Source organism: Magnolia sinica, chromosome 10 (assembly GCF_029962835.1).
Source record: "Magnolia sinica isolate HGM2019 chromosome 10, MsV1, whole genome shotgun sequence".
Taxonomy (NCBI): Eukaryota; Viridiplantae; Streptophyta; class Magnoliopsida; order Magnoliales; family Magnoliaceae; genus Magnolia; species Magnolia sinica.
Window position 1 is genome coordinate 39897701 of NC_080582.1, and position 72089 is coordinate 39969789.

The 72089-nt window shown below is 38.9% G+C and overlaps 2 protein-coding genes across 3 annotated transcripts; one reads left to right on the forward strand and one right to left on the reverse strand.

Moving 5' to 3' along the window:
- Positions 1-6619: 6619 nt before the first annotated feature.
- LOC131258321 (uncharacterized) lies at positions 6620-56750 on the reverse strand. Of its 2 annotated transcripts, none has more exons than XM_058259562.1 (5): positions 56571-56750; positions 48325-48377; positions 9823-9996; positions 7250-7348; positions 6620-7156 (listed from the first exon to the last, which is right to left on the reverse strand). In XM_058259562.1, the coding sequence occupies exons 1-5, from the start codon at positions 56622-56624 to the stop codon at positions 6994-6996; spliced, it is 543 nt and encodes a 180-aa protein (XP_058115545.1). In that variant the 5' UTR covers positions 56625-56750; the 3' UTR covers positions 6620-6993. The 2 variants fall into 2 exon arrangements, with proteins under 2 accessions (XP_058115545.1, XP_058115546.1); XM_058259563.1 differs by having other exon boundaries at positions 7250-7330; positions 56571-56748.
- Positions 56751-68732: 11982 nt separating this feature from the next.
- LOC131217490 (FACT complex subunit SPT16-like) lies at positions 68733-70223 on the forward strand (the record flags this gene model as incomplete). The annotated part of the gene is given in 2 exon segments (XM_058212426.1): positions 68733-69035; positions 69038-70223. Coding segments are annotated over 2 exon segments (1266 nt in total), but the record flags the coding sequence as incomplete, so codon positions are not given.
- Between the last annotated feature and the right edge of the window lie 1866 nt (positions 70224-72089).

Below are 72089 nucleotides of genomic sequence, written 5' to 3' on the forward strand. Positions count from 1 at the left end.
AATGGACCTTGATGGTATGATATAGACTGGGCCAAACCAGGCCCAGTTCGAGCCTTGACCGTTGGGCCAAATCTGGCCCAATCCACATATTAAAAGGTCCTTACAAGCTTACTCGCTATGGCTCAAATAGATTATTGGTCTTGAGAACACTATCTAATACAAACTCTTGGGTGGGAAATAATTCTAGGAAATCAATCATACGGTGTTGGACCGTTAGAAAACCGTAGAAATCTTAAACAAGGGAGAAGCTACGAACTGCCAGGTGATGACTCTGCCCCTCGGGCTTTCCATCTCTAAGTTAGTCCAAACATAGTATCCATCTAAATCATACTCGCTAGTTTAAGGTTCTGATTATTTGTGTTAAAATTCGATTAGCGGTCCTATCTTGATCTATGATTGATAAACCACGTTGACATGAAATATGGGTTACATGCTAGGTTCACATACTGGTTGATAATTCATAAATGTTGTTCACACACAATGATCATTGATTTCCATGTTTTAACATCGCATTACTTGATAGTTCGTACTTTAATTTCATGATGCCTCGTTACAAATTCTATTATCATTATTTAATTTTACGTACCTCTGCACGTTAATTGAATTGTTATGAGTCGCCCATAAGATTCAATTCACAACATTATTCGTGGAAAAATTCCACTAGTGCATGTGAGCCACGCTTGGGATGCAACCAGACAAATGATGTAGGAAATTGGACCCTTAACTTGAAGTTATTTTTTACCAACCACTTATGGAGGGGTTCTATTAAGCATTCTAAGGTGGGAAACCTCATAAGCCGAGGATGGTGGTCATGGGATACTATACTCGAGCAATCAACCTACACTAGGTGATGAGCCCCCCGTAGTGACCATTAAGTTACTTAAATTGGCTGATTGTAACTGGAATAATAATAGTTTGGCTAATCATGCATTCATATGATATTGGCGATGACGGGTGGCTAATTCTAAATGTTGTAGCACGTGTCATTAGGTTCATTGGGGTATTGTTTCGCTAGCTCTCAGACCACCAACTATCGACTTATTTTGATGATTTGGCACTATGTTGTACGAGATATGCTACACTGGTGACCAGTCTTATGCATGGGTGACGAGCCCAAGTCCGATTGGATGAACATCCCTAGGTCGATGTGTATTCATACATCTATGCATTTTAATAAGATTGCATCCTATCTATTTTGGAATGTTTCATTGTTTTTTCTTTAAACTATATTTGTTAAGGCGGCGGTGTGTAATCTTAAGGGGAATTTAGACTGAACTGACCACTCATTCATTGAATATCCAATCGTAAAGAATATGCAGGGGTAAATGGTAGCACCGGCCCTGACGGCGCGATGGCAGGACCTGAAGACGGATATTATGAAGATGAGCCGCAACAGGAAGTGGCTGAATATTTTGGACTTAATCAATAGACGCAGTATTTCTTTAAAGTTGTTTTGGTACTTGGAAACTTATGAATTTTGTAATTATGGTCCCCAGCTGAGTGGGTCAAATATTTGAATTATATGATACTATCCTTGCTTGCTTATGCTATCGCACTCTGATTTTGGTATTTCGCTAATTTTCTAATCTATTAACACTCGGGTTTCTAGAACGAGTCTCATACTCAGGTTCTGGAAACCGAGGCGTTACAGATTGCTTGAAACTCATAGGAATGTATGCAAGGAATTGAGGATATGCATATGGGATTACCTTACCTCTGGTTGCTCCAAAAATTCATATATATGTGTGTATGTGTGTGTGTGTGTGTGTGTGTGTAGGGCAGAAAATGGCTTAGTCGATGCCATCGAAGGGTTCTCCAAGGCCATCGAAAAATCCAGACAAAATATAGTAAAACTTGTTGGATATATCTGGACCAGTTTTGATGTCAATGAATTGTCCTTCGATGTCATCAAACATCAAACTTTGATGTTGTCGAAGGTGCTTTGATGCCATCGAGAGTCCTAGAAAAAAATATATATATAATAAATTCTAGAAAGAGCTTTTGAATTTCTCATCTCCTGCCTTGGCTTAGCGTATGAGAAGAAGCAAGGAGAAGAGAGAGAGGTATGTTATTTTATTTATTTTTTAATTATTGTTTAAGTAGATTAAAGTAATATTTTAGAGTAGCATATTTCCTTATTTTGTTAAAAATGTGTAATCTTGAGATCTCTCCAATTCTAAAAATGGCTTTCGAATTTCTCTTCTGCCTTGGCTTAGCATACGAGAAGAAGCAAGGAGGAGAGAGATAGAGAGAGAGAGAGAGAGAGAGAGAGAGAGAGAGAGGGGTATGCTATTTTATTTATTTATTAATTATTGTTAGAGTAGATTAAAGTAATCTTTTATAGTAACATATTTCCTCATTTTGTTAAAATTGTGTAATCTTGAGATCTGTCCAAATCTCTATATATCTTCCATCTGTCATTTTCAGAAAAACAATAAGTTAAAAGTCACCACAATGTAGACTGTTTTGCTTTAAAATTTTATTGTAATTTTGACAAGTAATTAGGATTTCCTATGCATTTTTACCATTTTCCATTAGGGCTAGTTTGGTGTTGCATTTAGGAAGTATATTCATTGTAACAAAAAACATTCTTTGAACCCTCAGATGTAAGACCTTTTTTTTATCCTCATATATGCTTATGTAAAAATAAATGTTTAGCAACCATTTTAAAAAAAAAAAAAATCAGCCACAAGCTCCACGTGATTACATCTATACTATTAAGTAGATTAGCAGTGCAGCATTTCATTGCATCCTCTCCGCACGTAAGTAGCACTGCAGCACACATGTTAAATATATGTTGCTCATTAGGTGAGGATCACTTTGATCAAACCATAGACTACGAAACATGTGGGGCCACTGATCAGTTGGGCCACTTGTATATGAGAAAATCGGATGCTTTTAAAATAAAATCACCAATGGCTTGAACTGCATCAGTTGTATCATGTGATGTCCACCCACTAAGGGTTGCCCGTCTCCATCAGTATACCATGGCATGTGACTCCACCAGGATGTTCTGTGATTCTGTGAGGGTAGTGGATTCGGTGAGGCTGTGACTGTGGGCCCTACCCTAATGTATGTTCTGTATTATATCCATGCTGTCCATCTGGTTTCCAGCTCAGTTTTTTAGGACATGGTCCCAAAATGAAGCAGATCCGAAATTCATGTGGACCACACTGCAGAAAACAGTAGTGATTAAACATCTACAGTGTGGTCCACAAATATCAGCTTGATCCAAAACTGTTGTAGCCCACAGGAAGAAAATAGAATCAACGTTCCAACATTACAGTCGTTTTTTTAAAAATAAAAAATAATAATAATAATAATCTTTCTTTATATCAGTTGAGAACCATCCATTATTTAAAACAGATAAGTCAAAAGTGTTCCTTGCCACGAGCCTCAAATAAGGCCTTGATATGAGAGTGCTTTTATTCATTTGTTCTATCTAGTCCTCTTTTGTAGTTCCTTGGTATCATGAAAACCGGAGATCCTAAAACATAAGACTTTATGTGCTTTGCTAATTAATGAAGTTAGATGTATGGGATAAATTAAAAAAGTACAAATATAAAAGGAGAAAATATATAAAAGGCTAGGTTGTAAGAAAACTGTATGTAGACTGAAGACCAAACTACTGACAATTAACTCAAACCACGGCTAACAAATGTAAGGATTAACTAAAACGACATCGGTTGGTGTTAATCAAATAGAATAGAAATGTGCTATCTTAATCATGATTTGGGCAAAGGTTAAACATTTAGGAATTATTACTATAGCCCTGTTTGGTTGTCGCTCAAAATGAGTTTATCTCATTTTAGTTAACTGTAATTTTGAATTATAGATTTTGGTAAAAGACAAGAAATAATCTCATTTTAGTTAATGGTAATTTTGAATTAGAGATTTTGGTAAAGACTATATAAATAATCTTGATAACCCATGACTTATATACACTACGATCTCTAATACATTGTTTACTATTAACTAAAATGAGATGAAATCATTTTTAAGTGGCAACCAAACAGGGCTAGTGATGTTTCATGTGAATAACTCCTCTTGACCTAAAGCTCCAAATTTCTTGAAGATTCCTGCTGCGAGTGCTTTCTTGGTTTGCCATTTCTTGTGATTTTATTCTTGAGAAATGATCCAATGAACTAAGTGTATAGAAACCTTCCCAAGTGGTCTTCCGCTAAAGGAATGGACCATCATACTGACATAACCTCACTGGCCCCAAAAGGCCAACAAGACCAAAGAAATCCAAAATTCTGCCAGTAGCAACGCATCATCAACCATAAAACTGAGGATTACTAGGTTCTAAAGAACCTTTGGCAGATAATTGATGATCGCAACATCGATGACTTCCGCCTATACGGCCTAGTTTATCCCTTCATTTCTTCAAATATGTCATCTGCACTGCCTTGAGAAGCTCTTCAATCAAAGCATGAGGAAAATTCTCATTACAATGAAGCCGAATCTTGGGAGATGTGTTCGCAATCTACAGAGCTTGCTTGCTTGCTCTATACTCAGCAAGAGCAGAATTAATGTCGTTGCAAGGGCCCAACCCACCGTTACCTCATTCAGATGATGTCAGCATACTACTGCCCAACAAAAAGGGTAGCAGAAAGAAGAAGAAAACAGACCCAGCTGATGACTCTCTACGACTTTTGTCCTCCCTCCCATCCCATTCATGTTGCCTAGTCGAATAGAATTTTGTGGCTATTTGTGGAAGAAAATCAGTTTTCGTTTTATCTGAACAAACCCCCTCATTCGAGAATCCATAATGTCAAAAACCTAATAATTGAGTAATAATCATCCTACTTTTGATTTCTTATCTTTCCCACTATCCAAACAACCCTTGAATGTGGACCACCGGCAATATAATTATATAAATATAAGCATTACTGTCCACTAGCAACTCCCTGCTCATAGGATCAACATGATCTGAAACATCAGATTTGCAGGTTGTCCTTCTATGATGAGGCCCACCTGAAGAACGGTTTTGATGGTAAGATAGATTTAGCAGCTTTCTGGCAACCACATGTAGTTTTCCTAAGGTTTGAATGGGCCAAGCAGTCTGGGCGTGTATCTGATGTTTTAAGACTTAGCAAACAAGGGCTTGTTTCACGGCTTATATTTGGAATATATTGGAATCCAAATCACAATTATACTTAGAATCAAAGTGATTTATAATCATTAATTACGATAGGTGGCCTGCAATTGGAATATTATTGAACCCAAAAATTGTGTTTAGCAGCCTGACTTTGGATAGAGAAATATTTTGTAGTATATTGAATTTGATAAAGCAAATCATCTTTAATTCTCTTCAATTATATATGTGTGACATGTTAAATAATCATTGTGAAAGATATATCAAGTTACAATAATGAGGCAATTCTGAGTATCCCGTGGGCCATAAAAGTGAGCCCACTAATTTCATAATTGAAGCAAATTAAGTCCCATAATCATCTTAGTGCACCCCACATGAGTTGGGTCCAATGGCACCGCATGGCATCATGTGGTTCATTGAGATGATTATCAAGGAGCCATAATATTACGTGGTCCTCCGAAAATAGCCCATGGAACAACACCCTTATGCATAGAGAATAATCGTAAACAAAGCCAATTTCACATATGCATTTATAACACAACATACACAAATGTAAATGGGCTCTATCATGGGAGTTTCATTGGAACACGCTTTCTGCATAGAGAATCACAATAGCAAACAAATCCAACTTCTCATATGCATTTATAATACAACATACACTGTGAATGGACTCTTATCATGGTTTCATGTGCCTCACCATCGCCGTTCATCAGTGTGGTCCACATGCACCAGCCAAGTCAAAGTATGCCCGCATGGACTCGCTGGCGCATGACTGTCATGCTCAGGTGGTTATCAAGAAAAAGGGGGGCTATTAGAGAATGTTAGGCCCAGCTTGAATCAATGACATTAAGGGCAATGATCAATGATCATCATCTCCCATAAGCTCTTGCAGATGGGACCAATGTCCGTCACACCCACATCATCATCCATGGCTTTGGCCCCAAAATTAGGCCACCACAAACACCACCACCAACTAGAATGTTGTTGGAGGGAGGGAGAGAACACTTTAAAAAATAATAATAATAATAATAATAATAAACACACAGATTGGAGAGAAATTGAACAGAATTGGGATCCGATTCTCACTTTGCCCTTGCAATTTCAAAATCAAGTGAAAGGGGGAACTTGGATTACACTTGAATCCAAATACACCCAATTCCACACTCCCACACGCACCTCCCTCAAATCCCTCTTATTCTACCCTGCCAGATGACTCCTAAGTGGGGCAAACCTAGTACATCACTGACTACTAGAATGTTACCTTGCAAAAACACACATGCAGGCACATCTATGCTGCCAACAATCAAATAAATAGGCTAAGATCAGTTGACTCAAATAATGGATTGCCCAACATTTGCCATTAATCAATCTTTATTACTGAAACTATCCCTCAACTGTGAATGTTTATATATATATATATATATATATATAAAATCCCACATGCTTCCCACTTAGGTCGCTCACAAATATAAAAATATAAAAATAATATTTATAACAATAACAATAAAGTAGAAAATCATGTCAATTGGTAAGTGCACAAAACAATTGCCATCTAAAAAATTCATCTATTCCTTTGCTTCGTACAGTTGTCCATTGTTTAAGCCAGATCTTAACACTGCAGCCCACCAGAATGCGTGCCAGATTGGCATGCCTGCTTGCCTGTAGATGAGCAGGGATTGCACACGTGGGCTTAGTAAACCTCTAACATAGCATCTACTTGTTGCTAATCAAAACCAACAGATGCCAAAGACAAAAACCATCCGTGGTTTCTTGATGGTGGTTCCTCAGCTGTCAACGTAAATATACACTTACGTGACCAAGACAATGTTCAGATGCGCTACATCGACCAAGCTTATCCAAGACCCACCTCAAACCATGTATCCACTTAGTACTTCCTACTTTAGCACACCACTGGTTGAGAGAAGGCGTAAGGCCTGGTTGGAGTTCTTCAAAACTGAAGTTGATCTTGAGACCTGCGCTTTTCTCTTCTTCAAAAATTCTATGGATTTGTGCAAACATTGTGCAGGTGGTATGTTCGTCAAGAGCACGGCTCCTCCACTGCCAAAGCATCATATATCCATAACAAACAAATTACTTCTTGAAAAAAAAAAATCACTTTGGTGGAATTTAAGAAGGATGTTCATCCCCTACCCAGAAATTTTTGACTTTTTCTTTTTTAGGGTGAGCTTATCATCGGCGATCTCATCTTCCGAGTCCGAGTGGAATGTTTGTCTGCACATGGAAGAAATCCTGTTGGAGGTTGAACGAATCGAGATATGACCACAAGCTTTATAACAAAAAGGAAATGGGAAAAAGAAAAGAAAATTCTACTTGTTCGTGGCAGGAACATTAGAAATTTGCAACTGCAACACTTGTCCTTGAGCCAATTGAGGCTCCAAATAATTCATATTTGAAACTAAGATAGATGTGTTTTCACAATAAATAATAATAATAATTAGGGCTGAAAGTCAGGCGGGCTGGGTTGGGTTGGTGGTCAACCCTAGCCCAACCCAAGGTTCATGTACAATGTACCTCAACCCAACCCAACCTTGGGTTGGGAATTCTCAACCCAAGCAAGCTCGGTTGGGTTGGTTGGGTGGATACATGCTAATATTTTCGTTATTACATTAGTCTATTATATTTCAATACACGTCTTATTTTTTGTACCTATGATTTTATTAATTATATATGTAGTTATTTATCGTTTCAACTTTTTAAACAAACAAGCTAAAATATAGGATAACTACTTTAAAAGTGATGTAGTGTAGCACGCAATCTATTTGGGAGAGAAATCCGACGTTTCTTGTTAGCTTGAGTCATTGGAAATGACATGGAACAATGAGACCTGACGGCACTAGAATTTATTGTGCCTTCAACATAGACAATCCACACTCAATTATAATTTATAAGTAACTTATATATCGATCAGGTTCGGATTGGGTTGGGCAACCCGAGACCTCAACCCAAGCCCAACCAAAGTTTTATCAGGTTGGTGTTTGTATAGCCCAAGCCCGAGACCGAACCGATACATCCTGCCCAAGCCCAACCCAATCTCGAGTCGGTCGGGGGACTTTCAGCCCTAATAATATCAATAAACATAAGAAGGAAGACAGAAAGTCAACCTTAATAATGCTGTTATAGATGGGAAACCCACTCTTCATCATGTCACATAGTGAAAAATGCCTGTAAATAACAGCAATATTTCCCCAAAAACCTCCCTATACAGCAAGATAACAGTTGGTGTGGGTTCCTCAACAACTATTGTAGATAAGAATTTCCTGCAATTAGCGAAGTGGGTTCATTTTGGTGTGCGTATGGCATCTGTCCTGTCAAGGTCACCCCACCATTAAAACGGGACCCTCTAAAAATCATGCGGAGCCAGTAATGAGGTGAACAACCACCCAAATCATATCAAAAAGTTTTATAGGCATATATGAATAAGTTTTAGACACATGAATACATTCTACGTGCATGTTAGTAAGTTTTTTAGGTCTTCATAAGATGTAGAGGAGACGGCCTTGCATAGATGGTACATCACTCAAGAGTATCCTATGAATGTTATTAAGACTTTCATGTATATGGAAGCATTGCAAATAACTAACTCACACATCAACCAGCAAGAAAGGAATGTCCATGCCCCAAGTTGAACCAACTCAAGCATGCCAAATTCTGAGAAAAACTCTCCCTTTACAATCTCTCGAACCAACATATTCAGTGGAAATATCCCGGTTTTGCCTAATGATAACAAGATCGTTTACCAAAACATTGTTACTAGAAGAATTTTGGAGTTGGAAATCAGGTGTCAGGCCATAACCCTTGCTATAGCAATTTTAGTAGGTCAAAAGGTGTTGCTAACTAGGGGGGTTGTCAACAGGCCAAAGTTAGTTTTGCAACTAACAATTTTGAGCTTCGCCCAGCCCATAGGCTTGAAAGTGAGGCCCATGCCTAGCCCAAGGCATATGCTTCTCTAGGTACTAGGCTAAATGAAATAGAAAAAGGATCGATCAACCACAATTTCATTTATGCATAAATACCTATTTTTAGGGGGTTGAACTGGCTCCTGAAGCGAAAGATAGGCACTTGGAATCCCCTTCACTGATAAGATTGATATATTTTACTATTGTCAGACACGCATGCGCGTGAGCGTGCAAACACACCAATTGACAACTATGAGCCCATCTCCTTTCTCTTAATGGATTAATCATCTCATGGGAACAACTGATAACCCAAATATGTCATTTCCAGGTTGAGAATACTTGATGAACTGACAACAAACAAGACAAATGTTACAACCTAGCAATTTGGTGAAGAAATGCAATGCAGTTCAAAGAACGTGCATCAACAGGGCATGTGTATTAAATCAGCGCCATTCATCAGGAGGGACCTACTCTGAAGTGTGAACATTCTCAGCCTGAAAATCAAGATAGTCCAACCATCAAGTGCGCCACATGTACAATTGTACATTGAAAATAGAATTCATCATTTTTCCATATATCCATTTTTCTCATGCATGTAGCCCACTTGTTGAGCAGAAAAGCATGCTGCATGTTCAAGGTGAACCCCATCAAATGAATGACCCTTCATGCCGGCACACATGCAGTGAATCACCTCTTCAATCTTGCGCAAATTCTCTAACATTTCTCCACATGAAATACCCAGCAACCATGAAAATTAATATTCATAGTGGATGAAGAAAAGAGAAGGAAAAAAAAAAAGTAGCATACTTCTCACGAGCTGCAAGGAGATTGACAACATCACTTGGAAGCATTCCTTCTGTTCTTTGTGCCTCCTGGTGCATTTCCGTTTCTGAAACTTCTACAGCAACCTCACCTCTTGGTGGTCGTTGTGTTTTTCTTTGTTCCCACTGCCTTCTTTGCTCTTTTCCTTCTCGAGCCACTCTACAAAGACAAAAGTAGTTCAGATGCTGCCAACGAATAAACAAAAACACCGTGTGCAAAGTGCAAACATTATCCATGGTAAATAAGTTACAGAAACAAAATTCAAATGAAGAATCAAAAAGTGAGGTTATGAAAATTAAGTGCAGATGAGTACTTGAAAGAAAAACAAACAACAAATCTGAAAGTCCAAAACCAACAGCAACACTAATGCTTAAGCTTTGGAGTTAGCAAAGTTTGCACCAAATAATGCTACAGTGAATGTGTTAAATAAATAAGCTTCTAAATGGGCAAACACAACGGCAAGGAAGTTCATCAGATGTAAGCACGAGGCCTAATAGCCTTGAATATTATTTGCAGAGAAGAAAATGGTCCATGATCCTATGCAGCAGTATCGTCTCAACTCCCAACAACAGTTACCTAGTTTTTGACACAGTTCCCAATCTCGATCTGGTACCAAAAGAATCAGTTCAGGATTGGCCTGATATTTCGCATTTGAAATTCAAACTCAAATGTTGCTATTACCCTGCAACCATATCCTATTCTTATCGCATTACAACAAACTGTCATTTAGCTTATTATCATACTGACTTTCACCAAATTATAAACTTTATTCTGTCACCACTTTGCTTGACGCTTCATTACTATACAAGGTATCTCTAAATTAAACTGATTCACTTCTACAGAGTTAGATTTTCTTACAATCTTTGTAAACATATCATCATCATCATCATCATCTAAAGCCTTGTCCCAATTAATTGACAAAATGGAACATTCCATCTAGGAAATGAAAAGGAAACATCATCACTAGGACTGGGAAGCTCAATCTTTAGAGGGAGAATCACAGTTCCAACAAGAATCCGAATTGACATCACAAATCCAGAGTTTGAAGCCGTAGTGGTTCATGAAATGGACAGCTCATGACAATGACAAAGTCCACAAGTTTGTTATTGATGAAGGGTGTAATCTGAACAAGTGTACAACCCACCCAGGTGATGCTAATAAGGGATGTAAAATTATACAGCCCACCTTACTATATTTGGTGTTTTGGTCATGGAGCCTCTCACTTCATGTTATTTAGGGAACCTAAGATGTAAAAAACATATTGTTACAAGCAAGGGAGGTGCATCCAAACTCAACCTTCTCATTCTTCTTTCATTCTCTGTCCCTTTCCTCCCTTATTCCTTTCCTTTTACAATTTTTCTATACCAAACTACATGGTGTAAGAGATTCTGATCTACTGTTCTCATTTCACTTTCTTCTTTCTAACTCAATCCCAGTAATATCCCTCTCAAAATCCCCCATAGACTGATTTCCTTCTCATAAATCTTTCTCTTTTCTTTGTGCAACAATAACCATACGGGATCTGGTATATTGTACAATGTTGTTGTTTTCTTGGGATTCACCCCACTTGTTGTAGCTTTTCACCCTTTGCCCTGGGTAAGTAATAAGAGAGTATCACTCGCTTGCTTTCCCTATATATATATATAGGAAAAGGTTCTATGCGGTCAAGCTCATGGGAACTTCCCATGAGATCGAGTTGTGTGGGCCCACCGTGATGCGTGTCGAACATCTACCCCATCAATCGGATGCACCATTCCATGGTGGGCCCGTGGCTTAAAAATCAAGTAAATCCGTGACTTGTGTGGGCCACACCACAGACAAAAGTTGAGAGAGGTTACCCTCCATTAAAACATTCATAATCATTTGTTGGGCCCACTAAGATGTGGTTCACAAATCCAGCCCATCCATTATGTGTGTCCCACTTGGATGAGGGGTCAGACAAAGTTTCAGATGCATCTAAATTTCAGGTGGGCCCCACCAAGTGCATTTATATGTTTTAGGGATGTCTTTACATGATTTTAGATGGTATGGCCCACCTGAGTTCCGTATACGGCTGATTTTTGGGATATCCCATAATTTAAAGGGGACCCATCAAATGCACGGTGTTGATGTTCGACACATCATGGTGGGGCCCACACAGCTCGACCTCATGGGAAGTTCCCATGAGCTCGACCGCATATAACCTTTTCCCGAGATATATATATATATATATATATATATATATATATATTGCCATCTATAGTATAAGAAGAAGATGCTCGACTATTAGACATGGATGAGCAATTTGTGCAGGCAGATAATGAAGAAACAGAAGAAGATGAAGTATGCGTTGAAGAAGGAGATAACTATGATGATGATAACGACGATGGTGATGTGCCACAATGAGAAGGGGATCAATGTATATGATAGGTTGTTGTAGATTTTGTAGACTTGTCACAAAAATTTGTAATTTCTAAGTTCTAACTTGTAAGTGTAACTTATAATTATAATTTGTAAATTGTAACTAACGTATTATACATATACTATAGTAGTCTTCACTGAAACACCACTAAGATTTCATTTATCAGTAAAATTATTAACTTTTTAGTAACAAGTTGTTGACTTCTTGTTAATTTTTAGTTTTTTACATCTTAGTTAATGGTTATTAACTTATTATAGATTAGGAAGTACACAAATTAGATTGAAATGGATAACAAAACCAATTTGGAGTAATTATAGCCTTTTTGGGAAAAAAAAAATAGAATTTTTTTGTTTTTTCTTGTTTTTAAATTTTTTTTGTTTTTTCTTGTTTTTAAATTTTTTTCAAAAAAAAAATTTCATATGCGGTCGCTTATGCGATTGTTCGATCGCACAAGTGATCACACATGGTGGATCACTTACGATCGCATAAGCGATTTGACAACATTGGATATTGTTCCAACATATCTTATAGCAATTTGGAAGGATGTACTCTAGCAAACCCTCTAGAACAATGGAATCAAATTTTTAGTGGCTTGAATTCAAGTATAAATATTGAAGGTCAAGATATCAATGAATCTTACTTATAGCAATGTGTGTATATGGGAAATGGAATAATGTGGTCGAGCGCATGCAACTCTAACATACGGTCGAGTCATGTCCTGTCTTTCACCGTTGGATGATAAATTTGAAAAATACACAGTTCAGATAATAACTTCTAATAAAAAGGAAACTGGTGAAATCAGTGGAGCATTTTACTGCCCTACGAAGAAAGAGATAAAAGAAAAAACAAGCATCCAATTGGGTGGTGTGAGCTTAGTGGTGTGTTGCCTTTAGTCCTACCATGATGTATGCATTATATCCAAACCATCCATCCATTTGGCGAGTTTATTTTAGGGCACGATCTTAAAAATGAGATAGATCCAACACTCAAGCGGACCACATCACAGAAAGCTTTGGGGATTAAATGCTTACCATTGAAAACTTCTTGGGGCCCATAGAAGTTTTGGATAAAGCTGATATTTGTTTTTTTCCCCTTCATCTACATTTCAGTGACTTTATCAACAGGTCAAATTACAAATAAACATCATGGTAGGCCTTAGGTAGGTTTTAAAGGTGGGCGTCATTGTCTCCACTGCTTTCTGTGGTGCGATCCACTTGAGCTTTGGATCTTCATAATGTTCAAGCTCATGACCTAAAATGATCTCGCCAAATAAATGGACGGTGTGGGTATAGCACATACATTATGGTGGAGCCCATAGAATTGGTGACGTCGACACACCAACTAAGTCAGTGGTGCATGGCACACCGCGCAAGCCGCTTACAGAAAGTAGGGGAGTGGATTAGGTGTTGCCAGGGAACACCTTTGTTACCCTTACTGTGTGGGGCCTACTTTGATGAGTTTTTGTATATCAATGCCCTCCATCCTTTTTCTTATATTATCTTAGGACATCCCAAAACTTAAGCAAATCCAAATGTCAAGTGGACCACACCACTAGAAACGGTGGTGAATGACCATTAAAAGCTTTTTATGGGCCACAAAAGCTTTGGATTAAGTTTATATTTACATTTTCCCTTCATCTAGGTCCGATTGACCTTATCAACGGGTTTGATGGAAACTAAACATCACAATGGACATTACTATGGGCCCTAGGAAGTTTTAATGGCAGGAGTTCAAGCACCATTGTTTCCGATAATGTGGTCCACCCGATATTTGAGTTTTCTTCATTTTTGGACTCATGCCATAGAATGATCTTGAAAAACGGATGGACGGCATGGCATAAAATAAATGGATTAAGTTGGGCCCTACAACAAGGGTCGCACTATCACTGGCGAGGCCGAGGCCGGGGCTGCATCTAATCTCCTCCCACTGCGTCAGAAACGAAACGCCTCGTCTGCCAGGGCGTGGATTTCCCACAAAGCCTTTCGCAAGGAGTTCTTGGCAACTTAGGTGGGGCCCATCGTGATGCTTAAGAGAAATCCACTCGTTCATCCGTTTTCCGAGCTCATTTTAAGACATAAGAACAAAAATGAGCCTGATCCAATACTCAAGTGGACCATAGGAGGGGGGGAAATGCCAACCGTTAAAACCTTCCTGGACTCCAACTTGATGTTTACATGACATCCAAACCGTTTATAAGGTCATTTCCATGGGGATGAACTGCAAACATAAAAAACTTAGCCTGATACAAAATTTCTGTGGACATACAAATGTTTCAACTGTGGTTGTTCAATCCCCGTTGTTCCCTCTTGTATGTCCCACTTGAGTCTTGGATCCGGCTATTTTTTGTCTCATAATCTAAAACAAGGTCACAAAAAGGATGAACAGGGTGGATTTATCGCAACAACACGGTGGTCCCACCTAGTTCCCAACAAAGGAACTTACTACTAAAGGATTTTCAGGAAATCCACATCCATTTGCCACATGCAACCGACCTAGGTGTTGTTATGTTGTTGCTGTGGGCCCCACCATGATGTAAGTATTATATTCACACCGTCCATCCATTTGGCGAGATTATTTTATGGCATTAGCCCAAACATAAGGCAGATCCAAAACTCAAGTGGACCACAACACAAAAAACAATGGGGATTTGAGTGTCTACCATTGAAAACATTCGAAACTTCTTAGGGATTGTTTTGTCCTCCATCAAGGTCTGTGTGACTATATAAATAGGTTAGATGACAAATAAACATCATTGTCCCCACTGCCCTCTGTGGTGTGATTCATTTAAGCTTTGGATCTACCTCATTTTTAGGCTCATGACCAAGGTGTCCCAAATCGGTTACGTATCGGCCGTAACGGCCAATACGTAACGGTAACGGTGGGGTCCGTTACGCGATATGGGGGCGTAATGGGTGATGGGCCGATTTTGCAACTGTAACGGCCGTTACTAACCCGTAACGACTGTTACAGGCCTTGGAAAAAAAAAAAAAAAAAAACATACTTCTTTTCCTTTCTTTTCTTCTTCTTCTTCTCTTTCTTCTTCTTCTTCTTCTTCTCAGGCAGCTGCGGCTGCGGCTATGGCCTTCTTCCTCCTCTTCTTCTTCTTCTTCTTCTTCTTCTCTCTCTCTCTCTTCTTTCCCTCTTTCCCTCTTTTTTCTTCTCTCCTCTTTCCCTCTTTTTTCTTTTCGGTTTCCCTCTCTCCTTTTTTTTTTTTTTTTTTTTTTTTACAGGCGTACCGCGCACCAACTAGCTGTAGGTACATGTCACGCTAAGACGAGCGCTGACACTCCTCGAGCTCCGAGTTGTACGAACGGTTCAAAGGAGATCAAAGTTATATGGGCTCCACAGTGATGTATTTATTACATTTACACCGTTCATCTATTTTCAGAGATCATTTTAGAGCACTACCCAAAAAATGAATTATATCCAAAGATTATCTGGACCACACCAAAAATAGCAACGGAGATAATATTTTCATCGTTAAACAATTCGTAGGGCCCACGGTAACATTTATTTTCCATCCAATCTGATCTAATCAGACCCGAGTGGGCCCCACCATGATGTATATATTTTATCCACGTCGTCCATCCATTTTGCCATGTCATTTTAGGTCAGGATCTAAAAAATTAATAATATCCAAATCTCAGGGGGACCACACCATAGGAAACAATGGTTATAGAATGCTCACCATTAAAATTTTCTTAAAGTCCACTGTAATGTTTATTTTCAATCTAACCTATTAATTGGTTCACACTGACGTGGATGAAGAGAAAACACACATGTCAGCTTGATCTAAAACTTTTGTAGCCCCCAATAAATTCTTAATGGTGAACGTTTAATTATTGTTGTTTCTTATGGTGCAGTCCACCTGAGCTTTGGATGTGCCTCATTTTTGGGCTCATGCCCTAAACTTATTTGGCAAAATGGATGGACGGTTTGGATATAACACATTCATCACGGGTGGGGCCCAAAAACTTTGACACGTGTGCTACACTTCACAATCTGAGTCCCGCCTAATTCGAGCCTTAAAAAATTGTACACAAGACATATATTAACTTAAAATTTAGCAATTAAATTATGGACTGCAATTGCTAACTCACAATGCCAAAATCAAATTGTTTGAATAGTTTTAATTGTTAATTTGTGCACTTTTATTTTTTAAAATAGGGCCTTTTGATTCTTTTCATGATTCACTATCCAATAAATGTCCACCAATTCATAAGTGGGATAATGACAATAAATTGCATGAATTTGAGGCTGATTTAGTACATAGATTGGTCCTCCAAGTCAGCCCGAAATTGACAACGCCATCTACCTGAATTTAATTTCATTTTTTTAAAGAACTTTTGGGAGAAATGATATCAAGTTGTTAAGTATATAAATTAGATATTTAGAAAATTAAATATATGAATTTTGTAGTCAAATTTAGGTTATCTGGTTCATAAATTCATCAGACAGTCCGATACAACTTCTCACCAAAGAGTAGACCGTTACAGCACCATAAACATGTTCCAATTTATAAATGAATGCATATTTGGAATGCTTAGAATATTGCGGATTTAATCCATATTTTTTCATATTTTTTTGGCCAAAAAAAAAAATTTGCGCCATTACGGGCCGTTACGCCCCTGTATTGCCGTTACACCCCCGTATCTGTATCGGTTTTGGAGGGCACCGTTACGCCAACCGATACCGATACAGGACACCTTGCTCATGACTTAAAATGATATCTCTAAAAGGACAAACGGTGTGGAAATCACATAGAATTGAGAACTTGCCTAACAAGTAGCAAATGGTTAATGCCGGTTTTGCCTTTGTTAACATCGTTGGTTGCATGCACTCGACCGCATAGTACCATTTCCCCATATATATATATATATATATATATATATATATATATATATATATATATATGTGTGTGTGTGTGTGTGTGTGTGTGTGTGTGTGTGTGTGTGCCTTTGTTAACATCGTTGGTTACATGCACTCGACCGCATAGTACCATTTCCCCGACCACATAGAACCATTTCCCCATATATATATATATATATATGGGGAAATGGTTCTATGCGGTTGACCTCATGGGAACAAGAGGTCGAGCTGTATGGCCCCACCGTGATGCGTGTCAAACATCAACACCGTACATTTGATGGGTCCCCTTTAAATTATGGGATATCCCAAAAAACAGCCGATACGGAACTCAGGTGGGCCATACCATCTAAAATCATGTGAAGACATGCCTAAGACATATAAAAGCACTTGGTGGGGCCCACCTAAAATTTGGATGCGTCTGAAACTTGGTTTGACCCCTCATCCAAGTGGGACACACATAATGGATGGGCTGGATTTGTGAACCATATCTCGGTGGGCCCAACAAATGATTATGAATGTTTTAATGGAAGGGTAAACCCTTTCAACTTTTGTATGTTGTGGCCCACACAAGTCATGGATTGACTTGATTTTTAAACTCAAGGCCCACCATGGAATGGTGCGTCTGACTAATGGGGTAGATGTTCGACATGCATCACGGTGGGGCCCACACAGCTCAACCTCATGGGAAGTTCCCAAGAGGTCGACCGCATAGAACCATTTCCTATATATATATATATATATATATATATATATATATATATATATTGGTATTGGTGGGCGTAACGGTGCCCACCATTACCTATACGGATACGCCCCACAACGGTGCAATTTTTTTTTGTCAAAAAATTATGGAAAAATATCCATTAAATCTGGAATATTCTAAATATTCCAAATATGCATTCATTTATAATTTGGAACATGTTTATGGTGGTGTAACGATCCACTCTTTGGTGAGAAGTTGTATCGAACTGCCTGATGAATTTATAAACCTGACAACCTAGTATTGGCTATAGATCTTTTATATTTAATTATCTAACTATATAATATCAATATGAATTAATTAGAATGAATCTAATATCAAAATATCTCAAATTTGTAAGTATTGGTGTATTACATACCTTGTGACTTGTGTACATTCTATTTCAAAATACAATCTAGGGACCTTTATGCCCAATTATATAATTCATATATCTAACAAATTAATATAATTTTTCCCAATAAATCTTAAGAAAAAAATTTGAAATTGTATTCAAGTAAATAGTGTTGTCGATTTAGAGCTAATTTGGTGGACCATTTGATGCCCCAAATCAACATTAAATTCATGCAATCTATTGGCACTTATCTCACTAATGGATTGGTGGATATTTATTGAACAGTGAAGAATGAAAAATATCAAATGATCCTATTTCAGAAAAACAAGTGTTTGCAAATTAACGGTGAAAATAATTTAAATAATTTAATTTTGGAATTGTGATATGACAACAATAGTGCCATAATTTAATTTATTAATTTTGAGTTAATGTATGCCTCATGGACAATTTTTAAGACCATGTACATAGGGCCCACCACGATGTATGTATTGTATATCAATGAAATCCATCTGTTTTATCAAATCATTTTAAGGCATGGTCCAAAAAAGAGGTAGATCCATATCTAAGGTGGACCACTAGTGGGTGAGGCCTTGAAATTGGGGTCCACCTTAATGTATTTGTATATCCGTGCCGTCAATCTATTTTGCCAGCTCATTTTAAAGCATGATCCATAAAAATAGATAGATTTAAACCTTAGGTGGACCACTAGTGAATGACGCCCTAAACATAGGACCCACCTTGAATCCTTGATGCATTTGTTGTATATCCATGCTGTCCATCCTTTTTGCCGACTCATTTTAGGGCATGGTCCAAAAAATGAGGCAAATCCAAATCTTTGGTGGACCACACAGTAGGGATTGAATTCCCACAATTAAAACTTCTATTATTATTATTATTATTATTATATTTTTTTTATTTTTAAGTTGCGACTCGTGTTTTCCTTGATCCAAGTCCATGCAACCTTATCAGTAGTTTAGATGGAAAATAAACATTACAGTGGGCCATAATAAGTTTTTAACAGTGGGCATTCAATCCTACTGTGTGGTCCACTTGAGATCTGGATCTACATCATTTTAGGGACCATGCCTTGAAATGATCAGGAAAAACTGATGGGTAGCATGTATATATAATACAACACATAAATCAAGGTGGGCCACATGCACTAAAATAATGCAAGTGCACAGTGGGCATTCAATCCTACTGTGCAAACCACTTCAGATCTGGATCTGCTTCATTTTAGGGACCATGCCTTGAAACGATAAAGAAAACTGATGGGTGGCATGGATATATAATACAACACATAAATCAAGGTGGGCCACATGCACTAAAACAATGCAAGTGCACAATGGGCATTCAATCCTACTATCCGGTCCACTTGAGATGTAGATCTGCTTTATTTTAGGGATCATACCTTGAAATGATCAGAAAAAACTGATGGGTGGCATGGATATATAATACAATACATAAATCAAGGTGGGCCGCATGCACTAAAACAGTGCAAGTGCACTACGTGACGTGCGCCGCAAACCACTTAAAAAATAAGGTGCGTGACTATTTTACAGCCACGCCACCCGTTCATTTTTTTTTTAGACCGCAGCCACGGTCGCAGTCGCTGCCACAGCCACAGCCGCAGCCCGAGGAGGAGGAGAAGAAGTAGAAGAAAAGAAAGGGAAAAAAAAAAACGTATATTTTTTTTTCTTTTTCTTTTTCATTTTTTTCCCTATTTTCTTTAGGCCCGTAACAGTTGTTATGGTACCATAACAGCCGTTATGGACTGTAACGGCCGTTACCGGCACAAAAAAGAGGGGTTGGCCGCTACGACCCCGTAACGCGTAACGGTCACGGCCGTTACCGTTACGTATCGGCCGATACGTAACCATTTTCGAACACCTTGGCCATGACAAAAGAAAATAGTTTCTTCCATTGATTTGCATCTCTCTTCGCTATGGCCCACCAGAGTTTTGGATCATGGTGAAAATTGGTCCCTAGGGGGTTTCATGGGGTACTGCATCACATGGACCATTTGAATTTTGAGCCCATGACATGTATGCAAAGGTGCGCACGTGCGCATGCCATATATATATATATGCGTTGAATGCTCAGCTGCACACCAATTTGCATGGAACTCGTGCGAACTTGTTTGAGAATTCATCATACGTGATGTGACTCCAAAATCTGAACGGTCCATATGAAGCAGCACCTCATGAAACCACCCAAGCCCAATTTTTACTTTCATCCAATACTTTGGTGGGCCATGAAAAATGAAAATAGTTTCCTCCCTTGATTTGCATTTCTCTTTGCTATGGCCCACCAGAATTTTAGATCAGGGTGAAAATTTGTCCCCTGGGATTTCATGGGATTCCGCATTACATGGACCCTTCGGATCAGACGCCCATGACATGTGTGCAAAGGTGCGCACGTGAGCATGACTTATATATATATATATATATATATATATATAGAGAGAGAGAGAGGGGGGGGAGGCATACTCACCTACACACACGTATCATGGGGAGAGAGAGGGAGGGAGGCATACTCACCTGCACACGTGTCATGGGCCTAAAATCCAAATGGTCCATGTTATGCAGCACCCCATGAAACCTTAGTGACCAATTTTCACCCTCATGCAAAACTTTGATGGGCCATAGTAAAGAAAGATGCAAATCAAGGGAGGAAACTGTTTTCTTTTGCCATGGCCCACCAAAGTTTTGGATCAATGTAAAAGTTGGCCTTGGGGGTTTTATGGGGGTGTTGCATCACTTTCCAATCTCCAGTTGTTATGAGGAACAAAGGACGAAATACAATCATTTCCTCCATTTAAGTGGGTTCCAGTTCTCCTAACAAAGACTTGGCTAGGGAAGACAGGGGATGGCCACTTGGCCAACTAGAACAAATGGGTGAACTTCAGCCCTTGACATGCGTGTCAGAATGATTGAGGTTTATGGAGATGCTCAGTTGATAGTGAATCAAGTGACTGGCAGCTTTGTTGTCAAGAAACAAAATGCGGACCGTTCAGATTTTGGGCTCACATCACGTGTGATGAGTTCTCAAAAAGTTCTCACGAAAACTCGTGAGAACTGGTGCACAGTTGAGCATTGGGCTACACACACACACACACACACACACACACACACACACACACACACACTATAAGGTCGACCTAATGGGAGCTTCCCATGCAGTCGAGCTGTGTGGGCCCTACTGTAATGTGTGTTAGACATCCACACCGTGCATTTAGTGGGTCCCCTTTAGGTAATATACAGAACTCAGGTGGGTCACACCATCTAAAACCATGTAAAACATGCTAAAACATTTAAAAGCACTTGGTGGGGCCCACCTGAGTTTTGGATATGGCTGAAACTTGGTGTGACTCCTCATCCAAGTGGGACACACACAATGGATGGGCTGGATGTTTGAATCACATCTCAATGAACCCTATAAACAATCATGAAGATTTCAATGGGTGGGTAACCACTCTCAACTATTGTTTGTGGGGTGGTGTGGCCCACCTAAGTCATGCATTGACCTGATTTTTAGGATAGTAGCCCACCATGGAACGGTACATCTGATTGATGGAGTGGATGTCAGATGGACCTCACGGTGGGGCCCATACAGATGGACCTCATGGGAAGGTCCCATTAGGTTGACCTCATAGTACCATTTCCCATATATATATATATATATATAGAGAGAGAGAGAGAGAGAGAGAGAGAGAGGAATGCTCACATGTGCACCTTCTTACGTCAACACCCATGAGCACCTTTGCACACATGTCATGGGCACGGAATCTGAACAGTCCACCTGATGCAGCACCCCTTGAAACTTTATGGGCCCAATTTCTAGCCTGATCCAAAACTCTAGTGGGCCATAGCAAAATGAAATGCAAATCAAGGGAGGAAATCGTTTCCTTTTGCCATGGCCCACCAAAGTTTTGTATCGGGCTAAAAGTTGGGCTTGTGAGGTTGCAAGGGGTGCCGCATCAAGTGGACTGTTCAGATTCCGTGCCCATGACACGTGTGCAAAGGTGCTCATGGATGCTCAAGCAAGAAGGTGCGCAAGTGAGCATTCCTCTCTCTCTCTCTCTCTCTCTCTCTCTCTCTCTCTCTCTCTCTCTCTCTCTCTCTCTCTCTCTCTCTCTCTATATATATATATATATATATATATATATCAACGGTTGAAATTATCTGACCATTTGGCATGTGGGGCCCAGTGGGTGGCAATGCACGGTAGATTCTAAGTCGCGATAAAAACAAAACAAACTCTTCTTTTAGGGGAATTATTTGATACTCCAGCCGTGTATATGCTTGATATGCAGGCATTCAGAAATTGTACACGCAGCATACATTAAATCAACTTAAACTTACTAAATTGTGGAACTGCAAGTCACAGTCCAAAAATCAGATTGGGTGAACAATCCTACCCTCTGCTTCCTGGAAATTTGTTTGGTGTAAGCTGTCCAACTCGACATTGATCAGCCTACTACGTGGGCAGTGCACATCACATGCACAAGCAGCAACATGGAAGGGGCCAGCAGTGTTGAGTGGAGGAAGGGGGGAGAGAGAGAGAGAGAGAGAGAGAGAGAGAGAAGCAAGGGACGGACGTTCTAGGGTTAGAGAGCATTGCCCTCTATTAGAAACCAAAAAACAACACGAGAGGACCTAGTTGGCCCAACCCAGTAACACTGAATAACGCACGCACACACAGACTTTCTACGGTTGAAATAAGACCATTGGATATTTTTCAGTTTTAACCATCCAATAAATGTCCACCAGATAATATAAGCATAATTTTTTGTTCTTTATACATCTAAACTGGGACCTGTAATTTGGATGGTTTAATTTGAATTTTTCATACTCAAGTATGCAATTTCTAAGTAGTCTCTTAGTGCCTGCTTATTATCCATCACACTCTGACAAAGTATCAATTTTTTCTCCTTTTTTGTAGGAAGTGGGTGCCTCTACAAGTCCTTCTGAAATAAGCTCATAATACAACGGTTGTGGGTGGGGCACACCATGATGTGTGCATGGCATCCAACCTGTCAAAAACGATCACCTCATGTTGAAAATTAGACACCCTAAAAATCAGGCTGATTCAACAATTACGTGGGCCACCACGTGCATCTGGAGGTTTGTATGGTTTTCCTTGTTTTCTATCGTGTAGCCCACCTAATGATTCGACACAACCAATTTTGCGGGCATCCCATCATCACGGTGGGGCTCGCAATATGTGCAAGTTGGATGCCATATCAATAGGCTGTGCCCCATGCAGCAACGATGTTTTTATGCCATCCAACCCATTCATTTTGTGCATACTTGTATGAAGGGACAGACAAATGATCAAACCATTCCAAAATAATTGCAACTCCACATGAATTTAGAGGTTTCAGGCATGATTTGGGACTATTCCCTGTGGTGTAACCAGTGTTCAAAATATTGGCATCGTGTTACATATCGCATCTTTGGGATACAGAAATGTATCAATTATCGCACGGGATACATCGTTCGTATCAAGTAATTTATCACACTTTTGGGGGAAAATGGAGAAACACAGAAAATGGTTGAATTTTTCAATGAAACTTCAGGAATTGTTAAAAAAGACTTTAATACACACTTTTAAATCATAACAACTCAAAACAAAAGTGCACATAATATGTTTCCTTTTCATGTTGTCCCAAGCTATGTGATGTTTGACTGAACTAATACAACTATATTCAAATTAAATGCATAACATTTAGAGTGTATGTGATAATCATTTCATCAAACACTCCTAAATACTTCGAAATTAGTCTCAATCGATGGCTAGTTGAAGGAAATTTTCGAAAAAAAATATATATCCATAGGAGAACCAATGGATATCGAAATCAAAGCTAAACTCCCATAATTTTTCATGCAAAACATGAAGAACCAATGGATTTATAACTATTTGACACCGATTTAACATAATTTCAAAAAAATAAAAAGGGACCGGAAATTGAAAATGCTCACCAGATCGAACACGGGAATATATCAATACCACCTGTACATTTTGTATCGCATGGATGGGATACAAGATATATCGTGGGATATATCGGCCGATATCGTCAATATTTAAAACATTGGGTGTAACCACAGTTCGAAGTATCCCCAATATTATCGAATACCGATAATATCGATAGTGACCCCAATAACATTGGTAGAATCAGAAATTCCATGTATCGGCAATGTATCGCTAAGTATCACCAATGTATTGCCAATATTCTCAGTTGTGTAAATTCCAGGTGTCGCTTGTATCACCAATGCTTCAATATCACCAATATTTTCGATTGTGTAAATTCCAAGTGTCGCTTGTATCGCCAATGTATCAGCGATATTTCGATAATATCGCCAGTGAATCAATATCACCAAAAATGTTGTTTATTAAAAAAATTTCCATTTCGAATTTTTTTATGGGCACATGGTTGTACACAATGTCCAAATTGTCGACAATACTATCGCCACATTATCGTTATCACAACACAGGCAATATTGAGGCCACGGTCTTTCATTTCCTTTCCAATTGTCGACGGTTTCTTGGCAAAATATTGTGTTGTTGATATTCTGAAATATCAATGGATGTTTGGATGTTGAATGGATGGTTGGATGGATAAATGGGATTGATGAGATGATTGGACTGATTTCTTACATAAGCACATGCTGTTAGGCCCATATTAAATGAAAACTTATAATGTATGCATTCTTTTTGTAATTTTTTTTATTTTTAAATATACAAATATGTGTGTTTTAGCATATCTTGAAGTTTCACTGAAAAATTCCTTCATTTTCCCCGTGTTTCACTAATGTTTCCCCACATTTCCGGTTATGAAATATATCAATATTGTTTTTGTATCCCTGACCAGCAAAACTTGCAACGATATCAATACTTCGAACACTAGGTGTAACCCACCTTGAGTTTCCGATCCAGTAAATTTTTTGGGCATCCCATTTTCATGGTGGATGGCATCAGATGCATTGTTAGAATGCCACAAAAGCATCAGAATGTACGCCTCACACCTTGTATGTACCAAGTGTCAACAATATGGGATCTTTGCACTAACTTGTATACACCATATATGTACCAACATCAACAATGCAGGATCCTTCCTATTGCATGCACACATGCACACACATCCACCATAGCCTTCTCCTAATCATTTGTGGTTGTATTAATTAGGGATAGAACTAAAAACACCCTTGTTTATGCTTTTGGGTCAAACTGTTATTTTTATTAGTGTACCCCTCGCTTTTAGTAAAACAGCCCCTTTACTCCTGTGCATTAAAACAAAACTGCAAGTGACGTTAACTTCTAATTAGTTCTGAATATACCCTCTCGTTTTCCAAGGAACAACCACAAAAGTTCACTAATTTACACGTAGGTGAGTCCTACCCCATACACATGCCTACACACAGATACACATGCCAATATGGAAGACACATGTGAGATGAGCATTCCATCTTCTGGTCTACAGTGCTTAAATCTTCAAACGTAAGAATCATTCCTTTTCAAAATTCAGATGGGCCATACTATGCTTTTAAAAATAAAATTAAAAAAAACTCGAGCAGCTAGATCTCGTGCCACATTAGGCTTATCAAATGGTCGTGAGATCATAACACAAAAGGTTCCTGGTGACCTGTTGCCCAGCAAGAGACTTTCCTCTTGCCTTCTCGGTTTCGCCCCTTGTTGCCAGTGGAATCGCTCTCTGGCCATTGTTGACTACCCCATTGTTGCTAGTAGTCAGAGAGCTCGTCTTTTTTTCCAATTGGTTTTTGCACCCTCCACCCCCTATTCTCCCACACCAACTCTACTGTCTCCATGCTACGAATGAGGAAGAAATCTCCAAACAGGTTAGCAAGTGGCCCTCTGCAGCTAAGGCAAGGAAGAAAGTCTCCAAACAGAAGTGGAAATGGTCTTCCACAGCTATTTGAGAAAGAGAAGTGAATTACCACCTTCTACAAAACATCCATCTTCGTTGCTATTGACAATGAGAACAAGATCGCCACTATTTGGAATGCTATTAAATATGGTAATGAAGCTCTTCTTTCGATCACTATATCAAAGGATTTAATCATGGAAGCTAAGCTTCTGAAGCTCAGACCCATCAGTAGGGGTGTACATCGAGCCGAACCGAGTCGAACTGGGCTCAACCCAGCCCGGCCCGGTCACCGGGCCAAAATGTCCAGCCCGAACCCGGCCCGGTCACCAACCAAACCAGCCCGGCCCAATCACCAGGCCAACATGTCCAGCCCGAACTCGGCCCGGTCAGCAATCGGGGGAGTTCGGGCCGAGATTGGGCCAGTTTCGGACCCACGATTTGGACGGCCTTGATTTTTTTGATCTGCTCCATCTACTCCATGGGAAGAGCTTTGGCAGGTAACTTGAACGGCCGTGATTTTTGGGAAGGGTTTTTGTCATAAATTTTTGGGACTTTGCTCCATCTACAAAGGGACCCACGATTTGGACGGCCTGGATTGCTGTAAATGGTTAAGGGTAACTGGGTAAGAATTTAGGAAAAATAAATAAAACATATATATAGGCTGAGTTAGGTTTCGGGCCGAGTCGGACCGAACTGGAACCTATCCGAACTCGGCCCGAACTCAGTTTCGGGCCGAAGAAAATGGCCCGTCCCGACCCGAACTCAGTTCCGGGTCGGGCCGAGTCGATTTTTTTCGGGCCGAGTCGAGCGAGTTAATCGGGCTAGCCCGGTTCGTGTACAGCCCTACCCATCGGTCCCCGACAACTATGCCATTCAAGATCGACACTGAAGGTTTTTTCAAGGCCCCAAGAGCAAAGCGAGTATTGTGGCTCAAGCCATTTGGTCAAAAGCGGGGCATTTGGTTCCGATAGATACGGATGAAGAAATCATGGCTGAAGCAAGAGTCATTGTCGCCACTTCGTCTATTGAACCCATCACCGGCGATCGAGAAGATTACCTCGTCCTTGCTCATGTCAGCACTATCTCTAGGCTTGATGTTGTTGTCTCGGGTACAATTAGAGCCAACATCTCTTCTCCGGAGATTTTTGCCATAATTGTCTCTACATAACCCAAATATGCTTCCATTTCCTGCACATCTCCTCCATCACCATTGGATCCCTCTGATAACCCTTCCCCATCCTCTCCTCGTCAAAGGCAAGCTTCTGGGGTTCCAAGATCTATCGTAGGGGGTAGAACGGATGTTGCAGCGGTCGGTTTGGCCTCTACAACAGTCGGATTTCCGACAGTTACAGGCAATCATGAGAATTTGAGGTCGTGGGTCGCTCTAGGTTGCAACCAGTTTCCAGGCCCATTTCGAATTCAATTCAAAATAGAACTTGGGGGCTTGTCTTTTATAACCGGTTTCGATCGAGGCGTGACTCACAGACGGGCCATCTACCTCCATCATTCAATCTAGGCCCGTTGTCCTCAGTGATGCCCACCATTCAAACATGTCGCCTTCAAGTAAGCCAAGTCTGTCTGATCAACTGGCTACACTAGGCCACATTTCCACCATGCAGTCTGCTCTCGTTGGGCCTCGTCAAGCACTCGACTCCAGCAAGAAGTGGTTCCTTCCAAAGCTAGCACAAAGGTTAGGAATGATCTGCCCGATGAGCTAAGATGGGGTCGGTTGTTGGTTCTGTGATGGGCCCTAATATAGTAGTCAAGTTGAGCTATGTGGTTGTTCAAGGTGTAGGGAATGCCAACAATTATAGGACCACAAATGAGGCCCTCTATGATAGGTTGGGATGTATTGGGTCTATTATGGACTTCCAAGAATGCATTGATGCTAACTCTTATGGAAATTTAGGCCTATTGAGGATGATGACCTTGCCTCACCATCCTCCACTCGTTTAGGTCCATTGATTTGTTTCATCCAACATTTTCCAACCCTTCGTGCTCCTACAACTCGACCAAATTAACCTTTGTGGACCAAGGTATTTAGGCCCATTTGAGGATGATGATCTTGCCTCACCATCCTCCACTCATTTGCTTGCCTCACCATCCTCCACTCATTTAGGTCCATTGATTCATTTCATCCAACATTTTCCAACCCTTCATGCCCCTACAACTCGACCAAATTTAACCTTTCGGACCAAGGTCCAAAGGATGCCTCAAATGACCAAGCGACCACCACCTCATTTGTGCATGTGGTCAACAAACCTAATGAGTAAGCGTCCAACTCAGCTGCAGGCCCATCCCCTTCGGTGCCCATGAATTCTAATGGAACCCAATCATCCAATGGGGTCAATGACTCCTCCATTCTAACGGATTGGACAATCCTCCTTGCTTCCAAAAAAGATGAGGATGTTGAGCTTAATTTTTACCCTCCCCAATCCATCAAACCCTATTCATTGCACCTTCATTGCACCTTCACTAGAGAATCATCCCTTAACATCATTGAGTGGAGCAACTCTCTTAAAGGGTATTTCATATGTAAAAAAAAAAAAAAAAAGCCTTTCTTAACGGTTTAAAATGACCTCGAAAGAGCATGGAAGGTCCCTACTAGAATTGAGATCCATTCTTTACAAGACAGGTTCTTCCAATTAAAATACAAGACCAATGCTAGTCAAGACGTGTCAGAGGGCTATCCGTGGTTTGAGTGGTCACCTTTGAGTGCTTAAGAGATGGTCCCAACCCTCTTGCTCCACAAGGACGAGCTCAATCTCCTCCCAATTGGGTTGAAATTTCCAAACCTAAACCTCATTTATCAATCCAAAGAGGGCCTTGGGCGCTTGGGTAGCCTAATTGGTAAACCTTTATTCATGGATAAGCCCATGGCTAATGGTTCTAGGCTTGCATTCACAAGGGTCGATGCTTAAATTAATGTCAATTCAAACCTTTCCAATGAAATAGATATCTCATTTAAAGGGAAGAGGTTTAAGTAAAAGGATGAGTATTCTTGGAAGACTCAAGCATGCAAGAGGTGACATACTTTTAGCCACTCGAACTCTAGTTGCCTCATAGCATGCAAGAGGCTCAACCTAAACCTGCTTCTAAGCCTATAAGCCAAGGGAATCATGGGGCTCAAAACACTTCTCAACAGACTCGAAAACCTTCCAGACCCTCTTCCCAAGGTCATGGCAAGGGGGCGGGTTCTACCCCACTTAAACCTCCAAGTTTCTAAGAAGTTTGGGTCAAAAAGATGCATGAAGACACTCTCGCTAAGCTTTCCCATAGTAAGCAAACCCCCTCTAGGTTTGAGCAAGGTGCCCCTTCCTCTTCTAAAGGTACCTTGCTTCCTAGGCTCAAGCAAGGTGCCCCTCCCTCTCCTAGAGGTACCCAACATAAAACTCTGCATAAAAATCAAAGGCAAAATGCAAATACATCAAGTCCAACTTCTAGGGGTAATCAGTTCCGCGTCCTTTCTGACCTTGATGGTAACTTGGACGTGGATGATAGGCTCCTTGAGGATTTGAATGAGCTCCTTGGGTCAACCATGCATGACGTGCCCTCTTCATCTTCTCGACCAAAGCATCTGCCAAATCCTTAGCCCTCCAAGGAACATAATCTAACCATTGCCTGATGAATTTTCTAGTTTGGAACGTTAGAGGGCTCAATAGACCCTCTATGCAAAAAGAGTTGAAGGACTTCATTGCTCATCTTAAGCTCTCCTTTGTTTGTATTGTAGAATCCCATGTCTGCAACTCTAATTTGTATGCTACTTTGTAATTTCATCTTGCCCCCTTCTTGGAATTATGCTTCGAATGCCACTGACTGTTCTTATTGTAGAATCAATATTGCGTGGGATCCTTACTCTTGCTCGGGTGGTCGACTCTCAGGAGTTTCAACACCCGGTTAAGGGTTCGAGTATCCATAGGTGGTGAAATTCCACTAGCGTGAGTGTGTGGGGTGTGTGCACGTGTATAAAAAATTAAAAAATTAAAAATTAAAAATTAAAAAATTTAAAAAAAAAAAAAAAAAAGAATCATTATTGCGTGGGACAAAAGCCTTGTGGTTAACGTTCTTAACTCCACCGATCAATTTAACCGCTGCACTATCAAGTCAAATCATTTTGCTAGGACTTTTTTCCACAGGGGTTTATGGTGCTAACAATCCAAGTTGCAGGTCGATCTTTTGGAAAGACATTGTGTCCATTAATTTGAATATTAACAAACCTTGGATTGTCTCTAGAGACTTTAATTGTGTCAGATTACTAGGAGAGAAGTGTGGTGGGGCAAGTCCAAGAATTAGCCCGATTGATGAATTCAATGAGTGCCTTGCTGAAGTTGTCATTGATGACCTTTCCATCTCAGGTAACACCTTTACTTGGTCAAATTCTAGCTCAGTTAAGAAGCGCATTGAGAGTAAGTTGGATAGAGCCTTAGCGAATGTCCAACTCCTCTCTCTATTCTCTAGCTATCATGCCTCCTTGCTTAGCCCCGTCTTTCTAACCATGTGCCTATTCTTATCTAGGTAGATAACGACAATCCCTCAGTCAAGTCTCCTTTTTGTTTCTTTAACTACTGGTGAGATATGGAGGGTTTCTTTGATGTTGTTGCCACGGCTTGGAGTGAACCTGTCAAGGGTACACCCATGTTTGTGGTGACCACCAAGATTAAAAGGGTAAAATTTGTTCTTAAGTCTGGGGTCTTTGCTAAGCCTAGAATTGACTCGCATATCTCCTGTGCTAAGGCACGTCTTGAATTAGTACAATCATTAGTCTAGGTTGATCCTATGGAAGTCAATCTTCAAGAGGAAAAGCTTGCCAAAGCAGAGTTGGCGCATCTTCAAGATTTGGAAGTATCTATGCCAAGGCAGAAACCAAGGTTCCAAAATCTTAACCTTAGGGAATGCAACTCAAAATTTTCTACTCGTTTAATTAAGGCCAGGCATGCTTCTTCCAAATTTTGGGACATCATTGATCAGTTGGGCCATAATTGCACTAGCCAAGAGGAAATTGAGACATGCTTGTTGATCATTATAAAAGTAATCTCACCCCAAAAAATCCCTTTTCCTAAAGTTGACCTTAGCCTGCTCAACAATATCGCTTTCATATCCGTTGAGCAAGGGATTAACCTTTGTAAGCCAGTCTTCCAATCTGAAATTAAAGCGGCAATTAAGGTTGCTGATTTTAATCAGGCTCCAGGGCTGGATAGTTTTAACTAATGTTGTCAAAACCGTAACAGGAGTTGAATCATATCGAATCGCAAATCGTATTGGTAAATCATGAGATTTTTTATGATATTCTTAAAATATAAAAAAATTTAAATAAATCAGAAAAAATTTAAAACTTTAACATTATCATCACATGGTAGTATTACTTAAAAATTAAATGATTCTCATATATCCCTTCTTTTTTTCTTTTTCTTTTTTTGTCTTTCAAGAAATTTTCTTTAAAAAACCTACAAGGATCCTTTAATAATTTATGCTCTTATTACCTTTCTTGAATTTAAAATCACATTGGAAAAGCATCATTTGATTCTATAGACCCACCAAAAAAAAAAAAAAAAAGAGAAGAAGAAGAAGATATTTTGATTTCTAACCACCATTCCACAATACATACAAGTCAACATGATTGTAACCATACATAAAAACATTCCGGATAAGTCAGTCATACATCAACTTGGTGTTTCGACCAGTTAAGAAGTAAGAAATCATTATTTAAAATAATAATTAAAATAAAAATAAAATAAAATAAAAATAAAACAGCTCTGTGATTTAACATTGAAGAAAATATATATCATTTAATCTCTTATAAAGAACAAAATAAAACAATTAACCTTTTCTAAGATTCTTCTTTTTTAAGGTTTTTCTTAACTGATTCTTGAAGCCCCCCACCAATTTAAAAACCTAAAACGAAAGCCAAGTGAAGCTTAAAATAGAAGAAAACAAGTATAATTTCAATCGTAAATCATAAAATCATAGGGTTCATATAAAAAGGGATACAAAGGTAGGATTCAAATTGTTTTGCTTAAAATTCGACTCAAATTGTAAATCATAGGATTTTGACAACATTGGTTTTAATGCGCATTTTTATAAGGTACATTGGCCCATCATTGGTGCTGGAATTCCTAACGCAATCACTAATTTCTTCTCAGCAATAGGGTGGGATTAAAGCTTGCATCTCAGATCCCTATCTCATCATCATAACTAGGGTAGTTCGTGGGCTCTTCTACAACAATAGAGAACTCCGCCATGGCGACCCCCTTTCTCCTTTCCTCTTCTCTATTGTCATGGAAATACACTCTGCCTTGATCTCCAAATGCCATGACAATGGGTTGGTGCGGCCCCCCTTCTCTAGGGATGAAATTGTTATCTTTTTTTTTAAAGGATGAACCATGACAATGGGTTGGTGCAGTCCCCCTTCTCTAGGGATGAAATTGTTATCTTTTTTTTAAGGATGAACCATGACAATGGGTTGGTGCAGTCCCCCTTCTCTAGGGATGAAATTGTTATCTTCTTTTTTTTAGAATGAAATATATTAAAAGAGAAAATTAGAGCAGAACAAATGGGCCTGAGATGGGCAAAAACAGAAAAACAACAAAAGGAAAGGAAGAAAGAACCTACGCAACAAGGAAAAAAAAAAAAAAACTAAAAAACCTAATACACCTCGAGACTGAACCAGCAACAAGCCTTCAGCTGCAGGCCAATAGAGGAGGAAACTATGCTATGAAGTTGGAGACAAGATAACTCTCTTTGAGAGAGAGAGAGAGAGAGAGAGAGAGAGAGAGAGAGAGAGAGAGACCATTCTCGAACATCCCTGACAATGAGGGCAACTACAGCATTTGGCAAGTTGGAGTTACGGAAGCAGTGAAGGTTCCTTTCACACAAAACAGCCCATAAGGTGGTCAACCCAAAAAGGCTCTATAGGGACATGGTATCTTTGTCGAGACTTGGGTTGTGCCAGGCATGTAAGGAGGGAATCCAACCTGGAGAAATCCAGTTCATTGAGAACTTGCTGAATGTGACATTCCAGATAATCATCAGGAAGAGGCAATGAATGAAAAGGTGGGGGATAAACACTATCGATCTGAGGCAAAGAGGGCGAGCATTGGGGAGGATCAATCCATGTTTCTAAAGGTTGTATGTAGTCAGATTTCTTCCTTTTAGCAAGCAACCACTTTCGGAGGAGCCTTGTAAGTCTAGAAGGAGGGGAAAGACTGAGCTTGCAGAATGGAAGAAATTGAGATGTGATTGTAGGTCTTTGTAGAAAAGGTCTCGGAAGAGGAGAGAGAAAGTGAGGTTATCATCCTGAGTTTAAGAATGTTGAATCCCCTGCAAAAGTTGGAAGAGAGTCTTCAGTCTCTAAATCAGAGAGGTCTCTTTTGCAGGGGGGCACCAAGCTCTAGACCTAGAGGGAGAGACAATCGGCTACAGAAATGGAGATGTTGGCCATATTTGGCAAGGCATCAGCTAAAGGTCTGTCTGAGACCCAGCTGCTGTCAAGCCAAAATTTGATGTTTCTACCATTACCCAAGCTAAAATAGACCCTGTAAAAAGGGATTCATAACACTTGATATTGCTTTCCAGATGGCAAAAGCCCTATAGAGGGAGGATAGCTTAGTGAACCAACCACCACCCTCTACACCATACATTGTGGCAACATCTTCCCTCCACATTCTTCTTGCTTCGGAATTAAAGCACTGAAGTCATTTACCCAACAGGGCAGACTTAACATCAGCAAGAACTCTAATCCCAGCCTCCCTCAGTGTAAGGTTTACAAACCTCAGACCAGCTGAGGAGAATTTGGGGTAGGGGCGCTACCATTCCAGAGAAAGTCTCTCCTAATTTTCTCAATTTTTTTATAATGGATTTAGGGCATCGGAAAATGGAAAAGAAGTAGGAGGGAAGATTGGAGGGGGAGAATTTGATAAGAGTAAGGCATCCTCCCAATAAGAGATATCTGCTTTTCCAAGGGACAAGTTTCCTATCCATTCTTTCAAGAACAACATCCAAGAGATGGTTGGGAGGTTTTCCAATGCAGAGAGTAGAGTTGAGCATCGAGTCGAGTCGGACCGAGTTAGGGTGGACTCAACTCGATCCAGTTTTGAAATAGGCCTGACCCGAACTCGATCCGACTCGATACCGAGTCCTGCATGCCTGACTCGATCCAAGTTCAGTCTGGCCTAAATTGATCCGGACCAAGTCCAATCCGATCAGAAGTACTGAGTCGGGTCGAGTTGGCACCGAGTCGGATTGAGAGATGAGGGAGGGAGGGAGTGGAGAGGAGAGAGAGGAGCAGGAGGAGGAGGGTGATGGTGGTGGATGGTTGTCGAGCTTAGAAGAGGAGGGAGGGAGGGAGGGAGTGGAGAGGAGAGAGAGGAGAGGAGGAGGAGGAGGGTGATGGTGGTGGGTGGTTGCCGCGCTTGGAAGAGGAGGATGAGGAAGGGAGGGAGAGAGGTTGGGATCGGGTCGAGGTAGGGTTAGAGAGTCGGATTGAGTCAGGTTTCGGATCAAGTCGAGTCTAACCGGATCGAGTTTTGAGTCGAGTCGGGTCAAGTTACTGGGTAACTCAAACTTGACTCAATTTGAGTTCGGATTGGGCGAAGCTTACTCGAATCAAACTGACTCACCCATTCGCTTCGGGTCGAGTCGAATCGGACCGAGTTGGACGAGTCGAGTTACCCGGATCGGATTGTCCCGTGCCCACCTCTAGTAGAGAGGCAAGCCGAGATATTTAAAAGGGAACGATCCAAATTTGCACCGCAAGAGTGTCATTAGAGTTGTTGCTACCCAACATCTCACTTTTAAAAAGGTTATCCTTGAGGCCAGAAATGGATTCAAAGCATCTAATAACCATGCATAAGTCCAAAACAGCTGAAGCAACTCTCTTCCATTCATGAACCTCCTCATTATTGTGACTACTTGATTATGGCTATAAATAAATGTCATCACTTGTCAAGCCCTTTCAACTATTTCTGTAACACTTCCTAATATCTTCCAATATAAAATCAATATAGTGAGCAGCACATGGTAATCAAAATATATGTGGTCTCTTTAGCATCGACATATGTCCAGCAGCCTTATATGTTGCTTCGTTATTTGTCACAATCTTTACCACATTCTCCTCTCCAATCTCATCCATCGTTTTATCCATTAGGGATAAAATATTAGTAGCATTTTTTGTTTCATCTGATGCATAAATTGACTTATAAAACATTGTTCCCAAGTGGCAGTACACCATGAAGTTGATCGTGTTGCGTCTGGTTGGTCAAATCCAACCATCACACATGATCGTGCATCATCTAGCCTACCATATGGGTTTAAAGGTAGTCACGTTTGCTTTCACATCCACATACTCTATATATATCCATTTCTCTTTAATTTATGTGGTCGTGGGAGCTTTAATTCCTTCGTCTTCTTTTACTGCAACATCAATTACCACCTGCCAATACGGAGAATTGGCTGCATTAAGGGGCATGTTGGCATGTATAAATAACTTCGTTGCTCTCATACCTAGCTTCTTAATGAAAGTTTTCCTCCACATTTGTTTTACCTTTTTTTTTTTAGTTGATTCATTCCTAAACAGGATCGAATTAGCCTGGGGTCTCTTGAGTTCATTTACTTCCACATCCACAAGGGCATCACGTGAAGATGCCCAAAAAAAATCACGTATAGAACCCCTCACGGCAAACATGCGCCCACGTTCTTTCTCTACACGACCCTCAGCTGATTCCTAAACAGGATCGAATCAGCCGAGGGTCTCTTGAGTTCATTTACTTCCACATCCACATCCACAGGGGCATCACGTCAAGACCCCCCCCCCCCGAAAAAAAAAAAAAAAAAAAAAAAACCGTATAGAACCCCTCACGGCAAACATGCGCCCACGTTCTTTCTCTTCACGAGCAAGGTGCACGCTCTCACCTAGTTATAGTTAGCTTCCGATCTGAATTTTCATCAAAATTAACGTTCTCTTCATCATGAATGCCCATATAATCCGGACCAAACACCTCCCAGTAGGCCACTTCCATAACCTCACTTCTCTTCTTCTGTACAGCAGCTCGTTTCCCCTTCTACTCATCCAAACCAGCTTGCATCAAGACCATTATCTCTTTTGGCACTCTGGTACATCCCGCAACTTAACCCTTTCGATGTGTCAAATGTTGTTTGAATCACGTAATTCCACCAGTTATCGATCTTTCACAATAGTTGCACTTCATTTGGTGCCTACTACCTCCAACCCCCTGACAATGTTGCCATTCAATATCCTCACTTGTTGGCCAGACATTTTCTTAGCTAGCTAGTTATCACCTACAGGAGTCTTAAGTCCAAAATCCAAATATAATAAGAGTCTAAATGTGTAAGACGTAAGTCCAAAAAAATTATGACTTATGTTATGAGAGTCTAACTCCAAAATCTAAATAGAATATGTGGAAATCTAAGTATTAAAGTGTAAAAGTCTAAAATCACAACAATTTATGAAGCACCAACATCTGTTCAAAGTGACAAAATATAAATGTATAATCACAATTTATCTGATATTAGATCAAAACATAGGAAAAAATACAAAACAATATTAAAAATATCATGGTTACGTGCATTTTAATGTATACACATGATAATCATCCATTGCAAGGTCAAATCAGAATATTTTCTTTTTTCTTTTTTTTTTCAACATAAATAGTTTTAAAAATAAATAAATAAATAAATAAATAAATAAACATATTACAACTCAAAATCTTCATGGTTACATGCATCTACTGTCTACGCATGAGAATTAACCATCCCAATCATGAATCAAAGAAAAAAAAATTTACGGCCCATTTTTTTTACATTTTCAGCAATAAAATTCCGAAAATACAAATATATATATATATATATATATATATATATATATAAATAACATCTTAAACTCGAAATCGTCATGGTTACATGCATCTACTGTCTACGCATGAGAATTAACCATCACAATCATGAATCAAAGAACAAAAAATTTACAGGCCATTTTTTTTACATTTTCAGCAATAAAATTCCAAAAATACAAATATATATATATATATATATATATATATAACATCTTACAACTCGAAATCGTCATGGTTACATGCATCTACTGTCTACGCATGAGAATCAACCATCACAAACATGAATCAAAGAAAATAATAATTATGGGCCATTTTTTACATTTTCAGCAATAAAAATTGGAAAATAATATGTGTGTGTGACTGTGTGTGTGTGTGTGTGTATTATAACTTGAAATCATCATGGTATCATGCATCTACTATGTACATGGTAATCAATCATCAGAAGCTGAAATCAGAAGAAAAAAATCACATAAATACCTTTTTTCGAATTTTTAAAAGAAAAAAAAAAAAAAAAAAAGAGACCCCCGGAGCTTCAAATCATTCAAATCACTTCAATTGGAAATTTTAATCCTAAAATCTGTAGCAGATGAACTCGATTTTTGTAATAGAATATATTATAATAGGTTTTGGATCAAAATACATAAAAAAGACCCAAATGACATTTTAAATGGTAAAAAAATATGCTCTTTTTTGGACCGTTACAGGTCCTTCTGACCATTACGACTAGTAATGGCCGTTATGGCTCGTTACAACCCTGTAACGGCCGTTACAGACCAAAAAACCAGAGTCACCCCATTTCAAGGTTATATTGCGTAACAGTTCCAACAGTTACTGTTACATTCGATACATGACCGACTTTGAATACCTTGGTCGGTACACTGTCTAACCTTCCCTTGAGAGAGTCGGTCATGCACCTTATGAGCTCCTTACCTAACACTTCAGTCTTTAGGCTGTTAGCCTGAGTATCTTTTCCTATACTTGCTTAGCATACATGGAGGGAAAGGAATCTATAATCTTTGAAGATAGTCTCCTCTAAGGAAAGCATCCTTCATTCTATTCTTGACAGCATATGCTCCAAGCAAGTTTTTGCTTTGGGGCCATCGCTTCTCATGGAAGCACCTGGTGGCTTATATGCCCACTAGGACTTTCCAATGGGCATTTGAAGTAGGTGCCCCCATCCCCTCAGTTCCCCATCTCTTGCTAAAGAGATGGATCATTGCTTGCGCGCTCAAGTGAATGATGCATTGTTTGGGCTGCTTTGCTACCCTCCAAATTTCCATATAGCTTGCTAGGGCTATGCTCTTCATGATCCTCATTCGAATCTGCCTAATAGATACCTTAAGCTTGCTCTCATTGGTTTGTCTAAGTTTCACAGGGCTAATCTCTCAAAGTTAGTGCTATAGGCAGTGTTCGAAATATCGGTATCGCGCTATGTATCACACCCTTGGGATACAGATACGTATCGGTTATCGCATGGGATATATAGTTTGTATCGGATAATTTATTGCACTTCTTGGGAAACATTGGGAAACATTGGGAAAATGGTTGAATTTTTCAATGGAACTTCAGGAATTGTTAAAAAAGACCTTAATTTACACTTTTAAATCATAACATCTCAAAAAAGAAATGCACATAATAGGTTTCCTTTGTATAGGGTCCTAAGCCATGCGTTGTCTCACTGAAGAATGCAACTATATTCAAATTGAATGCATAACATTTATAAATGTATCAAGACATGTGTGATCTACACTAATGCATAGTAATACCTGAGATTTGCACTGTTCATAAGAATAGAGTGAGCCCCGAAAGGTTTTCAATTGTAAGTTTTCATTCCCACTCTCTTGCTATAGTGGGGGCCATTTGAACTCCAGATTCACCTCATGAGTGAGCCCTGGCCCATGTCCACATCTAGTAGGCCTAATCAATGGTTGGATGTCAAACAGGCACCATGGTGGGCGTAAGGTGTTTAAAAACCACTTTTTCCAGTATTTGGGACCATGTTTCTTATAATGTGGTCCACCTGAAGCCTCATTGGTGCACCATTGTGTGGGACCATACATATAAGGCAGCGTTTGTGACCATACAAGGCAACATGCAAATAAACTTCATTGGTGGACCACTATTTCTTACAATGTGGTCCACTTGAAACTTGTATCTGCTTCATTTTTTGGACCATGCCCTAAACTAATATGTAGAAATAGATGGACAGCGTGGATATGAATCCAAAACATTGGTGGCCCCTAAGAATTTTTCAACATTAGCCGTTTAATTCACACTGTTTCCTGCGGTGTGGTCCACTTGAGCTATGGATATGCTTCATCTTTGGGGCCACCATCCAACTATTTTCAAAGCACATTTTAGGGCATGATCCCAAAAATGAAGCATGCCCAAATCTTAGGTAGACCACACAAATATGATCCAAAGCTTTTGGGGCCCACAAGAAGTTTTTAATGGTCAATTACTACTGTTTCCTGTATTATGGTCCATTTGAGATTTGGATCTGCTTCATTTTTGAGATCATGCCCTAAAATAAGTTCTCAATGCAAATGGACGATGTGGATATAGTCACATACATCTAGGTGGGCCACGGGCCCCACACACCTAGGTAGATCCAAGGTCTCACCTAATCAACTCCCACTTCTGACGGAGTTGGGTAGTACCCGCATGCGACAAGAAAGACCGCCAATGTGGGTGGGACCCTGACTATGGGCCCCACCATGATGTATGTGTGTGTTGTATCAACATCATCCGTCCATCTGGAGACCTTTTTTTAGGGCATGAGCCAAAGAATGAGACCGATCCAAAGGTCAAGTGGACCCCACCACAGAAAATCGTGTGGACAATGACACCCACCGTTGAAACCTTCCTAAGGCCCACCATGATGTTTATTTGAGGTCCAACATGTTCATAAGTTCACTCAGATATGGACAAAGGGAAAACACAAATATCAGCTTGGTCGAAAACTTTTGTGGCCCCCTGGAATTTTTTAATGGTAGGCAATGAATCCCCACTGTTTTCTGCGGTGGGGTCCACTTGAACTTTGGATTGGCCTCATTCTTTGGCTCATGCACTAAAATGATCTCTCAAAATGGATGGACGGTGTGGATATAACACATACACCATGATAGGGCCCACATAAACATAGTTTATTATTTTTAAGGAAGAGTGCCGCCTTGGCCTGACCCAATTAAGTACGCCACTTATGGTGGGGGCCACCTTGGTATATTTATTGCATATCCTAGCCGTCCATATGTTTTTACAAATCCTTTTAGGAAATGAACCCAAAAACGAAGCAGGTTCAAATATCAAGTGGACCATACACTAGGAAATAGTGGTGATGGCTGATTAAAACTTGTGAATGGCTCACAAAAGTTTTGGATCCACCTAATCTTTGCTATTTTCCCTTCATCCACGTTTTTGTGATCCTATCAACAGGTTGGATGACAAATAAACATTATGGTGGGCCTTAGCAAGTTTTTAATGGTGGAGGTTCAAATACCATTCTTTCTTAGAGTATGGTCCACCTAAGATTTGGATCTAATTCATTTTTTAGATCATGCCACAGAATGACCTGACAAAACGTATGGATGGAACGGATATACAATACATACATAAATGTGGGCTACACCGTAAGGGTCGCACCGTATTTGGTGCAGCCAAGTCGCACCAAATACAGTCCTTTAATTAAGGTAGAGGGTGAGAGAGTTCTTCGAAGCTCTCGTCGTCTTCTCCGTTAAAGTCGTGAATGCGTAAGCCCTCATGCCTCACCTCACCTCGAGATTTCCGAATTTGTTAAAATCCCAAAAATCTCTCCCTAATTTCACCTTTTTTTCAAAATCCAACCCAAATCCCCATAAGCCTTGGCGGAAATCAGGTTTCCTTTCGAAGCAATTCTCTAAGAAGGAAAAAAAAGGGTGGGGGAGGTTTTCTTACATGATCCGGCACTGTCAATCGTGATTAGCCCACCAAATCCATGCAAATCTTGAGTAACAAGATAAGAGAGATTTTTTCCTACATATATTTTTTATTTTCTTCGAATTTCTAGAATGGTAGAGAGGATTGTCACCTTTGTCGTCGAAGAAATCGAACAATATCTGTTTTTTTTTTTTGTACTCCTAGGTAGTTTCATATCGCTGGACCGCGATACCGATAATATTGGTCGATAATATCGATATTGCGAACACTGGCTATAGGTACACAATAGTCAAACTATTCTTGTTGTTATGGATCCACCTTCTTCTTGGACCATGTGCCTTTACGCCAGATCTACTTATTGGTCTCTTGCGCCAATGCCATGTCGCTAATGTCTTAGCTAGATGTCGGCGATTGATCTCTATGCTCATATGCCTCCTTCCACCTTACTCCGATGCCTAGGTTCTTCGAGTATGGATATTGCTTCAGTAGTTGGGTAGACTTGCCTACCTTGGCTCCTCCAGGCGTTGGCTCTCTTTCCTTTGTTTCCTAGTTGCAGATGTTTGGCGGGGGGCTGTTTCTCATGGCATGGTGTGTGGGTCTTTTTTTTTTTTTTCGGTTCCCTCTTGAACCCAGGTTGTGGGTGGCCCACCTGTGGGTCTTTTTGTTTTCTTTGAGCTTTGCAAAGCTTGTTATTTCAGCCTTTGCCCTTTTGAAAGCAATAATATTTATGCTATCTGCCAAAAATAATAATAACAATAATAACACAAAGGTTGACCATCTAGATAGCCATACGAAGCATCCCATTTGAGCATAGTAGTGCATCGAATTTCACAACACAAAAGGTTGACCATCTAGATAGCCATACGAAGCATCTCATTTGTGCATGGTGGTGCATCGAAATACATTAGGTGTTTCTAATTTCGTGATGTTAAACCCAAGTGCATGTATGAGGCATCCCATTTGTATGCCACCACACATGACAGCATGGCATTTGTAAGTCACATCAAAGACATCATTGGGCGAGACCCATCAAGTAGACTGCCCAACAATGTTGTCACATGCGGTCACATAAGCGATTATGCGATCGAAATCGCATAGGCGCATATGCCATCTAGATGGTATGCGATCGCATATCGCATAATAGCATATGTGATCGCATACACTCTTATTATTTTTTTTCGAAGGCTTTGCCTATAAAAAGGCACTCCCCCCTTCTCCATTTGCAACATATATTCACTAAAGCTCTCACACACTCTCTTGCTCTCATACTTTATTCTAAAGCCCTCCATTCTCTCTTAATCCCTCTCATAATTTCTCTTAGCGTTACTATTTTCACTTGAAGTTGATGGCAAGAAGCAAGAAGAAGAATCACTCTACCTACTTGTTTCATTCTTCAAAAAGCAAGAAGACAATAAGAACACTACTTCTCTCTTTCTTTTTCACAAGAAGAAGAATCACGCTACCTACTTGTTTCATTCTTCAAGAAGCATGGAGACAAGAAGAACACTACCTCTCTCTTTTTCATTCTCTTTTATTTCTTATTCACTCTATCTATCTCTCTTCTCTAATCTATTCTTTTATTCTAAATTTCTTATCTCTTATTCTAAATCTCTAAACTCTATTCTAACTTGTTTCTTGATTCCATTCATTAGACTTATCATTTATCAAGAGTCACTCACGACTCAAGACTCGAGAGACTTAACTCAAGAATCAAGTCAAGTGGCAAAGCACACTCAAAAGTCAACCTCAACCAATAAAGTCTTTTATTTTGTTTCATTGTAATTTCTAAATCGTAAATTTGTGATTGTAGTTTACAATTTCTAGTTCCAAGTTTTTAGTTTCAAGTTTCAAGTTTGTTTCTACTTTCTATTTTTTATTTGTTTCTAATTTCTAATTTCTTATTTGTTTCTGGTTTCTAGACTTCTAGTTTATACTTATTTACAATATCAAGCATCAAGATTCAAGAGTGTAATCATTTACATCGAGATTCAAGACTTTTAAGTTTCAACTTTCAAGTTCAAGAGAGGTTTTCAACTTTCAAGACTTCCAAGTTTCAAGAGACACAACTCTCAAGTCAAGACTTCATTTCAACCATAGTGATCTCTCTCTCTCTCTCTCTCTCTCTCTCTCTCTCTCTCTCTCTCACACACACACACACACGCACACAATTGTAACTCCACAACCATAATGACACTCTCTCCCTCTCTCTCTCTTTTACTATTTTTACTATTTACTTTATTTAGTAACTAATCTCTAATTTGATATTTACTATTTACTATTTAATAGTTACTACTTGGTACTTGGTGGTATACTAGTACATACTACTTATTAGTTAGTTCGGTAATGAGTACTTAGAAAGTTACTCTAATACACACTAACTCGTATACTAGCATATTACGGTCAACTACTCTACCCTACTAGGCTACTACATAGTGTCATCATGTCTTCTTCTCAATCTTCTACTTTGAGGCCAAAGTCAAATTACCTGGGTTGGACGTAGAAGCACTATCGAAGTGCCGGTGAAAAGTCTCATGTAGTGTGTGACCTATGTGGATACGTAAGTTCCAATGGTATTGACCGGCATAAATAACATCTTGTGCACGCATCGGGAACAAATGCAAAAGCATGTAAATGTTATTCCAAAAATCAATAGAGAAATCATGGAGTATATGAACAGGCATTCTCGAAAAAGACAACACAACAGCCATAAAAGAAGAATTTATGGAGAGAAGCTTATGAGGACATCAACGTGGTAGATTTGGATGAATCTACACCACCTACATCCATAGGGTGATCTAGACCAATCGCCAAAAGGGCCCATGGGCATGGGCCTATGGATAGGTGGTGTTGACCGCATCCGAAATATGTGGTTGACCAACGACGTAAAAGCAAAAGACCTGCCCAAACCACTTTAGAAAACTGGTATAAGAAGGATAGAAAAACCATGATTCAGGTTGGTGTAGCTTTAACACCGTGAAGATGAAGAATTTTAAAGTAATGGTTGAAGTTATAGGTCAATTTGGACCTGGCTTGAAACCCATTTCCTACCATAAAGTGAGGGAGAGTTGCCGAAAAAAGGAGGTGGAGTTTACTAGAAACTTTATCTCCAAATACAAAGAAAGTTGGAAAATATATGGTTGTTCGTTAATAGCCAATGGATTGACCAATAGATCCGATGGGACATTGATAAACTTCCTAGTAAATTGTCCAACTGAGACAATGTTTTTAAAGTCCGCGAATGCATTGGCTCATTCCCACATGGCCTATTATTTATTTAAATTGTTACATAGTGTGGTTGAAGAGTATGAGAGGAATATGTTATCCAAGTTATCACAGACAATGCAGCTAATTATGCAGCTACGGGTCACCAACTTATGGAAAAGAGGCGACGTTTATTTTGAACACCTCCGTGGCACAGTGTTGATTTAGTGTTAGAAGATATAGGTAAGTTATATCTTAAAGTAATTACTAGGGATGAGAGAATCACGGTTTTTATATACAAGCATGCCCTCCTTCTCCATCACATGAGAAACCACCTTGGGCGCAACTTGCTTCGTCTAGGCATGACCCGATTCATAGCAGCTTTCTTAATACTATAAAGATAAAATTCGAAGAAAGATAACTTAAGTCCTTTGCAGTGTCGGCCAATTGAAATAATAGATCATGGTCAAAGAAAGTTAAGGAAAGTTAGTCCAACAAACCATTCTTTCCGCTCAATTTTGGGCCCAAATGGTAAAGGTCTTAAAATCATCAGAACCCTTAGTGTGTTGCGACTGGTGGACAATGATGACAAGCCACCCGTGGATTATATCTGCGATGCGATAGAGAGGCTATAAACAAAATAATGGAACACTTTGACTATAGAACGTGACTACCAACCCATCCTAATGTTATAGATGCTAAATGGGGCAGCCAAATGTCATCCCCTTTGTATTCAGCTACCTACATCCTTAATCCGACTGTATTCTTTGTGTCCGCCGATCAAACTGCAGTAGCCGCATTTTATATGATCAGATTTTTTAACGCTTTAAAAAGAACGGTTCCAAACGGACGAACATGATAGAATTTCTCGAGAGTTGGACTTCTACATGAAGAGTGCAGGAATTTGATCAAGAGAGATTGTTATTAGGCATATATGTATGAAATTGCCAAGTATCCAATTCTATGAAGTTTTACAACTTACAATATAAGAAGTCTAAGTGAGAAAGTGTCTAACTTCAACTTATTTGCACAACTAACTGGCGATCCATGTATGGAGTTAACTCAAATCAAAGGGATCTATCACTACAAAAGTTGGCCATGAGAAGGCCTTACGCGTTCTTCAAGTGGTTGCAAGCGCAACTAGAGTACATTTGAGTCGGTAAGTTTTACAACTTAAAGTTCTATAATTTCTTCCGGTTTCTAATTTAAAAGCCAAATTACTAATACACATTCTAAATGTTATGCAGATTCACACGAAAAAAAGAAAATGTCTTGAACAAAAGAAACTCAACAACCTGGTCTTCATCAGTATAACCAAAAGTTGCAGGAAAGATTCAAAGCTAGGCAAGAAAAGTCTGATTCTATGATCCTATCAGCCTAGATGATTTGGAAGCAGATAGTGAGTGGCTTGTGGAGACCGATGATCCAGTCATTGCCGGCAAGTCCCTTAGTTGAAGGCGCCACTTATGGATCAGCACCTAGCGAAGGTTCTCAATGGTGAAGAAGAGAAGTTGTAGGGGCAAGCAGTAGCACGAGGCATGCTAGCAGTCGAGGTTAATCAGAAGACGGTGATATTGAGGTTGAAGAAGTACATGAAGAACATACTCGACCATTAGACATGAATGAGCAACTTGTGCGGACAGATGATGAAGAAACAGAAGAAGATGAAGAAAACGTTCAAGAAAGATGACTCTAACGATGATGATGATGACAATGGTGATGTCCCACAATGGGAGAGGGAACAATGTATATAGCAGATTAGTAGTTTGTACTTTGTAGATTTTGTTTATCAATAAAAGTATTAAATTTTTATTAATAAGTTGTTAAGTTGTTAATTTTTAGTTTTTAACATAATTACAACCTATGGTTAAAGGTTTAACTTAGTTATTAGTTATTTATAGCTTAAATAGTATGGTAATATTACACAAATTGGTTTGAAATTTGATATGTGCAGTTAAGTCTTTATGGGGAAAAAAATCAGATTTTTCCCATCTTTTCCAATTTTTTTCTTTTTCTTTCTTTTTTTCTTTCTTAAAATTATAAAATAAAATAAAAAAGTTTCAATGATCGTTTATGCGATTATGCCATTGCATAGGCGATCACACAACTGGGATCACATACAATCGCTTAGGCGATTTGACAACATTGTTGCACAAACAAAAAATCAAGCGGACCAATCCTTATCACCCATTGAATGAATCATCTAGATCATCTATGAATTGGATTCACATGTACAAAACAAATGCCAAGTATAAAATGACAGTGGAAACTTTTGTTGAGAGAGAAAGAGAGAGAAACTTTCTCCCTATTTTTAGGAGCTTTTCCTCTAGTAAATGAGATCCTCACGTATCCCAATGTGATACGTACAGATTATTCTAGCAAGGACTAAATCGTCGATAAAACCTACTTGTAATTGTAAAGCACCCAGAGTTTCGTTGGGGCCCACTATAGCATGTATGTGAAATCCATTCCGTTCATCAGGTAAGAACCCTTATGTTCACCCTACATACAAAATATCAGCAGGATAATAATAATAATAATTTAAAAAAAAAAAACTCAGGTAGCCACACCAACAGGAACAATGTAAAGCACCTAAAACCTTTTAAGTTAAAAAGAGGGTGTGGCCCACCTTAGTTTTGGCTTAGGATGATTTTCGTATAATCACTTCATCCTGGTGAGTCACACCTACTGAACGGGTTTGATGAAAGATACAATCCATGTGGTAACCATCGTTGGCACCCATCCCCATGTGGTGTGGCCTGAGTTGTGTATTTGGCATATTTTCAACCCAAGGCCTAGGATCCATCTAATGGACGAAGTAGATTTCACACAGGCAACATGGTGGGCCTACAAACCTTGATTGTTGTATGCGTAAAACAGGTCTTGTAAAGGATTCCAATACTTTTGGTAAGGTAGATGATGTACTAAAGCCGGAAGAACCAGAATGTGGTACATCCATCTGACCAACTACATGCTACATTTGTACATTAATCAAGGCTGTCCATCTAGTGGGCTCTAATGTGGACCTCAAATTCTTCAAGATAAAGAGAGCAGACAAACGAACACATTTAAATAGTGGCCCTCACATCAACAGTAGGTGAAGAAAATTATCATTAGTAAATGTTGAGCGCTTGAAAGTGAACGAAAGTTGTAGCTATGATTGTCTAATAAGTTTGATTTTTGAAACATCGTCTATTCGTAATGAGGTCCACTCATGGTGTGTAGTAACAACTGTTACGGGGCCACAAAGGCCGTTATATAAAGGTAACGATGACAACTGTTACATGTTATGGGGTCATAACGGCGGTTATGGAAAAAAGACCCGTAACGGCCCATTATGCCCCCCATAAAGGGCCGATAGAGGTTTTTCGGGTTTTTTCCAATGAAGAAAAAGACCGTAATGGCCGTTACAGAAGGCCCGTATCGTAAAGGCAACAGCGGTGGCCGTTACAGCCACCGTTGCTGTTACAGAATACCTTGGGTCCACTAGATGAAAAGTCAAATATGAGATGGCATCTCAGCGTTGCTTGCCATGCGCCTGTCAATTTGTTTGGATGTAGTATGGTCCGCCTAAATTATGAAATGGCGTGATTTATAAGCCTGAAGATCTAAACGAATGGCATTGCTTGGATCATGTGCTTACATGTGTATGGTACAATGCAGTTCTACAAGAGTGTTAAATTAACAAACCAAGTTCTTGCTAGTCCTTTGAAAAGAAAAGGGTACAATCAGAATTTAATTAGTGTCATGTTGTGGTTTCCTTTTAACATATGGGTAAATGGGGTTGTTTGATAAAACCAAGGGTTAGACTGGAAGGAAAATAAATGAAGGGACACATTGACCCAAACATTGAGGGTTTTTTTGGTCCCCCCTATTAATTATCATGATTGCATGCTCAAAGTTCAACTGGCTGCCAGCCTTGTCTCGGCTATCAAAGGTTGTGTTATTATCATGATTGGTTGCTAAAAAATAAAAAAACTGGCTGCCTAACTGACATCAACCTCATCCTCTACCCAAGCTCGGGACCAGCTCACTAATCACAAACAAGCTAAATGGTCAACCTCCAAACTACTCTCGAGAACAATGTACAATTTCAACAGTAGAACCATATATAAATAAACATGGGCTTAGTTCCAATCTCCTACATATTCATCCCACGAGGATCAAATGCAAAGTGATACATAATAATATAAAACTTCTATTTGATAAATAAGCAAACCTTAGCAAGGAAAGTGTTTTTTAAGTAGAAGAATGCGCTGGTAACAAAAACGATACCTGCTCCTATTTTCTCGTTGAATTTTTCTAATCTCCTCATCTTGTTTAATGCCCTAGAGAGTACATCCAATGAACACGATATTAACAGGAAGTATTCATCAATAAAAATCAAATTCAATAGGAAGCAATGATGTTATACCTGTCAACAAGAATTCTTAGCAAATATAAAGATAATTGCAAGCATCACATTTTTAAATAACTAATAAAATTAAACATTAAACTCACAAAAACATTTCCAAACATATAATTGGGTAATGTCTATGGAAATTCATGTTGTGATAAGAACAACTTTTTAAAAACAAGACTATAGCTAGGTGTATTACTATGACGCATAATTTCTTTTGATAGGTCTAAAATTTTCTGTCCTGCAAAAATCCAATCGGATGCTTCTTGTTACATTATGACACGATATGTTGCAACACCATTGTGAAAAATGTAATTGAAAGAATGCTCATTAGGTGAAATAGTTCGGTTGTGATTTTTGGTGGCAATGTTGCTCATTTGTAGTTGCGCATCTAGGCCTTCCTCCTTGTGCCTGAAAATACTTGCTCTGCGTCTCGATGTCCCAGTGGCAAAATTCAAGTGAAATTGGCTTCAAAAGAAATACAAGTGCTCCCTCTAGAATGGCCCAGAGGAATGCCACAAAGTATCATTCAGTTGGAAGTTTGCCAGTCCAAAAGGAACTGGGCAGGACCTTTGATAGTCAAGGAGCTGGACCAGGCACTATTAGGAAATCTAAGTAACTTTTTGGTCAGCCAAAGAAATCAAGCACCACTTTTTCCAATTTGACTCTACACTCAAGGAGGTACAAAAGAAGATAAAGTATTGAAGGATTCCTGTCTCTTTCTGTTTTTTTTAAGGAAAATTTCTTGAGACACAATATGTCTTTGTTTTGTCCATCTATTTTTTAAAACCTTTAGGGCTTGTTTGGATTCATGGAAAAGAAAGGAAGCATTGTTTACCATGAAACTCATCTTCCGTTGTTTGTCAAATCTTTCTTTAGGGTTCATTTGGGACCTTGTAATTGGAGGTAAATTGAATCCATTTCACAATTACACTCAAATCATGTATAATTGGAATCTTCGATTGTGTTTGGTAGCTTGTAATTGAAATGCATTAGAATCCAAATATTCTGTTTGGTAGCCTGTAAATGCAACGCGTTGGAATTCTGTATCATATTCACAGAAACCTGAATTTCATAAAGTAAATCATCTTGAACACCCCAAATTAGTATACATATGTTATATTTGACATAATAATTGCAATCCGCCCACTGAAATATACAACTTGGCTCAAAAGTAGGAATGTATGAGCCTTAGGTGGGCCACTAATTCTGGAATCCAAGGCAATAGTCCATTTAAAATGATGAAACATATCCACACTATGGTAACACACACCATGCAAATTATATTTTTCCAGAAAATAACAATTGAATGAACAACCATTAATTATTGCAATCAATCCTTCCAATTTACATCAAATTGTGTTAAGGCGTCGTGGGCTTCTTCTAAGTGTCAAATGACGTGCAACCAATGTTGTCGAATCGCATATGCGATCATGTGCAATCACATATGCATATGCACATATGCGATCGCACAATCGCATATGTGACCGCATTTATATCTATATATATATATATATATATATATATATATATATATATATATAAAACGAAAAATAGGGAAATTTTCAAAAAAAAATATGTGTAAAATATATATAACTAAGGGGAACTTTCCTAAGTTAATAGATAACTAATTTTACATATTTAAAATACATTTCGAAGAAATAAAATCAATTAAACAATGAATTAAATATCAAGTCATTAACATTCAACAATATAATTAACAAGTAAGACGTAACAACAAAATCAACAAGCTGTTTATTTATTATTGTAGAAAATCAACAAGCTATCTTCCTTAAACTTGATAGTGCTTGAATCTTGATCTTCCAACTTCCAAGAGAGAGGGAATGTAGAAGAGAGAGAGAGAGATTAAGACCACTTGGAAGTAGGAAATGTATGAGAGAGAGAGAGATTAAGACCACTTGGAATTAAGAAATGTAAGAGCAGAAGAGAGTAAGAGAGTTTTGGGGTGAGAATATTGCAAATAGAGGAGGTTTGGAAGCCTTTTTATAGGCAAAAAGTTGTTTTTTTGCAAAAAAATAAAAGTAAGAAATTTAATGTGACATGGCCAATATGCGATCACATATGTGCCATGATTGGATATGCACATGTGATCGCATATTTTTGCATATGCCACATATGCGATCGCATATGTGCCATGATCGGATATGCACGAGTGAAAAAAGAAATCATCTACACTAGACTCCAACAAAGGTTGTGCCAAGCCGATGCTTAAGGTTACATCATCAACTTCCACCAAAGAAGAAAAAGATTTGTTGTAGAGGTAGTACAAGTCTAAAGGTTGAGATTGATTTCCTACTCAAGGATGAGTTCTTTCAAAGCCAAGTAAAATTGATGCAAGCCCATGGCCTACCTAGGCCCACTGTACAGCCCCACCCACTTAGGCCCACTGTATGGCCCAACAAGATGTAGGCCCATTAGCCCACAGTAGGCCCAATTTGTGATTTTTGGGTTGATCATTTATATCTTTAAGGGCCTAAATCAAGGATTATAATTTACTATTTTTTAGAGATATAATGGGCTGATTTAAAGATATGATGAGGGTGCGATTGATATGATTAAAGATATGGGTTGTATTTAGAGATTTAATTGCTTTTCATTGGGCTTTTACCATATGAAGAAAGATTAGATTAGTTTATAATAAATTGTGAATGATTCTCTTAGTTGTAGAGATTCAATTAAGGATTCATTTAAGATCTTTTAAAGAGGGGTAGTGGTGTACAAGTTAGTAAATTTAAATATTTTTTTTTAAGTGTGGTTTTATAAGAAAAGGTTAATATCAATAAAAGTTCTCTCTCTCTCTCTCTCTCTCTCTCTCTCTCTCTCTCTCTCTCTCTCTCTCTCTCTACTCCATTGTTCTTGTGAGTAGTATTCTTTTTTTCTTTGAAGTTTAGGTATGGAGATCTTATTGACTTGATAACCAGGTTGCACTACTGTAGGCTATAAATATAATATAGAATTCCAATGCATTCCATTTATAGGCTAGCAAACACAATATTTGGATTCCAATGCATTCCATTTACAAGTTACCAAACACAACTGAGGATTTCATTTACACTTAATTCGAGTAAAGTGGTGAAATGGATTCCCATTTACCTCCAATTACAAGCTCCCAAACGAGCCCTAACTATAAATATGGCTTAAATGATGATGAGTCACCTAACTATGAAAATAGGCTAATTGGTCGAACTTCCCAACATGAAACCAAACTGATTGATTAATACATTCTTCTCATGCCTTAACCTCTGCTCAATTACTCCCTTCCAAAGTCTCACAATATGGATCATAAGTTTAATCCTGTGAAGTACAGCTATTTGTGTCTCCTTTATTCTTATAAGTAGGTACCACGGTACTTTTCCTCCATTAGTTTGACATTTTCTTTGGTCTTACAATCTTGTCGAACAACTTTGTTAACCAAAATAAACTATTTTCTCCCATACACCTCCAAACATCTACTAGTGTACCATCTAGTCCAAGGGCCTTTCCTAACTTCATCTTTCTCAAATCTTCTTTCGCTTCAGATATCCTAATCCTATGGAAGTATCTATAGCCTCCAACCTCATTCAAGTTAATGATTCCTTTCATCCCTAAGCACTCAACGTGTTCACTATTTAACAAGTTCTAAAAATAACTTCTCCACCTTCCATTGATCTCAACATTCATAACAAATACCTTCTAGTCATCGCTCATAACGCATCTAACGTTATCTGAGTCCCTACCGTCTCTCACTCTCATCTTTGCAAGTTTGAATACATCTTTCTCACCTTCTCTTGTGCCCAATCTATTGTAAAGAACATCACAAGACTTAGCCTCACCACATTCTTAGCAATCCTTTGGCATTTCTATATTGTTCTAAATTTTCCTCATTTCCAGTCCCTTGCCTAGCTTTAAAACATGAACATTTCTAGTTAATAGCCTTTTGCACAACATCATCCCACCACCAAGTTTCCTTATATGTTATGCAGGCCGCATCTAAGCCACACTAATCACTACCATTGAGGCTTGTGATCGAACCATCCACAAGCCTAGATTTTATTGGTTTGCCTAAGTGTGTCATCTTTGAACCTAGAACATTGCGCCCATCGTGGATTCATATGGGCTCCACTAAAGTGGAAACATTAGGAAGCAGATTCAATAGTCTGAATTGTTCCACTGTTTTGGCCCACTTGAGATCATCGCAACATGGGCCACGATCTCACACTTTGGAATCAAATTTCAGCCCCAATGGAACCCGCATCACGCCAATGGACCTCATGGCTCAACTATCTATCCAAATCTTATTCTAAAACTTGTGGCCCACTTTCGGGATCAAAAAACATGGAAACAATGTAAAATTGGTCTCGTGTGAAAGATTATATAGTCAATATTCAATAAGCCCAAGAATGCATAAATTTGACATCATATGAGCAAGATACGGCCATTTTAGCAAGCAACTAACAAAAAACTACGATTTTCCAATTTCGAGAAAAAGGCCTCTTGAATCCAAGTTTCTCCAAGATTTTCGAGTGGAGGATGTCTCAGCATATTATTTTGACATTTTCCCAGTCAACATGGGACCTTGTGAGTGAAAGAGAGAGCTTGTGGGCCTCACGTGGAGACCAAACACACCAAAGCTTGAAATAGTTTAGATTTCCTTGTTTATTTTTAGTTTTTATATTTTCCTTTCTTTATAGGAAACTAAGATTCCATTGATTAAAGATTTAGAATTTTGTTTAAATCAGGTTTATAACTTAGGAAAGTAGGCGGTTGTGAAGTGGCGTACGGAATCTTAATTAGGACTGACTCAACCAGATGTGGTATGATCAATTTAATAATATACTATCACTTGGGAACGGCGTTCCATAAATCAATCGATGCATTAGAGACATCGAAAAATGCGGATTATATTTTCCCCTTGTAGAAAGGATGGTGGATGAGATTGGAGAGCAAAATATGGTGCAGATTAAGACTGACAATAAAGCAATATACAAATCAGCGGAAGAAACATTGATGGAGAAAGAGAAAAAATACATATTTTTTGGTCACTATATGTTGCACACTGCGTCGACCTAATATTAGACGATATAGGAAAGAAGAATTCGCAAAATTGGTTGAAAAGGCAAGTAACAACATCCATATACAATCATAACTAGGTAATCACCAATAAGGAATTTCACAAAGTGCATATGGCTACTTAGGAGATTGTACAAGCAGCAGTGAGATGTTTAATTCTAAGGAGTTGCCCAACACAAAACATGGGCAAAAGGCATTAGGGATACTGGTCGAGGTTGTGCAGACCATCAAATATGGCAAATATTGAAAGAGAAAAAAAAAAAATCCTCAAGATGATGGAACCGTTGATGAGAGTCCTTCAGTTTGTAGAATCTAACAAGATACCTACCATGCGCTTCTTTTATGATATCGTAGATACAGTGAAACTTGTTATTCGTCGTGACTATGACAACTACAACGATTACTCGAAAATGATTGATAAACGTTGAATGAATCAGCTTCACAGCAACTTTCATTGAGCGAGTAAAGTCTCACTCTAGTAATGTCTCATGCACGTTCATTATCCACTTGTTGTTATTAGTCATTACTAAGTTTTTTTTTTTTTGTAAGAATTAATTATTACTAGGTTATTAATATGATGCAATCAATAAAGTCTTTATTTTCATTATTACAATGTAAGATACTATTTAAATCCGCAATACCATTATGCTACATCATTTGTCGAGGATGAAGAGGTTCATGTTGGGCTGCAAACGTGATAAAGAAATGATAACCCAATTTAGATTTGCAGATAAGGACGTTAAACAAAGTGAGTACATGTCTTTAATCATTGGCCTTCAATTTTGTTATTTTATTGCTTAAAACAAAATAAATTTTTTGATATGTTGTCCACAATTAGAAATAAATGGACTTCACCTAGACATCTTCTCAAATGCACTTGCGCAAAGGACAGTCTTTCAGACAGCTCCGAGTAAGAAGCTAATGTTTTATTAGTATTACATAATCGTAGAAATTGATTTATTATTAATGTAAAATGAAGTTGACAGTTTACTATTACATGCATAACATAAGATTTTTTTATATATACAGCTGATTGGTAGCTTCATTTTAGAGAAAGTACAAAGGCTCTTTCAGAAAGTGCAAAGGCTCTTTAAACAATAGCACTGAAAGTTTTGATCTAGACAACTCTTCCTCTAACTACAAGAGAAACTTAAGTTGTTTTGCACTTATCCATTCTAAGCAAAGGAAAAGGTTGCAAGCCAAGACATTAGATTGGCTCATCTACAGGCACTACATCATAAAACTGAGATTAAGTAAAGTAAAGCGTGTGGCGAACCTAATTAAAAAAAGGCAACTTCTATCCAATCAACAAAAACATAAAATATGTTAATCCAAACACTCATGATCAAAGTGATCAAGGATCACAATGATCTAACTGTCGGATTGAAGAATCCACATGAGCCAACGGTCAAGTCGTTGTGTCCTCACAATCCAACGGTCAAGATTCTCCAACTAAGCAACCTACATGCATCTTCCTAGTGTAGGGTCTTCAAAGATGCATAATCATGCATGTGGGGTCTTCAAGGCCTCAGTGCAGCCCACACAGGCCCATGTACAAGTCATCGAGCCAAAGTGAAGGTTGGGCCGATCTCTTCCTCCTCTGGTACACTCTAAATGATCGGATGTCCTCATCAAATGACAATTGAGGAGATGGAACACCAGGACATTGGACCGCCTATGAATATGGATATGACCAAGTACAGTACATGCCCTATAGAGAGCCTACTAAGACACTTTCTTATTGGGTGGTCGTGGATATGATTCATATGGTGTAGATCGATATGAGGGATATAAATAGCCAAATCCATCTAAGTCATTCATCATTATAGTCTCACTCTTTGTCTTAGGCAATACAAGTAGTACCAGGGCAATATGGGTATAGCCATGGTAATGGCTATTACTAGAGGTCTACATCTGGCACCAATGGATATTCTTACCAATGTTATCAAAAAAAGGCATCTTTAGATCGGGTTTGTTCGTTAAAAAGCCTTGAACCTCTGTCTCAGTGAATCTCTGTATACATAGCCATTGATTTTTAATAAAATGTCATTGTTGATCAGAGAGAAAGAGAGAGAGAACTAATCTTTGTTAGATCCTCAAATTTCAATAACGAAAGTAAATGTCAAGACCCTTATATTAGGATCCATGTGATTGTTCACAAATAGATGGGCTTCACCGGCAATGGGTGATAGCATCACCACACCAGCAAGAGCCATCAAATCAATGGATTCCATCACCAAACCATGGCCCCACATGTGTAGGGTCTTGAATGCCAAAAAAGTTTGCATTCGCTCATGAGCAAGACCCTACAATTCCTCTCAAAAGATAGAAACCATGCATACAACGAGAATCCGTTATTTAAGTTAACAAGCTTATTCCAGAATCCATATGGATGAAAACAAACCCCAAGGAGGAAACAAAGACAATGTTGCCACTACTGAGGGTTTGATTGGATAAGCATCATAGAACCATATCTACTTAATCCTATAGCACTTAAAAGGAGCTATATAGTATATCATGCAGTGCAAAAAAAAAAAAAAAAAAAGTTGGGGTTTGTTGCCACTCTAGCGTGCATGAAGATGAGGGAGTGGTGGATGAGAACCATATGACTGGCAGTCCAGAAACCATCCTGTTTAAACAACTCACAGGAATCTGAACCATTGGCAACTTCCTTTTTATTTTAAATCTTTGCCATCCATTCGAATGCCAGAAACTGAGAGAGATGACCGTGGTGTCAAATTGTGATTTCTCTCACAGCAGTCATTCGATATACGGCCCACAAGAAGGTCAGTCCGTGCAACCACATGTAGCAAAGAAAGCATGACAGGTGTATCTATTGTACAGTAGAAGAATGGCAGAAATAGAGAAGTGAGAGAGGGGAAGGGAAGGGAATCGAATATATGTGGAGAGATGAAAGAAAGTTGCTAAAATGGCGGAAATTGATACTAACTGCAATAGACACAGATTGATATATGGAAACATAGACAGAAAAGAGAGAGAGAGAGAGAGAGAGAGAGAGAGAGAGAGAGAGAGATGGGAGCGCATGGCGAACCTGTTGGGTAGTTAACTCTTCCGGCGCATCCAAGTCCTCGTCCCTTTCTGCCATTGGAAGCTTGCAGAGAGATTGAGAGAGTGAGAGAGAGAGAGAGACTAGGGCACGATCGAAAACGGACTTGAATTGAGTTGCGGAGCACACAGCACCGACGTCGGCACTGCTTGTTGCTGGAAGGGAGCGGATTAGATGAGGCCCCGGCCTCACACAAAATAATGCGTCCCTGACCGTGGGCCCACCTTGATGTATATTTTGTATATCCGCATCGTCCATCCGTTTTTTCAACTCATTGCAGGGTACAAACCCAAGAATGAAGCATATCCAAATCTCATGTGGACCATACCGCAGGAAACAGTGGCGATTAACCATTATAAACTTTTTGTAGGCCACAAAAATATTGGATCAAGCTGATATCTGTTTTTTTCCCTTTGTCCAGGTACGTGACCTTATCAACGGTTGGATGGCAAATAAAAAATACGGTCGGCGTTTCTATGGGCCGTAGGAAGTTTTTAATGGTGGGTGTTCAATCACCACTGCTTCCTATGGTGTGGTCCACCTGGGATTTTGATATGCTTGAGCTGGAAAAACGGACGGACAGGGTGGATATACAAAATATACATCAAGGTGGCCCGGCCCCACGGTCAGTGCCGCACCCTTTTGGGTGAGGCGGGCCCACATAAGCTGCTCCCCTGCTGGAAAAGCACTGTGAGCCCTACCATAAACTCTTGGTTTAGAGCGGAGAAAATTATCACTGTAGACGCCACCTTTTATCCAGCTTCTTTACTGAGCCATCCAAAACTTACCTTCCCAACTTAGACCTTTCACGCACGAGAATGAAAATACCCCTGCTTTTCACTGCCGTCGCTTTCACCTCTGTCGTTGCTTTCACTCCCTTTCCTCGCTCCATTTCCACTAAAAAAGAGATAAAAAACCTTTTTTTCAAGCACAAAGATCCTTCCATTGGATCGCACCATTCTCCCATTCGATTGCATCCTCTTCATACATCAGCATTTTCGAATCTTCTGAAAATGGTCGGTCTACTGAAGAAAGCACGCACCACAAGTATATATTAATATATTGCCCTAAACCGACTAAATTTTTTGTCGGCCATTGAACTGTTGGATGAATCTTACATCTGGATTTTTGGTTCATCTATGTATACATCATCCGATGAATATGATGGATTACAAATAAAACATTATTGTGAGGCATAGCAACCTTTCTACAGTTGAATACTGTTTCCCTTGGTATGATCCACTTGATATTTGGATATGCTATGATTTTGGGCCTAAACCCTTAATGCAGATGGAAAAATGGATGAATGTCGTGAATAGTCCACATACATTTAAGGTGGGCCCAAATCAGTTAACTCAGTACGATAAAAGCGTACTGAGCAAACTGATTTCTAATCTCAATAGTTCTAGTCTATTTGACCTACTTATTGGCAATATATTGCAGTTGTCACCACATTCTCGGTTCATGATTAGTTGAATTCCCCGAGTAATTAATGAATTTGAATTTGATAGGCAAATGATAAAAATATGATCAGGAACTTCCACAGATTCATGTGATGTAATGGAAAATTCTATGAATCGCTTTGTCATTTTCATTAATTGCTCGGTCAACTTCACCAAAGTACTCGTTGAATTTCATGTGAAGCTTGTTCAATTATGTGTTAGGCTAGTTCAATTTCATTTCAAGTTCATGTTAACCTCGCTGAATTTCATGTTAGTATCGCTGAATTTCATGTTAGCATCGCTGAATTTCGAGTTAGCCTCACTCAATTTCATGTTTCTCTTACTCAATTTCTAGGTTGCCTCGCTGAAATTTCAGTTTGTCTCGCTCAATTTTAAGTTTTCCCTGCTCAATTTCTAGGTTTCTCCACTTAATTTCCAGTTTTCCCCGCTCAATTTATAGGTTGCCCCACTCAATTTCTTATTTGCCCTGCTCAATTTCCAGTTTGCCCCACTCAATTTCTAGGTTGCCTCACAAAATTTTCCAGTTTGCCTTGCTCATTTTATAGGTTGACTCGCTCAATTTATAGGTTGCCTCGCTCATTTTGTAGTTTATAATAGTTTGCTTCGCTAATTGATATTCAAGATAAACATCTCTATCCCACATTATCTTCCACTTAATTTCAGGTGTTCTGTTTGCAAATCTCTCAAACCCTATTCTCACAGCACTAACAAATTCATCGATGAACATGTCCTCCAGAGGTCCATATAACATTAAGTCTATGATGGCACCGTTAGGCAATAGAATTCGGAACTTGAACACTTCCTCTCCATATTCATCTGAGGATTCTAGTTTGCCCCACTGAATTTCAAGTTTACCCCGCTAAATTTCAAGTTTGCCCCGCTGAATTTCAAGTTATCCCCACTCAATTTCAAGTTTGCCCCGCTCAATTTACAGTTTTCCCCGCTCAACTTCAAGTTTGCCCCGCTAAATTTCCAGTTTTGCCCGCTCAATTTCAAGTTTACCCTGCTCCTGAATTTCAAGTTTGCCCCACTGAATTTTCAATTTTCCCTGCTCAATTTCAAGTTTGCCCTGCTCAATTTCAAGTTTGCCCTGCTCAATTTTCAGTTTTCCCCGCTTAACTTCAAGTTCGACTTGCTGAATTTCAATTTTGCCCTGCTCAATTTCCAGTTTTCCCCGATCAACTTCAAGTTTACCCCGCTCAATTTCAAGTTTGCCCCACTCAATTTCTATTTTGCCCCGCTTAATTTCAAGTTTGCATTGCTTAATTTCTGGTTTTTCCTCGCTTAATTTGGAGCTCAATTTCATATAAAGCTAGGTCATATTCATCAAGTGCTAGATTGTTTTCGATTATGTCTGATTTTGTACACTATGATTCATTAACTATCTTATCAACTTTATGTTTATTATGTTTTCCAATTCATATTTGTAGGTGACGAATCTTCTGTTTAAATCTTAAACCCATCCTCTAGGTGTATAGTGAAATGGTGGTTTGACAAGGTGAAGGGTGGATTGAAAAAGCCTTTTTTATTACATCTTTCATCCTTTAGATTTATAAGGGCTTTATTTCACCTTCTTTTTCTAAGATATAAAGGTGATATAGTATTTAAGATAAGGGGGAGACGATTGCAGTTCACAGAGATGGACTCTGCCATTATTACAGGGCTTAAGATTGGAGAACTTGCAATAACGAGAAATCTTCTCACTACAAGTACATTAAGAGACAAATACTTCAAAGAATATCCAGTTTTAAAGAAGCACTTAATGGATGTATTTGAAAGATTAGTTCATAGCAATAAGCACGAGGATGTCGTGAAGGTTGCCCTACTTATGGTTGTGGAGTGGTTTGTTAGGGGATCCAAACCGAAAACAATGTGTAACATGGATGATATTTACCTAGTCAACTCGCTAGATGATTTCTATAACTATCCTTGGGGTAGTTTGGCATATTATACAATGTCGTAAGGAGTCGAAGCTACCCTTGTTGCATCAAGTGCGGTTTGTTACACCGTATGTGGTTGCGTCCTTCCTCTACAAGTAAGAACTCTTCTTATTTTCTACATGATTACATTCTATAGTCAATTGTGGATTTTTAATCCAGTGCAACTTCATTACAATAGATATGGGCAGTAGAGAGAGTACCGGCCCTACGAGAGTGTGTTGTTTCATATGTTCCCTCTCGAATTCCACGCTTCATTCAATATTGAGGCTGGAAGGGTTTGAGGTACAACAAAATACATGCTATTTTCGAGAGTAAAGTTGTAAGTATATATATTTCTCTGGCATTTACTTTGCTTAACTTGACATATACTCTCTTTTTATTAACATTAAGCTTTGTTTTTTTCTAAACATTGCTAGTAATGACCTTAGAACCCGCGCTACGAGAATGGGAAATGGATGGCGTTTGCTTGGTCCATGATAGTTTCCAGGTGAGATGTTATGAACGTTTACTTATATTTTTACTGCTTTAATTCGGCCGGTCCATAATTCCAATGCCATTATAAAAGTATCCCGACTATTACATATCCATTGATACATTTTATAGCAGCATTAAAGCAAAAATTCTAACACCTGACTACTATCTACTCCACTACATATGCACATACAACGTGTACCCGAGAGCCAACAACCGTTCTGAGTGTTCTTGGTTTATGGTAGAATTCCTCTACCAGGTGGTGTAAGAAGAGAAGGTGTGTCTCCCTACTCTTGTGTTGAGCTAGATTGTGAAGGTCATGCTGGCAACACGTGAAAAATTAGCGTTTCCTTTTGGTCGTTTAATTTGTAAGTTGGCATGTCAATACAGATTCAGCCAGCCGGATGCGGTCCCATACCCGATTTAGGTGATCAACAAGGACACCTTAAATCATATGTTGATAGGCTCCAAACAGCAAAGGGATCGCATTGAAGAGTCTGGGGATGAAGAAGAAGAGGAAGATGATGAAGAAGAAGAAGACGAGGAAGAACCGAATGAACAAGGAGCCGAAGAAGAAATCCAAGAGACTGCCGAAGAGCCATTTACCACTGCAGGTGTGCACAAGGGCCTGGACGCACTCAACGCTAGGATGGATAGGATAGAAGAAAACCAGAGGAACCTAGAAAAGAGGATTAAGAAGATGTATCGCACCATAAAGGCGATACTGTGTTGTGTTTAGAAGGATGGAGCGCCCCCTCCTTCGCCCGCCTCGGAGGACTAGTAGTTAATACTGATGACAGTTACTCATTTGATGTTCAAGTAGTTGGGATTTCCTTTCCTTTTTAACATGTAATGACTAGCTTCTGCTTTGATTAGGTTGTAGTTTTCATATGGCTAAGCGACTAGTAACCCTAGAATTCCCTCTCCAAGTACTATAACAACCCATGTTTCAATTTCCAGTTTGACTAATGAAAATATATAGAGTTACATAAATTGCATTTTGCTTGTAGTCTTGATGAGTTCAAATTTCAAGTTTGTTGAACTGTACTATAATGCAAACACCATTATCATTATTGAATTTCTATTTTGTCGAACACCACTATAATGCAGGTCTGCAACAATGCAAAAGTTGAAATAAGGCTACATTTATGTGGCCATCCCATATTAGTTGGGACAAGGCTTTAGACGATGATGATTCTTTTGTTACAGTACTATTAGTTTCTCAGCTAATACGGGTTCGATCAGCATATATCTGGACTGAGGCTAGATCTTTTAAGGAAGACATGGTTACCAATGCAACAATCTCTATTTTCATTTCATCTCACTGATTAAGGAGTAAGGATTATCTCATTGATCATTGGAGTGAACTTCAGCGGGGCAAATTGAAAATTGAGTGGGGCAAACTGGAAATTGTGCGGGGCAAACTAGAAATTGAGTGGGGTAAACTGAAAATTGAGTGGGGCAAACTAGAAAATTGAGCAGGGCAAACTGAAATTGAGTGGGGCAAACTGAATATTCAGCAGGGCAAATTAGAAATTTAGTAAGGCAAACTGAAAATTGAGCGGGGCAAACTAGAAATAAGCTGAAGCAAACTGAAAATTGAGCTGGGAAACTGAATATTCAGCTACGCAAACTAGAAAATTGAGCGGGGTAAACTAGAATTTGAGCGGGGCAAACTGCAAATTAAGCAGGGCAAACTGAATATTCAGCGGGGCAAACTAGAAATAAACTGAAGCAAACTGAAAATTGAGCGGGGCAAACTGAATATTCAGTAAGGCAAACTAGAAAATTGAGTGGGGCAAACTGAAAATTGAGTGGAGTAAACTGAATATTGAGCGGGGCAAACTAGAAAATTGAGTGAGGCAAACTGGAAATTGAGTGGGGTAAACTGAAAATTGAGCGGGGCAAACTGAAAATTGAGCGGGCCAAACTAGAAATTGAGCAGGGCAAATTGAAAATTAAGCGGGGCAAACTAGAAATTGAGCAGGACAAACTGAAAATTAAGCGGAGCAAACTGAAAATTGAGCGGGGCAAACTAGAAATTTGAGCAGGGCAAACTAGAAATTGAGCAGGGTAAACTGAAATTAAGCGGGGCAAACTGAAAATTAAGCAGGGCAAACTAGAAATTGAGTGGGACAGACTGAAAATTCAGCGGGACAAACTGAAATTCAGCGAGGCAAACTGAAAATTGAGCGGGACAAACTGATAATTGAGTAAGCATGAAAGGGTTTAGTGTAATGCTATATTTCTTGTAATTCAAAAAGTTAATTTCATCATCTATCAAAATTATTTACAACCAAAATTAATTACAAAGCATGTATCATACAAAACACTATAAATTACAAAGTGTGTTATTGATTGGGTATATGAAACTTGTACTTTCGGTGATTATGCCCTGTTTGTTTACATTGCCCACACTTTTTTATTTTCTGTTCCTCTCTACGCGAGAGAATTCTAAGCTTTTTTGGTCTTCCAGATGACCTCTTCTGTCCTGGGAGTTTAATCTGCGCACAATACTCCTTGAAGCCCGCTGAAATTTTTCATTTGCTTTTGTGACGTATTGGGTACACTGATTCGCTATATGTGGTCAGGTAATTTTACGCCGTGTAGAATGGGGAGTAATATGAGTAATGAGGAAGATTATAGTTTATACATGCTGACAGGACATGCATACAAGGGTACCCCTTCACGTCAAACTTGCGACATGTACATGAAAACTCACTAAGCTTGACTGTATCATCATAATCGCCTACAATATAGTACTCATCTCGAGAAATTGCATGATAGCGAACGTCTCTCGCCTTGTGCACAAGATCCTTTAACTGTTCCTCCACCCATGGTATCAACGGACCTACAAATGATGCTGCAGATTTTCTTCTCTTATAAAACAATTCTTGTATCTTAAATCTTACTGCCTTTATCAATTTAGTAACGAGGTATTCATGTACTTCTTTGCAGAGGGCATTAACACACTTAGATATGTTTGTAGTGACCAAGTTGAATCTTTTTCCTAGAAAGTGGGAAGATGCCCATCTCTCGTACCGATTTCTCTCAGCTATACATGTACTGAGGATTGGCCATTTCGATATCACACATTAACTTTTCGAATTCATCCCTTTTGCATGTCTTCACAGCCTGCTAGTAGTACATCTCTAACAACTTGTCTTTAAAAGTGTCCACCGAGTTTCTATAGATATGGTATGCGCAGTAGTCATGGATTGCATGTGGGAAGACTTGGGGAACCTCTTTCATTAAACCTTTATGTTGGTCGGATATAATCACAAGACCCGAAAGAGACCCTAACGCATCGTTAAGGTAGTTAAGAAACCAATTCCAAGTGCTGCTGTTTTCTGATTCTTCGATGCCAAACGTAACTGGAAAAACATGATTGTTCCCATTTAAGGTTGTGACAATGAATAGAACACCCTTGCATTTGCCCTTTAAGTGTGTTCCATCAATGGCTAATACTCTCCGCATAGAATTTTGAAAACTTCGAACGCATTGTCCGAGCGCTACAAAACATCTCTCGAACCTGAAAGTCTCTTGGTTAACAAGCGCGGCAGTTACCATCCCTATGTTGGCCAGCCTCAACTTATGCAAATACAAGGGGATTGTAGGAGTCTTCATAAGACCCCATAACCCAATTTATTGTAAGCTCCTTAGCTTGTCATGCATTCTTATAACTGATAAGAATATTATATTTCCCTTGCATAATGAAGATAATATCACTTGGCCTCAACTCTAGGCGTTGCTCAATGCGACTAACAACCAAATCACACTCTAACTTATTACTTACTTGCTAGTGATCGCTTTTCATCCATGACATATTGCATGTGTGTTTTGACGTATAATTCCGTATCTTGAATATCCCTACATCATTCACTCGAGATGCATCAACCCTCCATTTGCATGTATCTTCAAAGCACATCACGGTGAATCTCATAGAATTTGAGTACAATACCCTATACTGGAAGTTATTGCGATTTCAAATTAGCTCAAAACATATTGGCACCGATTCTTGTCCTTAAATGTTTGCCTAATGGCTATATCGATCGGTTCACCTAACGAATCCGTGTATTTCAGCATTTCTACATTAGTGAATGTAACATCTTCAAATGGCACGGGAACTTGACGAGTGATGAAGTATGATGTTTTGGGAAGGTCTGGAAGCAGAATGTCACTCACACATATAGATCGGGTGGTGAATGATGATGGCAGATCTGTTGTTATTGCTAAAGGTGGTGCCATGTATTCATAAATGAGGTTAAGGTCATGTGCACCACTGACTTGGATAATCACAACATTTGATATTTGAGGCAGCTTGGGCAGTTGATCGTTGCTTACTCCCACTAGTAATGGACATGGATTATATTCAAATTCTATGCCATGCTCCTCAACCACACTATCCATGTATGTTGTCCTATTAATGTGTTGCATTGTCTCGATGATTAAAGGGATGAATTTATTCGAATGCTTTAACTGTGTTCCCAAGAATTCTCTCACGTCATTGTCATCTTCAATTTCGGTTGGAGGGATTGATTTATTTAAAGATACAATACTTTCATCCTAATATCACAATCTGTTAGTCTACTATTGATAATCTTGTAAATTCTAGATAGAAGCTCTTCATAAGTAGTCTCGACACGTAGTGTAATAATTTTTGAACTTCCACCCGTATACGAGTATCGCTTGTTTTTAAATTCTAACTCGCCGCCATTATTTGAAAACCAATACAATGACACACTACACCAAAATTGCTAATTTGCAATGGACCAAATCCGTCATAAAACCTAATAAATGACGGACTTCGTCCGTCGCGTGGTCCGTCGCTGTTTACTGGGTCGTTTTTTTTTTCGACGGATAAAATCTATCATTTAATCTATGATGGATAAGGTCCATCGCATCATAGCAATGGATAAAATCCGTCGTAAAAATTAAAAAATCCGTTGGTAATATTCAAAAAATTTGTCGTCACGTAAAACATTAGCGACGAATAAGGTCCGTCGCTAATATGAGTAAAGCGACGGACCTCGTATCCGTCGTTGATTCAGTGTTCAGAAATTAGCGACAGATTTGGTCCGTCGCTAAAATATCTGTAAAGGACCTTCAATAAATTATTATTATTATTTTTTTTAATCTTGTGCCTGATACTCATTCAAAAAATAATTCACACTATTGTTTGATAAGAATCCTATTCACAAAATTGGTAACAACTCAATTCAATAAAAGAGGAAATGACCCAAGTGGCCCACTCCAACAAAAATTGACTTTACCCCTCCTAACTAAACACTTCTTACCCGGAACTTCAACTGTTTGCTATGCCTTGCCTTGAATTGGCTACTTGGTATCTTTTCTTGTTCAACCTTCTTTTGAGCCCTTCCTACATATATTACAAACAACCAGATTCAATCCAAGAAAAGACTAGTTTAGTCAACCCTTCATATATTACAAATAACCAGCTCAAATCCATGAAAAGTGAATAGTTTAATCAACTGAAACCAATTAACAAAATAAAAGATTAGAATTCATCCTAGCCATTAGGGGTTCAGAGGAGAGCGTTCCTTGACTTCATAGCATTCACTAGGAGAGCACAATACAGTTTGAAAAGATCTTTAGATGTTGGAATCAATACACAACAGCGCAATGCAATCTGCATTTAATGCACTGTCTAACAAAATGACCAAATGAAAGTGTAGGAACTGCGAAATTCCTATTTCCCAACAAGATACACCTGCATAATCAGAAGATAGCAACAACTTGTCAGTGCTTGTAACTGCTTTCATTTATGAAACTGCATCTCTATTACCATTTGGTCCATGAATCCAGACCCAAAAAAATATTTTTGATTCCCCCATCCATCCATTCAACCATCATACAGTTATATTCATAAATACATACACATAAATGTATCATACGATTATATACATATGCAAGGATGGACTTGTTTCAGACCATTCATCCAATGCACTCTACCATTATTTGGCCACAAACCCAAAACAAAAAAAAAGCCGTTTCTGGACAATCCTACCCATTCCCGACCATCTTATCAATGAACTTTTCATTCAAGATGAGCCATTGCTAGCCTGTCTTTAGTGTCCATTTATAAAAAAACTGGTTAAACAGGATTGTCCAACCACTGATCTTCTTTTTTGAGAGGTCCATTCCCAATTGGACCTGCTGTACATATGGTTAGGATATCATCTGCATATATGATGCATATGGTTAAGAAATAAAACTTTAGAGTGAGAATGGATCTGATTGAATTAAATATCAGAACAATAGAAAACAGATAACGTTGGAATTATGCTTCAGGAAGGGCTCCTTTCTTGGATGCCTAATTAGAATATAGTTCTAAACTCAGTGATTCAACTGAAACGCCACTCAGTGAGACACCAAGCCAACAGAAACTCGCTCACGATTGTGACTCGGTCCAGGTCGACAAGGCTCATACCCAAATGCTCATACCCAACCGGTTGGAAGAAATTGAAAAGTTACCGTCTGTATGTTTTTATGTCTGTACATATGTACATACATATTTATGTATTGTTGGATGATAGGCTACTATCTGCCAGCAGATATAACTTTCAAAATGCATTTGTGTGCAACATCCAACCTGTCTAATTGGTTAACCCCACTTTGAGGATCACCTTGTGTAAAATTCAGCCCCATCCACTCATCAGGTAGACAACACTTACTATTTTGTTATTTACCAGCGGATATACTTGAGGTTATCTGCTGGGTGGACAATAATGTATTGGCAAAGAGCAATTCTAGTGTAAATCTATATATGTATGTATGAAGTTTTGCTAAGCCCACACGTGTCTACCACTCAGCTAATGCACCACCCACTGTATATGCTAGTATTGTAGGCCAGTGAAACATCCAAGCCATCCACCAGGTGGAGTTCACTGTGTAGAGCCCAAAGATAAAGGTGGTCCATTCAGTTGGTGTGCCATGATAGTAGAAATAAGCCAAGCAAATTAGAAAACTTTGGCTATTTTTTTTCACAACCGTACATTCGTTCAGTTGATTGTGGCCCACCTGACTAGTGGACTGACCTGATTCTTGGGATAGGGAATCTCATCATGATGGATGGCTTGGACATTCCACTTGTTCACCTTGCTAGAATATGTGGTGACATGTGCATTAGCTGACTTAAACATGCATGTGGGCTTAGCAAAGCTCTGTATGCATCAGCTAGGGGCAATTTTTCCCATGCAAATAGTTTTTAGAGGATCATGAACTTTGCATTTTCAAGGAACATGGGGAGGAATTTGAAACAAACGTAACATGTATTTAGGTTATTTGGAGGCATATGCGTGTGTAGCAACCAACGTTTCAGATTGTACCTGTCAGCCCCATCAACAGCGTGGAGTTTACCTCCACTGGGAATAGGGGCATTTTTGCTGTTTTAAAATGTTGCTGCAATATGCGAGTAGCTTGTTGGCAGTCTTTATTGTATAGTGTGGAATTATGTTTGGCATGTGAGTCGGTATCAATGTGAGCCTTTGCCATTTCCGGTTCCAAGACCTTGGTAAAGAGGAAGGTGAATGTCTAGTTGGCAGCCAATCATAATTTCTTTTTGCCAATCTACCATTTAAAGCCAACCCCAAATCGATGGAAGAAAGGCTCAGATGATGATTGTATAACAGGAATTTGGAAACCAGGAATTGAAGTTTGGATCATGGGTTTATATATATATATATATATATATATATATATATATATATATATATATATATATAATGAAAATATTATTTTTTCTTCTTTTCAACCAGTAGTTTTCATTTTTTTTTAAAGTTCTAAATCCTTAAAAAAAACTGTAATTTGCAGATGAACTACATTCTGTTCTTGAAATAGAAGAGAAAGGAAAGAAGAGACATACCTTCTCTGAAATTTGTGGTTATCTCTGCATTTTTATGTTTGGTTTGTTGCGGATTTCAGTTGTTCTAGATCCGACATAGCTTCAATGGTGGAACACCAAAATGACATTTGAGGTAAGGTCCTTCAAATGTCATTTTGGTGGGCGATATCTATGAAGGCTCCTTTGAGCATACAAAACTTACAGGGAAAATAAAAACCTGTTATAAAATAGAGATCACAAAAACATCTAGCGAGTAGCTGAAACTTTGTGGATACGTTGGTTGTTCAAGGATTTAAGACAAATCAAAACAAATAGGGTCATATCTCGAAGGCAGCACATAAGCCTTTGTATGGAGTTTCTTTTCATTTGTTTTGCCAATTCAACTCTCTTAATGATAATTACATAATAATGTGCATGGCATATTTGTCAAACAACCATTTACTCCAAAAGCTTAAGCTCGAGAAGGCTGCTTACAAACGTGAAGAAGGCTGGCAAGGATGGCACTGAGCTTACAAACGTGAAGAAGGCTGCGTACTTAACTTCATCTGTGATGAAACACTTTGATGTCCCAAAGCTCGAGAAGAAAATTGATGAGGAGAAGAAGGTTTCTCATTCATCACTGATGGATGACACAGAGAAGGCCATACTTGATCCAGCAAAAGCCAAAGTCAAACTAAAAGCGGATAATGTTGACATCTGTTACACCCCCCCCAAAAAAAAAATAAAATAAAATAAAATCAGAGTGGGGGTGAATTTGATCTCAAGCCGAGTGCATCAAGCAATGATGAGGATCTCTACTATGACTCGACAAGTGTGATCATATGCGCAATTCGCTACAATAGCTACTGCTCAAACATTGCCAGAACATTTCTCATTGATGCAAATGCAACGCAGAGTAAGGCTTATGAGGTTCTCCTCAAGGCCCATGAGGCAGCGATAGGTGCATTGAAGGCTGGAAATAAGGTCAGTGCTGTTTACCAAGTAGCAGTCTCGGTGGTAGAGAGGGATGCTCCTGAATTTGCCTCTCATCTTACAAAGTCAGCAGGAACGGGAATCGGTCTTGAGTTCCGTGAGTCGGGATTGAGTTTAAATGCCAGGAACGATCGGGTGTTGAAGCCTGGAATGGTTTTTAATGTATCTCTTGGGTTCCAGAACTTGCAATCAGAAACCAACAATCCAAAGACAAAGATGTTCTCGTTGTTGCTTGTAGACACCATTATTATCAATGAAAAAGCTGCAGAAGTTGTGACTTCAATCAGCTCCAAGTTAGTTAAGGATGTTGCATACTCATTCAATGAGGAAGAGGAGGAAGAAGAGTATCCAAAGGTCAAAGCTGAATCTAATGGAGCTGAGGCATTCTTGTCGAAAGCGACTCTAAGGTCGGATAATCAGGAGACGTCAAAGGAGGAGCTGCGGAGGCAGCATCAGGCTGAGCTGGCCCGACAGAAGAATGAAGAAACTGTGAGGAGGTTGGCTGGGGGCGGTTCTGCAGCTGGAGATGGCCGTGGTTCTGTAAAAGCTTCAAGCGATCTCATTGCCTACAAGAATGTCAATGATATCCCACAGTCGAGGGAATTAATGATACAGATCGACCAAAAGAATGAGGCTGTCCTTTTGCCAATCCACGGCAGCATGGTGCCATTTCACATTGCTACTGTCAAGAGTGTTTCAAGCTAGTAGGACGGCAAAAATTGCTGTAGGATATGCCTTGGGAGTTTTAAATGATCACCGAGTACCATTCAAACTAAAAGGGAAGTTTTATAGAATAGCTGTAAGACCAACCACGCTTTAAGGAACAAAATGTTGGGCAAGGGGAAGGCCCAAAAAGACGTGGATGGAGGTAGTAAGAAAAGACACGATGACCTATGGTCTAACTGAAGGTATGACCCTTGATAAAGTGGAACGGTGGAATAGGATTCATGTAGGTGACCCTAATTAATTAGGATATGGCTTACATGATGATGACGATGATGACGATTATTTCATATATAAATTGCAATATGAATTTTTATATATATATACATATATATAGTTTATATATATATATATATATATATATATATATATATATATATATATATTTTACATACACTTAGTATATGTATTGGAATTTGGAGCAACCGAAATTATCCCACCACCATTGTACCATGTATTGGAGGAACTAGTGGTGAATGGATGTTTGGTTTATCCAAATGGTATCCAGTTTGAAGCTGAAAGGCATAAAAAGTGCCTCTTCCAAGTTCTTTTACTCGGTCTTCTACTCAAAACAAAATGTTTACTATTCATCCTAGTATTATCTTCTACATACTAGTAACATACAAGCAATATTGGGGCACCATACCATAAGCTAAAAAATTTCATGTCCCCATAAACAAGGCATCCTCCATTGATAATATATATATATATATATATATATATATATATATATATCATAAGTTTTTTATTTTCATTTACATTCACAAATACATTCATCATCCATCCAACTATTAACAACATTTACAAAAAATAAATTATATCCAACCAACTCTTAATAATAATTTGCAACTTAACCTGTTAGGAACCGTCATGCATTGTAATGTCTTACGGTAAAGCGGGTTCTAAGGAGTTACAAGTTGACCCTGACGACAACATATAAATGAAGCGATAAAGATATAAATGATTCAAGATTCATTAAAGGTTTCGAGAACTTACATTACATCCACCTCACTCTTATTGCCAAGTAGTCTTAACGAAAATGCATCCACACTACCAGAAGGGGAAAAAAAATTGTGGATGCACCGATACAGTCTAGTATGAACGGCTGCCTAAGTACCCAATGTTGGAAGATTGGGATCAAGCCACTACGTAGTTCTTAATATTTAAATCAGAACATCTTATGCATAAGCAAAGAAAAAATCAAAACAAATCATAATAGAAATGTGTACCTTCTGTCATGCATAAGAAGATGAAAAGCTGAAACAAATCACTAGATTAGTCAAGCAAAACTACTAAATAATTCAAGATAAAGATTTAGTCAAATAATATCCAAAATAACCTCAAACACAATCCATATGTCCTGACCAAATTACAAAAATATGTTCTTGACTTAGGAAAAGTTTTAAGTAAACTCCTTTAACATCTATGTTTTCGTCAGCACTCTAGGCCAAACGAGAACATCACCCACATCGCAATCGGCTAACGTCTTCTCAATGTCACCAAACACATTCGCACTGGGAACTTCAACAACATCCAATATAACTTTGATGCAATCTGGAGGGATGCCTGCATTATCTCTAATCAGACGCCCACATGCAACAACTCGACTACAAATATTTGTCAAATGAAAGATTTGTTCCACCCGTAGAAGTGGAGGTGGAGCTGACTCATCACGATGACTTGAGGTATTGCCAGATCGATAAAACCTCTACAAGAAATAGTTTGTATTATTTTCATGGATAAAATAGTAACTATACGTTATTCTTTAATTGTTAAAATACCTGGCCACATAAAAACCCTTAAATGGGTAACTGATTGTCTTAATCTATATACAATCATATCAAAATTTGTAATCTAAATGAACATGATTCAAAATAACTGGTAACCTGAGTTGTTTTCCTGCAACCAGTCTCACTTGATGCCAACACCACCTGTTCTCCATACATAAATAGATAAACAAAACTCAGAGCATGACATCAAAGAACATTGAATCCTCCTTTCACCAGTAGTAACAAAAAGAAAATGCTCAATACAAGTGTAACAAGTTTATCCTCCTTTCTTTTTATTAAGC

What these genes read in the sequence shown, in the direction of transcription:
- LOC131258321 (XM_058259562.1), bottom strand. Translation starts at nt 56,624, where the DNA reads ATGGCAGAAAGGGACGAGGACTTGGATGCGCCGGAAGAGTTAACTACC. An exon ending in AAGAGTTAACTACCCAACAG is followed by an intron (nt 48,378 to 56,570) that starts GTTCGCCATGCG and finishes TGTACTCTCTAG; the next exon opens with GGCATTAAACAAGATGAGGA. An exon ending in CAACGAGAAAATAGGAGCAG is followed by an intron (nt 9,997 to 48,324) that starts GTATCGTTTTTG and finishes TTGTCTTTGTAG; the next exon opens with AGTGGCTCGAGAAGGAAAAG.